This window comes from Erinaceus europaeus, chromosome 4 (assembly GCF_950295315.1).
Source record: "Erinaceus europaeus chromosome 4, mEriEur2.1, whole genome shotgun sequence".
Taxonomy (NCBI): Eukaryota; Metazoa; Chordata; class Mammalia; order Eulipotyphla; family Erinaceidae; genus Erinaceus; species Erinaceus europaeus.
This window is the reverse complement of record NC_080165.1, coordinates 103,003,602-103,070,404: the sequence shown is the minus strand read 5'-3', so window position 1 is coordinate 103,070,404 and position 66,803 is coordinate 103,003,602. Positions and strand designations below refer to the sequence as shown.

At 43.8% G+C, this 66,803-nt stretch overlaps 1 protein-coding gene across 2 annotated transcripts; it reads left to right on the top strand.

Moving 5' to 3' along the window:
• The first annotated feature begins 23,892 nt into the window (after positions 1 to 23,892).
• On the top strand, positions 23,893 to 55,112 carry TIGAR (TP53 induced glycolysis regulatory phosphatase). 2 transcript variants are annotated; one of them, XM_007526275.3, is made up of 6 exons: positions 23,893 to 24,026; positions 39,227 to 39,264; positions 40,022 to 40,143; positions 46,499 to 46,576; positions 48,852 to 48,962; positions 54,461 to 55,112. In XM_007526275.3, the coding sequence occupies exons 1-6, from the start codon at positions 23,995 to 23,997 to the stop codon at positions 54,890 to 54,892; spliced, it is 813 nt and encodes a 270-aa protein (XP_007526337.1). In that variant the 5' UTR covers positions 23,893 to 23,994; the 3' UTR covers positions 54,893 to 55,112. The 2 variants fall into 2 exon arrangements, with proteins under 2 accessions (XP_007526337.1, XP_060046239.1); XM_060190256.1 differs by lacking the exon at positions 40,022 to 40,143 and having other exon boundaries at positions 23,919 to 24,026.
• Positions 55,113 to 66,803: the final 11,691 nt, after the last annotated feature.

The following is a 66,803-nucleotide window of genomic DNA, read 5'->3' as shown; positions in this document are numbered from 1 at the left end:
ATTTTGGCCTGAGTTTTTCCAAGCAGTAATATTCACATTGGCCATTGGGCAAGTCCAGATTAGGTACAATTCCTGTCAATTAGTCAATTTCAAGTAACTCATGTAATAGGAATTTGAATCTTTTTTTTTTTTTTTTAACCAAAGCACTGATCAGCTCTGGTTTACGGTGGTACAGGGGATTGAGCCTGGGACTTCGAAGTCTCAGGCATGAGAGACTGTTTGCATAGCCATTATGCTATCTACCCCTGTCCTTGAATCTTATAAGTGCCCTAGAAATGCTCCCTTTGAAGTCTGTTTCCCTTGACACCCACTATTCCTGGAGACCAACAGGGATAACATTTTCCATTTATTTTTGTTCGTTTGTGTGTTTATTATTGGACAAAGAAAGGCAGAAAATGATACCATTTTCCTATGTTACTTGATCGGACACAGAGAAATTGAGAAAGGAGAGGGGGATAGAGAAGGAGAGAGGGACCAGGTGGTGGCACACCTGGTTGAGCACATGTCATAATGCAGAGGGATTCAGGTTCAAGCCCCTGGTTCCCACCTGTAGGGGGAAAGCTTTGCAAGTGGTGAAGCAGGGTTTCAGGTGTCTCTCTGTCTCTCAATGTATGGCTGTGTCTATCCTATAAATAAATAAAGATAATAAAAAAAATTTAAAGGAGAGAAAAAGAGACATCTGCAGACCTGTTTCACTGCTCATGAAGCTTCCTCCCTACAGGAGGGAAGTGGGGACTCGAACCCAGGTCTTTGAGCATGGTACTATGTGCACTTAACCAGGTGTGCCACTGCCCCACTCTCAAGCTTTTTTTTAAAGATTTTTTTTTTAATTTTATTATTATTTATTTTCCCATTTGTTGTCCTTGTTTTACTCTCAAGCTTTTAAAAAAATATTTACTGTATAGAAACAGAAACAGAGGGAAGGGGAAAATAAGGGAGGAAAACAGACACCTGCAGCCCTGTTTAACCACTTGTGAAGCTTCCCCCTGCTGTTGGGGACTCGGAGCTTGAACCCATATCCTTGCTCATGGTGCATGATACATTCAACCAGGTGTGTCACCAACTGGACCCTGAGATCTGGAACTCTGATTCAGCCTACAAAGTTAACACCAAAATGCCATTTCCTGGTTGCTCTGTCTGTTCTCACCCACTGTTATGAAGTAAGTATTCAAAGTTGCTTGTTGCACCAGCTGATATCTCTCTACCCTGAGAGGCAAGGAGACAGCTGCAAGATTGCTGGTGGTGGTGGGCAGGTGGGCATGAAACCCAGGGTATCCAGAGAAACTGCGTGCCTGGGCAGGGGACCTGACAATGATTATGCAAAGAAACTCTCATTCCTCAGGTTCTGAAGTCCCAGGATCAGTCTCCTGCACCATTACAAGCCAGAGCAAAAGTAGTGTTCTGATGATAAAAAAAAAAAAAAAAAAAAAAGGACGGGGTGGAGGAGGAAGAGCTGAGCATCCACTACTATTATGCAAATGACTTCATGACTGAAGCTCTAAAGTTCGAGGTTCAATCCCTATCACCACCATAAACCAGAGCTGAGTAAGTAGTGTTCTGGGGTTGCTCTGTCTCTCTCTGTCTCTACATATATATTTAAAAAATAAAGCATATATATGTTTTATAAAATTTTGGGGCTGAGGATCTAGCATAATGGTTTTGCAAAAGGTATTTATGTGGGGGCCAGGCAGTGGTGCACCAGGTTAAGCACACATAGTATGAAGTAAGGACCCCCACAAGGATCCTGGTTCAAGCCCCTGACTCCCCACCTGCAGGGAGGCCACTTCACAAATGGTGAATTTCTGTCTCCCTCTCTCATCTTCCCCTCCCCTCTCAATCTCTCTCTGTCCTACCCAAAAAAATAAATAAATAAAAATGGCCCCATGAACAATGGATTCATAGTCCAGGCACTAAGCACCAACAATAATCCTGTAAACAAACAAAAGTTTCCATGCCTGAGGTTCTGAAGTCCAAGGTTCAGTCCCCAGCACCCCCATAAACCAGAGTTTCAGTGCTCTAGTCTTTGTATCTTTCTCTGAGTCTTTCATTAAAAATAAATTTTTTTTTAAAGATTTAGGGGCTAGGTGGTGGCATAGCTGGTTAAGCGCTCATATTAAAATGTGCAAAGACCCATTTTCAAGCCCCTGGTCCCCACCTGCACAGGGGAAAACTTCACAATGGGGAAGCAGAGCTGCAGGTGTTTCTTGATCTCCCTCTCTGCCTTCCCCCCCCCCCACCAATTTCTCTGTCTCTATACAATAATAAATAAATTAAAATACTTTTAAAATATTTTAAAAATTGGGGCTGGGTGGTGGTGCACCTGGTTGAGCGCACATGTTACAGTGCACAAGGACCCAGGTTTGAGCCCCCAGTCCCCACCTGCAGAGGAAAAGCTTTGCAAGTGGTGAGAAAGGGCTGCAGGTCGCTCTCTATCACCTCCTTCCCTCTCGATTTATGGCTGCCTCTATCCAATCAGTAAATAAAGATAATAATAAAAAAATGTTTTAAAGATTTAAAAATTTAAATAGGGCGAAAGGTAGATAGCATAATGGGTATGCAAAGAGACTCTCATACCTGAGACTTCAAAGTCCCAGGTTCAATCCCTCGCACCACCATAAGCCAGAGCTGAACAGTGTTCTGGTAAAAAAAAAAAAAAAAAAAAAAAATGGAGTCAGGTGGTGGCGCAACGGGTTAAGCACATGTGGCACAAAGCACAAGGACCGGTGTAAGGATCCCGGTTCGAGCCCCCGGCTCCCCATCTGCAGGGGAGTTGCTTCACAATTGATGTAGCAGGTCTGCAGGTATAAGGATCCCGGTTTGAGCCTCCGAATCCCCACCTGTAGGGGAGTCACTTCACAGGCGGTGAAGCAGGTCTGCAGATGTCTGTCTTTCTCTCCCCCTCTCTGTCTTCCCCTCCTCTCTCCATTTCTCTCTATCCTATCCAACAGCAACAACATTAATAACCACAACAATGTTAAACAAGGACAACAAAAGGGAAAATAAATAAATATAAATTTTTTTAAAAAAATTAAATAAAACATAGGTATATGAAAAAATAAAATATTTCCTTTGACTTTGACTACTCAATAATATGACCCTTAAAGAATTTCCCTCCAGATTCTTTTTTTTATGTTTATTTATTTATTCCCTTTTGGTGCCCTTGTTGTTTTATTGCTGTAGTTATTGTTGTTGTTGTTGATGTCATCGTTGTTAGATAGGACAGAGAGAAATGGAGAGAGGAGGGGAAGACAGAGAGGAGGAGAGAAAAACACCTGCAGACCTGCTTCACCGCCTGTGAAGTGACTCTCCTACAGGTGGGGAGTCGGGGGCTCGAACCGGGATCCTTACGCCGGTCCTTGTGCTTTGCGCCACCTGTGCTTAACCTGCTGTGCTACCGCTTGACTCCCTAGCCTTCTTCTTTTAAGCCTTTTTTTTTTTTTAACCAGAGCAATTATCAGCTCTGGCTTATGGTGGTGTGGGGCATTGAACCTGGGACTTTGTAAGCCTTTTTTTTTTATTTTAAAAATATTTTATTTATTATTTATGGTTTAGAGACAGAGAAATCAAGAGGGAAGTGCAAGATAGAGAGGAAAAGAGACATATCTACAGCACTGCTTCTTCACTCTCAAAACTTTTACCACCTGCCAGTGGGGCAGTGGAAGCTTAAACCCAGGTCCTTACACATTGTAACTTGTGCATGCAACCTGGTGGTAAGCCACTGCCAGGGCCCCTCCAGCCTTCTTTTTCACTTCTTTTTTTTTAATCTTTATTTATTTGTTGAATAGAGACAGTCAGAAATTGAAAGGGAAGGGGGTGATAGAGAGGGAGAAAAACAGAGAGACACCTGCAGCCCTGCTTCACCACTTGTGAAGCTTTTCCCCTACAGATAGGGACCGGGGGCTCAAACCTGGGTCCTTGCGCATTGTAATATGTGTTCTCAACCAGGTGCGCCACCACCTGGCCCCTTTAATTTTTTTTTAATTTATTTTCCCTTTTGTTGTCTTTGTTTTTTTTTTTTATTGTTGTAGTTATTATTGTTGTTGTTACTGATGTCGTCATTGTTAGATAGGATAGAGAGAAATGGAAAGAGGAGGCGAAGACAGAGAGAGCACCTGCAGACCTGCTTCACTGCCTGTGAAGCGACTCCCCTTGCAGGTGGGGAGCCAGGAGCTTGAACCAGGATCCTTACTTGGTCCTTGTGCTTTGCGTCACTCGAGCTTAACCTTCTAGGCTACTTCCAACTCCCTTCTTTTTTACTTCTAACCCCTTCCACATAAAAGACTTAGAAATCCTTCCAAAACAAATGGGCAACTTTTTAAAAACTATCTTTGTATTATCTTTATTTATTTGATAGAGAGAGCCAGAAATCGAGAAGGGGATGATAAGGAGAGAGGCACCTGCAACACTGCCTTACCACTTGCAAAGTTTCCCCCCTGCAGGTGGGGACTAGGAACTTGAACCCACATCCTTGTGCATTGAAACATGTGAGCTTAACCAGGAGGTGTGCCACTTCCTGGCCCCAAATGGGCAACTTTTGCTCTTCAATTTGCATTTCCTCTCACCTGGAGAGGCAGGAACCTAGAACAAGAGCATTTCATGGGGGGAGGGGCACACCTGGTTGAGCACAAACATTACCAAAGACTAAGGTTCAAGCCCCCCTCCCCATCTGCACAGGACAAAGCTTCATGAACAAATACTGTAGATATCTCTCTTTGTATTCCTCTTCCCCCCTCAATTTCTCTGTCTTATCAAATAAAGGGGGAGGGCAAGGGGGATGGTCTCCAGGAGCAGCAGATTAGTCATGTAGGTCCAGCATTAATTCTGGTGACAATGAAAAAAAAATTTTTTTTTCACAAGCACTTGCTATCAATATGGAATGTTGATGTATTTGATATATAATTGGTGCCATGTCCCACTGCCGTTAAAACATCAGTATATCGTCAATATATTTTTTAAGATTTTATTTATTTATTTATTTATTTATTTATGAGAAATACAGGAGAAGAGAGAGCCAGACATCACTCTGGTACATGTGCTGCCAGAGATTGAACTCAGGACCTTATGTTTGAGAGTCTGCTGCTTTATCCACTGCGCCACCTCCCAGACCACTATCTATTATAATGCAGATGACTCCTCTGTGGCCTACAAAGTATACCCTACCCCCATGGGGAAACCATTCTGAATTAATGAGATTTCTTTTTCGAGTGAGTATGTGTGTTTTCTGTCTACGATGGTGTTTCATTTAAGTGAACACAGCCTATCCAAAAGGGCTTCTACGAGACGGCACAGAAGCCCCTTCCTTGTGTGAGAGGGGATGCTTTCTGAAGAGAAAGGACAGGTTTCTAAGAGCTAGTGAGTTTTAGGAAAGCTCTTTGGAAAATGCAGTGTGGTTTGGAGATAGTAGTAATTCCCCAGGAGAGTCCACTAGGTGGCGCTAAGGCCACAAATGGCGCTCAGATATGGGCTCTCAAGACCAGCTTGGGGGGGGGGGGCAGAGAAGGGGAGAAGGCAGCATCTCCTCCCTCCACAAGCGCCTGACTCTCCTGGCATGGCCCATGCTCCTCGACTGGGAAGGGCAGTTTCTTTCTTTTTTTTTCTTTTTTTTTTTGGAAGGGCAGTTTCTAACTCCAGGAGACACCGAGCAGTCTCCAGACCAACCCAGCCCACAGTGGATTAATGGATTTAAGTGGCCTGACACTACTTGCTGATAAAATATGATGGTTCAAAGAAGTTTTAGAAATCCGTCCTGGTCCTGTAGCGCAGCGGGTTAAGCGCAGGTGGTGCAAAGCACAAGGACCAGCATAAGGATCCCGGTTCGAACCCCGGCTCCCCACCTGCAGGGGAGTCGCTTCACAGGCAGTGAAGCAGGTCTGCAGGTGTCTATCTTTCTCTCCTCCTCTCTGTCTTCCCCTCCTCTCTCCATTTCTCTCTGTCCTATCCAACAACGACAACAACAATAATAACTACAACAATAAAACAACAAGGGCAACAAAAGGGAATAAATAAATAAAATAAATATTAAAAAAAAAAAAAGAAAAGAAATCCGTCCTGGCAAGGACAGACCTGTGAAGCAGTCATGGCTGCCACTAAGGATGAAGATCTGACACCTTTTCTGCACCCTGCCACCCTTAGCACCCACCCAGCCGTCTGCTGAGGCTGAGGGATAGATTTCTAAAACAGCTCACTACCCAAGTGAGCTATTTTACCAACCCAATCTCTCCCCCCCCTTTCTCTTACTTTTAATTAAATATTTAATTTACTTTAGTGAGAGAAATATAGAAAAATACAGGGAGGGATGGTGGAATGGAAGGAGGGAGGGAGAGAAAAAGAGATCAGAGCACTCACTGCTCAGCTCTGGCTAAAGGTGGTGCTAAGGATTGAACCTGGGACCTCAGAGTCTCAGGCATAAGACTCTTTTCCAGGGAGTTGGGCGGTAGTGCAGTGGGTTAAGCCTACGTGGTGCAAAGCGCAAGTACCAGCATAAGGATCCTGTTTCAGCCCCCCAGCTCCCCACCTGCAGGGGTGTCTCTTCACAGGCAGTGAAGCAGGTCTGCAGGTGTCTCTCTTTCTCTCCCCCTCTCTGACTTTCCTTCCTCTCTCCATTTCTCTCTGTCCTAACAATGACAATAATAATGACTACAGCAATAAAACAACAAGGGCAACAAAAGGGAATAAATAAATAAATATTTTTAAAAAAATTTAAAAAGAGTCTTTTCCAGAGTAATTATATTGTCTCCCCACCCCTCTTTTTATTTATTTATTTATTTATTTATTATTAAACAAATATTTTATTTATTTTTCCCCATTTTTGTTGCCCTTATTGTTATTGTTAATGTTGCCATTTATGTTGTTGTTGGATAGGACAAAGAGAAATAGAGAGGAGGGGAGACAGAGAGGGGGAGAGAAAGACAGACACCTGCAGAGCTGCTTCACTGCTTGTGAAGTGACTCCCCTGCAAGTGGAGAGTTGGGGGCTCAAAATGGGATCCTTATGCAGGTCCTTGGGCTTCTCGCCATGTGCACTTAACCTGATGTGCTACTGCCAGGCCCCCTTATTTTATTTTATTTTTAAAGATTCTCATTATTTATTAATGAGAAATATAGGAGGAGAGATAAAGAGCCAGACATCACTCTGGTACATGTGCTGCCAGGGATTGAACTTGGGACCTCCTGTTTGAGAGTCCAGTACTTTATCCACTGCACCACCGCCTGGGCCACTATCTTATTTATTTAAGATATTTTATTTATTTTTATTTTAGTTAATTAATTAATTTATTATTATTATTATTATTTTAACCAGAGCCCTGTTAAGCTCTGGCTTATGGTGGTATGGGGGTTGAACCTGGGACTTTGGAGGCTCAGGCATGAGAGTCTGATTGCATAAACTTTATGCTATCTACCCTCCGACCAAGATATTTTATTTTAAGGAGAAAGATACAGAGAATTGGGGCCCTAATCAGGGAGTCCTGAGATTCCCAAACAGACATTATGGGCCTAAACCTCAAATAAATCCCTCTTTCCATTGTTACCAGTCATTCCTATCACGAACAACAAAATAGACCCTTTGTGGGCCCCCATAGGACCTTGCCCTCAATTTGGATCAACAATGGTAGAGAATGTTCCATCCTCCAAAGGGAGGCTGGACAACATACTCTATGCTCCACCTGAGGAAGATGGGTACTGATAATGGGGCAGCTTGGAATGTTCCTACTCATGACCACAGAATGTGAGCTCAGATCTACAGGGATGCAGAGGTCACATAGGCTCCTAAGTTGAATATGGGCCCCAGATCACATCAAATCGATGGGGTGTATAAATCAACTATATTTATACACTTTTCCCATATTAGGGAGCTACTGTCTTCCCTGATCCAGCTTTCTGGTCCTTTTTCCAGCCATGACATCATCCCCCCAGACAATAATTAGGATCCACCTACATATCAGATTTCAGGCTCAGGCAAAAACAAACAAACAAACACTAGTATAGCCACAGGCCCTTTGGAATGTAACTAAAATATGCCTACTAGCTATCTACAAATTGGAGACCCCCCCCCAACTCTTCATCTGCACTACTCCAGCCTTTTAGGTCCATGATTGCTCAACAATTTGTTTGGCTTTGTATGTTAACACTTTTTTCAGCCACCAGGTTCCAGATGCTAGCATGATGCCAAGCAGACTTCCCTGGACAGACAACCCCACCAATGTGTCTTGGAGCTCTGCTTCCCCAGACCCCTTCCCCACTAGGGAAAGAGAGAGGCAGGCTGGGAGTATGGATCGACCTGTCAACGCCCAAGTTTTGCAGGGAAGCAATAACAGAAGCCAGACCTTCCACCTTCTGCATCCCACAATCACCTTGGGTCCATACTCCCAGAGGCTTAAAGAATAAGAAAGCTATCAGGGGAAGGGATGGGGTACATACAGAGTTCTGGTGTGGGAATTGTGTGGAGTTGTACCTCCCTTTTTTTTACAAAGAAAGTTTTTAAAATTTTTTAATATTTATTTATTCCCTTTTTGTTGTCCTTGTTTTTTATTGTTGTAGTTATTATTGTTGTTATTGATGTTGTCATTGTTGGATAAGACAGAGAGAAATGGAGAGAGGAAGGGAAGACAGAGATGGGGAAAGAAAGACAGACACCTTCAGACCTGCTTCACTGCCTATGAAGTGACTACCCTGCAGGTGGGGAGCAGGTGGCTCCAACCGGGATCCTTCCACCGGTCTTTGCACTTTGCGCCACGTGCGCTTAACCCACTGTGCTACTACCAGACTTCCAGTTGTACTCCTTCTATAAAAAAAAAAGAAAAGAAAAGAAAAAAAAATAGGAAAGCTATCAGGAGAGGGGATGTGAATACGGAGTTCTGGTGGTGGGAATTGTGTGGAGTTGTACCCCTCTTATCCTATGGTTTTTGTCAGTGTTTCCTATTTATAAACAAAAAATTTTTAAAAAAGATACAGAGAATATAACCCCTGCTCAGCTCTGGCTTATGGAGGGGCTGTGGATTGAACCTGGGACCTCAGAGCCTCCAGCATGAAAGTCTTTTGCAGAACAATTATGCTATGTCCCCTGCTTTTACTTTAAAAAAAAAAAAAAAAAAATATATATATATATATATATATATATATATATATATATATATATATATATATATATATATATGCCGGGCGGTAGCACAGTTGGTTAAGCTCACATGACACAAAGTGCAAGGATTGGCATAAGGATCCTAGTTCTAGTCCCTGGCTCCCCACCTGCAGGGGAGTCGCTTCACAGGCAGTGAAACAGGTCTGCAGGTGTCTGTCTTTCTCTCCCCCTCTCTCTCCCCCTCCTCTCTCCATTTCTCTCTGTCCTATCTAACAATGACAAAATTAAGAACAACAACAATAATAACTACAACAATAAAACAACAAGGGCAACAAAAGAGAAAATAAGTAAATAAATATAAATTAAAAAATAAATAATATATATATATATTATTCGTGATTAATAGTGTTACAGGATTGTAAGCTTACAGTGTGTAGTTCCACATCACACCCACCACCAAAGTTCTGTGTCCCCACCCTCCTGCCTCCCGAACCTTCTGCCCTTCCAATCTATATCTTGTTAAAGACTTCTACTTACCAGACAACCAGGGACTAGATCACACTTTTTTTGTTTTGTTGTTTTCAAAAAAATTATATAGAGAGACCAGAGGATACCCTCCTTCCCAACAGCAAGTGCAGAGTGGAGAATCAAATTTGGGTTCTCAGACATGCAAGTCCTGCACTCTATCAGTTGAGATCCTGTCAGGCAGCCCCCCCTGCTCTGCTCCATCACTGATGCTGTGGTCTATTTACATAATCATTGTTTTGCCTGAGACCCGCCCTGCCTGCAGGGTATTGGTTAATCCCACTGGTTAGAACCTTCACAACAGCTGCTATGGAAGCTTTCTAGCGTCCCAGAGTGCCTTGTTTTCTCCACCCCCTTTCCTTGCCAATCCTATTCCTGACTTGCCACTTCCATTTTTACCCTATAAAGTCCATTGCTGTTCCTGGTTTAACTCTCTTTCTCTTCCATGTCCCCACCTGGAGAAGACCTTGAGAAGGGCTGGCGTGCATAGCAGGACTCAGCCATTTTCCTAGCTCCACATGGCCTAAACCCTCTATGCTCATACCCAACTCTGAAGCGTCCACATCAATAAAGAATTGTATTATCACGCCGCCATGAGTTCCTCCTCTCTCTCCTGCGAAGCTAGCCTGGCAAGATCCCAAGTGGGCCAAGCACAACAGGTAGAAGATCAGCATTGTCAGGGACCCAGGAAGTGGTGCACCTGCTAGTGAGATAGGCTGTGAGGCGCCCCGGTGAGGACAGAACACACAACATGAGGGTTATGCTTCACCTAACCCATGGGCTGCAGCTTCTGAAAGAAACAAACCCAGGTTGGGTGGTAGCAGAGTGGGTTAAGAGCATGGAGTGCATTAAGAACACGTGGTGCAAAGCGCAAGGACCAGTCAGGATCTTGGTTCAAGCCCCCAGCTCCACACCTGCAGGGGAGTGGCTTCACAGGTGGTGAAGCAGGTCTGCAGGTGTCTCTCTGTCTCTTTTCCTCTCTATCGCCCCCTTCTCTCTCAATTTCTCTCTGTCTCTATCCAATAACAAATAAATGAATAAAGTTAAAAAAAATTTAAAAAAAAAGAATTGATCTCAGCTGCCAATGCTGTGACTGAAGCCACCTGAGGACTCTCTCAGACACTCCTGGATATAGAGGACTCTGCTACTCCCACACCTCTCTGGGGTGAATGATGCTCACTAATTAATAAAGAAGATACATGTGGGGGCAGGCAGTAGTGCACCTGGTTAAGTGCACCTGTTATCATGCACAAGGACTCAGGCTTGAGCACTCAGTTCCCACCTGTAAGCAGGCGAGTTTCATAAGTGGTGAAGCAGTACTGCAGGTGTATTTCCCTCTCTCTCTCCCTCTCCTTCTCTCTCTCTCTCTTTTCCACCTCAATTTCTCTCTGTCTCTATCCAATAGATGAATAAATATAAATAAAAATACTTTAAAAGGGAGTCAGGCAGAAGCACAGCAGGTTAAGTGCAGGTGGCTCAAAGCGCAAGGACCAGGGGGTTGGGCGGTAGCAGTGGGTTAAGCACATGTGGCAAAGTGCAAGGACCGGCATAAGGATCCCTGTTCAAGACCCCAGCTCCCCACCTGCAGGAGAGTCGCTTCACAGGTGGTGAAGCAGGTCTGCAGGTGTCTATCTTTATCTCCCCCTCTCTGTCTTCTCCCCCTCTCTGTCTTCCCCTCTTTGTCCTATCCAACAATGAATGACATCAACATCAACAATAATAATAATAACCACAACAAGGGCAACAAAAGGGGAAAAAAATGCCCTCCAGGAGCAGTGGATTCATGGTGCAGGCACTGAGCCCCAGCAATAACCCTGGAAGCAAAAAAATAAGTGCAAGGACCAGCATAAGGATCCCGGTTTGAGCCCCCAGCTCCCCACCTGCAGAGCAGCAGCTTCACAGGCATGAAGCAGTTCTGCAGGTGTCTATCTTTCTCTCCCCCCTCTGTCTCCCCCTCCTCTCTCCATTTCTCTCTGTCCTATCCAATGACGACGACAACAACAATAATAACTACAACAATAAAACAACAAGGGCAACAAAAGGAAATATATAAATAAATATTAAAAAATATTTTAAAAAAGACAAAGTCTCACTTAAGCAAAATCTGGGTTTGGATTTTAGAGCTGTGTGAGCTTTCCTCCCCACCCCCTCAATCTCTGTTCTATCAAACAAAAATAAAGTAGAAAGAAAAAAAAAATCTGAATGCTCTTTTATCAAACAGATAACTTCTCCAGATGAAGAGGAGGACTCAGTGAGGTGGTCTACTATGCCAAGTACCCAATGCAATACACATTTCAACAACAATCAGAGTCTAGATATATGTACAAACTTCAAGCTCCATGCTTCTTTCTTTCTTCCTTTCTTTCTTTCTTTCTTTCTTTCTTTCTTTTCTTTCTTTCTTCCTTTCTTTCTTTCCTCCTTTATTTATATTGGATAGAGACAAAAAAAAAATCGAGAGGTGAGAGGGAGAGAGAGACACACCTGCAGCACTGCTTCACAGCTTATGAGCCACCTAGCTCTACCATGCTATTTTAAAAGTTATTATAAGGGGTCAGGCAGTAGCTCAGCGGGTTAAGTGCAATGGGTTAAGCACAACTGGTCGGAAGTGCAAGGATCAGCATAAGGATCCTGGTTCGAGCCCCCGGCTCCCCACCTGCAAGGGGGGTTGCTTCACAGGCAGTGAAGCAGGTCTGCAGGTGTTTATCTTTCTCTGTCTTCCCCTCCTCTCTCCATTTCTCTCTGTCCTATCTAACAATGACATCATTAACAACAACTACAACAACAATAAAAAAAACAAGGGTGTTGTTGTAGCGGTCTGGTGTCGGGCTGCACCGCGGAGAAGAGAGTGGACGTCCAGAGCAAAGGGGTACACAAATCTTTATTATAGGATGGGGGGGGGTTGGTTCAGACCACGTGGAGCCAGCCGGCAATGGCCGTCCCCACTACCTGACCACGGGGAGAGAGAAGGGGGCGAGATCTGAGAAAGGGGGAGCTGAGAGCCCAGAGAGGGGGGGGATAAGGGGGCTTTTTATTGAGCGACAACCAGGGGTGAGACAACCAGGGGTGACGTATGGGGCCAGGATTGGTTGAAGGGGGCACTGCTAGGATTTCCCGGGGCGTAGTAAAACCTGGGGGCAGAGACTGCATCAGAATAATTCCTCAGCAACACAAGGGCAACAAAAAAATGGAAAATTAATAAATAAATAAAAGTTATTATAGGGGTGGGGTAGTGATACACTTATTATGTAGTGATACACATATTAATTACCATCTTCAAGGACCCAAGTTCAAGCCCCTGCTCTCCATCTGCAGGAAAGGGGACCAGAGGTGGAATAGTGACTAACTCTCTCTTTAAAAATATTTTTTAAATCTATTTTGATGAGAGAGATACGGACCAGGCAGTGGGACACCTGGTTAAGTGCTCACATTACAGTGTGCAAGGAGCCAGGTTCAAGCCTCTGGTCCCCATCTATAAGGAGAAAGCTTCACGAGTAGTAAAGCAGGGCTACAGGTGTCTTTCTGTCTCTCTCCCTCTCTATCTCTCCCTCCACTCTCAATTTCTCTCTGTCTCTATCCAACAAAAGAGACAGATACAGAAGGAGGCATCTATGTGGAATGAGAGAGAGAGATACCAGAGCACTGCTCAGCTCTGGCTTATGTTGGTGCTGGGGATTGGAACTGGGATCTCAGAGCCTCAGGCAGGAAAATCTTTTGCAGAACCACTGTGCTGTCTCCCCAGGGCCCCCCTTCTTCATCTCCGTCTAGCTTTCTAGTAAAAGTAAAATGAAAATAATTTGAAAAATAAGTAAATAAAAGGTGTTACCTACACAAATATTAATTTCCTAAAAGGCTGGGGCAGAGGAGGATACTGGTATTTTGTGGATCTTGGTGGAGAAGACTCTTTTAGAAACCATGGCAGGAAATCTCCAAACATCTCCAGCTCCATGTCCCCTCCAAGTCATTGCTATGCTTCCAATCAGTAATGAACCTGGACATGAGGAGTATTCTTTTTCCTTTCCCGGCATAAAAAAGTGACAGGCAGAAAGACCACCAGGCTTGAAAAGGGAATAGTGGACATGTGTATTTACACCAAGGAAAGTTCCTCAGAAGCTTGGGGCAGGAAGGCATCCTTCCACTGTCTATGGCGGGGGAGGGGCAATGGACAGACAAATATGATTTTTTGGAGGGGCTGGCAATCTGGGGGACTCTGCATGACAGATGTCAGATGTTGGTGGAGGGGCTGCCAAAACAAATCTCCCTCCACCTTTAGACATAAGCTGATGGAAAGCTGGGCACACAGGACTCTTTGGTCCTGTTCTTATTTCTCAGCCCCTGGACAAAGCAGATGGTTTGCCGTGTATTTGTGATTTTTTTTTATTGTTGTTGTTGGCTGCGAAATCCTCTGCTTCCATCAGAGTACAGCATGTAATCAATTATGACAGTGTGCAGCCCAAGGCGGGCACTCTTGCTCTCTCTCTCATTCAATTTGCATAAAACCACTACCATTTCCAACGTCAAGGCACAAGAGGAAAAACCAAAGTGGTGTTAGAAAGTACTTGGGGGGGAGGGCGACAGTAGCACAGTGGGTTAAATTCACATGGCACAAAGCACAAACACCCGCATAAGGATCCTGGTTCTGGTTTGAGCCCCCTGCTCCTCACCTGCAGGTGTGTGGGGGGGTTCACCTCACAATCGGTGAAGCTCTCTAAAAAAAAAAAACAAGGGAGTTGGGCTGAAGTGCAGCGGGTTAAGCGCAGGTGGCTCAAAGCTCAAGGACCAGCATAAGGATCCCGGTTCAAGCCTCCGGCTCCCCACCTGTAGGGGAGTCGCTTTACAAGCAGTGAAGCAGGTCTGCAGGTGTCTTTTTTTTTTTTTTTTTAAAGACAGACACCTGCAGACCTGCTTCACTGCCTGTGAAGTGATGCTCCTGCAGGTGGGGAGCCGGGGGCTCGAACCAGGATCCTTATGCCGGTCCTTGTGCTTTGTGCCACATGTGCTTAACTTGGTGGGAGGCTGCAAAGCCACCATCTTTCATGAAACCAGAAGACGGTTCCTACTAATATCAACTTTGGCCCTATGGTCTTGAACTTGAAAACTTCTTTCTTCCCTCTTTTTTTTCTTCTTTTGACAGAGAGGCAGAAAAGAGCGAGAGACTACACCATCAAAGCTTCTGACAAGCATCTAACCCATACCAGAGTCTGGCCCCTACTGCAGGGGAGGAAGAAGCTTCACTGCTGTGATGTCTTTCCCTCTCACCCTCTGTCTCTCTGAAAAAGTCAGCCTAGAAAGCTAAAAGCCCTAGCAACAGACATAAGTAAATAATTTTTTTAAAGATTTTATTTATTTATTTATTAATGAGAAACACAGGAGGAGAGAGAAAGAGCCAGACATCACTCTAGTACATGTGCTGCCGGGGATTGAGCTCAAGACCTCATGCTTGAGAGTCCAATGCTTCATCCACTGCACCACCTTCCGGACCACAATAAGTAAATAACTTAAAATATATCTTTTCTTTTTCCTTATAAGCCAGTCTCATAGTGAATAGTTTTCTTTAAAAAATTTATTTATTTATTTATTCATGAGAAATGACAAGAAAGACATGAAAGAGAGAGAAAGAACCAGACATAACTGGTACATGTGCTGCCTGGAACTTAACTTGGGACCTCATGCTTGAGAGTTCAAAGCCTTATCCACTGCACCACCTCCCGGACCACGTGAATTTTTTTCTTTTTCTTTTTTTAATATTTATTCCCTTTTGTTGCCCTTGTTGTTTTATTGTTATAGTTATTATTATTGTCATCATTGTTGGATAGGACAGAGAGAAACGGAGAGAGGAGGGGAAGACAGAGAGGGGGAGAGAAAGATAGACACCTGCAGACCTGCTTCACCACCTGTGAAGTGACTCCCCTGCAGGTGGGGAGCCGGGGGGGCTTGAACTGGGATCCTTACGCTTGTTGGTACGCTTCTAGTTCTGCTTCTGGGATCCCTTCTGTTACATTGCTTGACGTTGTGGTCTATTTACATGGTCATTCTGTTACATTGGTTTGGTCTCACTCCCCCTGCCTCTGGGAAACTTTTGTTTAGTCCTTGCTAGTTCCGGGCTTCTTCCTTCTCCCTGCCCCCTATCCTACATACTTCCTGGGTTCCTGACAGTGGGCGGGGGAGAGAGATGGAGGAGCCCATTGTGTGGTGATTAGGTTGTTGGACTGCTTGCCCGCAATAAAGAATGCAGTTTAATAAAGATTAAACTGCATTCTCAGCTCAGCCATGAGTTTCTGCTCGTCTGTGTCTCCCGCCTGTGAAGCCAGCCCGGAGAAAACAACATACGCTGGCCTTTGCGCTTTGCGTGACGTGTGCTTAACCCACCCACTGCGCTACCCCCAACTCCTGTGAATAGTTTACTATCCTAGTCTCCTACCCAGTCACATATAGGGGAATAATAACATTATCTTTTGTGCCTCCCCCCACCCTTCTCCTTCTCCTTCTCTCCTTTTTCTTTTCCCCTCTCCTCCTCCTCCTTCCTCTTGCATCACCAGGGCTTTACTGCTCCAAGATGACTTCTTCAGATAGAGATGAGGAGGCAGAGAGAAAGAAAGAAATCTCAGCATGGGAGCTTCCTCCAATGCACTGGGTCCAGGCTTGAACCCCATTAACGCATATAGCAAAGCAGTGCATTGTCCAGGTGAGGTATTTTGATGACCTAACTACTGACACTGAATATTCTTACCCCGTTTCCTACCTGCAGGAGGATGCTTCATGATCAGTGAAGTGGGTCTGCAGGTGTCTTTCTCTCTCTTTCCCCCTCCCCCTCAATTTCTCTCTGTCCTGTCAAATAAAAATAAAATAGAAAAAAAAAGGAAATATGGCTTCCGGGAGCAGTAGATTTATAGTGTTAACATCGAGCCCCAGTGATAACCTTGGTGGCAAAACAAACAAACAAATGATTTACATACTTACTTATGGTAGTAAGATAAAACAAATGACCGGGTCCAAGCCCTACAGGGGTGAAGCTTCACATGTGGTGAAGCAGTGCTGCAGGTGTCTGTTTCTCCCTCCCCCCTTCACTCTCAATTTCTCTTTGTCTTTATGCTAACTAAAACACACACACACACACACATACACACACACACACACACACACACACACACACACACACACAATTACACCAGACCTACTCTGCCTGTCCTATAGATGCCTGTGCTCTGATTATCTCTCCCCCTACCCTTTTCTGTCTCAATAATAAGTGAAATTGAGGGGAGGGGGAAAGAACTACACTAAATTATCCTTTCTTTTTTCCTTTCCAGGAACTCTCCCCCCCTTTTTTGGGGGGGTACTAATTCCTAAAGCTTACTTGTAATTATTTTTACTGTTATCTTTCTTTTGATAGGGCAGAGAGAAATTGAGAGAAGGGAGGGAGACAGAGAGACACCTGTAGACCTGCTTCACCCCCTGTGAAGCTTCCCCCTGCAGGTGGGGACTGGGTGTTTGAATCTGGGTCCTTGCACATGGTAACAAGTGAGCTCAACTGGGTGTGCTGCAGCCCAGCCCCACCCTTATTTCTTTTTCTAACAAACTTCTTTAACACACACAAACTATGCTAAGCCTATTCTACAGAGAAACAATAAAACCATGTTGACTGAATATTGAAGTTCTCCTCCTCTCTCCATTTTCTCTCTGTCCTATCCAACAACAACATCAATAACAATGATAATAATAACTACAACAACAATAAAAGAAAAAAAGAAATACATTTTGGGAGCTGGGGAGACAACAAGTGGTGATGCAAAGAAGACTTTGATACCTGAGGCTCTGAGATTTCAGGTTCAATCACCAGCACCACCATAAGTCAGAGCTGAGCAGTATCTGGTAAAAATAAATACACTAAATAAATAAAAAGATAGAAGCCGAGTAGTGGCACACCTGGTAGAGCACACATGTTACAGTATGCAACATGTTACAGGGAAGTATGTTACAGGGAAGCTTCATGGGTAGTGAAGCAATGCTGCAGGTGTCTGTTGTTCTGTCTCAGTCTCTCTCTCTCTCTTTTAGAATTTTTTTATTACCTTTATTGGATAGAGACAGCCAGAAATCAAGAGAAAAGGGGGTGATAGAGAGGAAGAGAGGCAGAGAGACACCTGCAACACTGCTTCACAGCTTTCCCCCTGCAGGTGAGGACCGGGGGCTCAAACCTGGATCCTTGCTCACTGTAACATGTACGCTCAACTAGGTGCACCTGGCCCCTTTTCTGTCTCAGTCTCAATCCAATAAATACATAAATAAATAAAAATTAGAAAACATAAGAAATAAATCTATGTTGATCTATTTCGTGGGCTGGTAGAGTAGTCCACCTGGATAATGTCCCCATTTTACTATGCACGTGGCTATGTCTTCCCAGGCACTAGATATTCTTCTACAGCTCTGTCTTGGCATTTCTCTTGTAAACACTCAAAGCCTTTTGTAATCAGGCAGCTCTTCCTGTCTCCAGTATCCCCAGCCCTCCATCCTCTTGGCCACCTAAAAAGAAGGAACTGGCCTGAGGTTTGGAGGGTGTGACACCCACCTGAGGAGCCTCGCTGCATTTGTTACATTCTTTTGGATTTTTTTTTTCATCCTTTTGTCTTTAATGACCCAAGACAGAGCCTCACAAATACCTTTGCACAGTTAAGGGCCCCAAAGCTAAGGCTGGACTGAACTAGTCCCTGATGGAAACAATTAGAGGAAGCCCCGGGAAGCTGTCTCCAGTTCTCCCTACAGTGAGAGGATTTAAGTGTCTGGCAGAAGAAAAGGGTTTCATTTTCCTAATCCCTATTCCACCTGCAGGGATAGAAAAAGAGATGCTTTGACAGAGAGGGGGAGATCTCACCTGAGAAGGAAATACTCCTACTGTGATTTACTTCTTTTATTATGTAAATCTGGGGCCAGGGGAAAAACATGATGGTTATGCAAAAAGACTTTGATGCCTAAAATACTCAGATTCAGTTTCCAGTACCACTGTAAACCAGAAGTGAGGCCAGTGGTGGCACACCTGGTTAAGAGCTGAGCACTGTGGGCGTGGAGGTGCCACAATGATTGGGCATTGGACTTTCAAGTGTGAGGTCCTGAGTTCAGTCCCTGGCAGCACATATACCAGAGTGATGTCTGGTTCTTTCTCTCCTATCATTTCTCATGAATAAATAAATAAAATCTTTAAAAAAAAAAAAAAGAAAGGAAGGAAGAAAACAAACAAAAAAAAGCAACAGAAAAAACAACAAACAAAACGACAAAAAGGATCAGAGGCTGAGCAGTGGTGCACCCAGTTGAATACCAAAATAACTAAGCACAAAGGGGGCCCGGGTTGTGGCGCACCTGGGTGGACGCACATGTTACAGTGCACAGGGACCCAGGTTCAAGCCCCCGATCCCTACCTGTAGAGGGAAAGCTTTGCGAGTGGTGAAGCAGGACTGCAGGTGTCTTTCTGTCTCTCTCTCTCCCTCTCTATCACCCCCTTCCCTCTAGATTTCTGGCTGTCTCTACCTAATAAATAAATAAAAACAATTGAAAAACAAAAACTAAGCACCAAGGATCCAGTTCTTGTCTTCCAATCTGTATCATTTTAATTCCTTGCAGGTACGGACAGGGCCTCAAACTAGGGACCTTGCACACTATAGCATGTGCACTCAACTTGGTGCGCCACCACCTGGCCCTTCTCTCTCCCACTCTATCTCTCTTTTCTCTCTCAATTTCTTTCTTTCTCTCTTTTAAGTCTCCATTTATTTATTTGATAAGAAACAGGGAGAAACTGAGAGGGAGGGGGAGATAAAGAGGGAAAGAGACAGCGAGAACACCTGCAGCCCTACTTCTCCACTCATGAAGCTTTCTTCCTGCAGGTGGGATCCAGGGGCTGACCCTGTGTCCTTGCACACTGTAATGCACGTGTTTAACCAGGTGCACCACCGCCTGGCCCTCCTTCACTCTCAATTTCTCTCTGTTCAGTTGCAAAAAGTGAAGAAAAAAAAAATTCAGAATAGGACCTGAATTATCCGCCCCCTCTCCCCCTCCACCCCAGGGCCTTCCAATAAGTTAAGTTCAGTAAACTTACACACACAAAAAGCACTTATTTTTCTCTGCCGAGTTCCCTGTCCTTGTGAGATGTTGATCTTTGTATATCCCTCTACTGTACATGTTCACCTATCTACTCTCATTAATAAACATGATTTTTTTTCTGGGAAACTCATATATATATATATATATATATATATATATATATATGCTATTACATCATGCTAGCTTAACTCAACACAAAACCAGACCCCCATTTCCTCTTTTTGAACTTCCTGTTTAGACACACTTCCCAACTCTTCATGTAGTAGTTCTCATGATCCTTTTTTTTTAAAAAAAAAATATTTATTATTGGATAGAGACAAAGAGAAATTGGGAGGGGAGGAAGAGATAGAGAGGGAGAGAGACAGAGAGACACACCTACAGCTCTACTTCACCACTTGTGAAGCTTTTCCCTTGCAGGGGCTTGAACCTGGGTCCTTGTGCACTGTAGTATGTGAGTTTAACCATGATTCTTTATCCTTCTCAATTACACACTTTCACTTTTCAAGCTCACATTTTCAGGAGACTCTGTTGTACTGTAGAATCATGTAGGTGTTCAGAACATTGTGAAGTCCATATAATACTATAAACAGGCAGTGTAGCCCACTGCACCCCCATTCCCTCCCTGAATGTGGGCTGCACCGTTCCTCCTCCTTCATCCTAAAAATACCTGTTCTCTTCCTGAGAGTCTGTAGAGTTGCTGAATTTGGCTTCCATCCCAGACTTACTTTTAAAAAATGGCTTCCAAGATTTGTGTGCACTTTAAGGTATGCGAAACAGTGGCGAGGGGCTGGTGAAATAGCTCACTGGGACAGTGTGCTCCTATGCCATCTGTGTGACCCCAAAATATTAGCATATATATGAACCTATTTTGAAAATGTGTGCCAATAATTCTGTTCTTCATCTTCTTTTATAGTGACTAGGAATTCAAGGCACAAGGAAGCAACATATCTGCCACAACTGTGTCTTTCCCAACAAGGTTTATATCCTGGGAGGGGTTTTAGGACCTAGATAAGAGTTTGGCTTTGAAGATTTTTTTTTTTTATAAGCCCCTTATATCTCTTTAGTTGATGGAAGGGAACTTAAGTCTGCATACCTTTGTTTTTATTGAGCCTTCCTTGGAATCTTCCCAAAATTTTCCTTCTGATATCCAACCATTGTATTTTTAAATAGAGTGGCAGAGACAGACAGACAGACAGACAGATCACAACACCAAAGCTTCATTCAATGCAGTGTGAGGGGGTGGCTTGAACCTGGGTTTGCACATGGCAAAGCAGTGCACTATCCAAGTGAGCTATTTTGCTAGCCCTTTAACAGCATTTTGAAAGATATATTTATGGTTAAGAGTGTGGGGCAGAGGTAGATAGCATAATGGTTATGCAAAGAGGCTCCATAGTCCCAGGTTTAATTCCCTGCACCACCATAAGCCAGAGCTGAGCAGTGCTATGGTAAAAAAAATAAAAAATAAAAATAATAATAAAAAAGAAAGGAAGGAAGGGGGAAAGAAGGAAAGAAAGAGTGTGGTCAAGGAAAGGAAGAAAGAAAGAAAGAAAAGAAGAAAGAAAGAAGAAAGAAAGAAAGAGTATTGTCAGGGAAGTGGTGCAGTGGGTAAAGTACTGGATTCTCAAGTATGAGGTCCTGAGTTCAAGCTGCACCAGCACAGGTACCAGCATGATGTCTGGTTCTTCCTCATTAATAAATAAAATCTTAAAAGAGAAAGAGATAGCCGGAGCAGGATATTGGTGCACGTGATGTCGTGATGTCAGGGACTGAACACATGACCTCATGTTCTAGTCACTATACCGCAGCAGAGTCATTTATTAATGGTCTGAAGCTTGGAATTTTCTGTGTTTTGCATTTAATACATTTTACTCACTTTTAATTTAATTTTTAAAAATATATTTTATGTTTCATTTTAATAAGAGAGATACAGAAGTAAAGGTACAGTGAGAGAGAGAGAGAGAGATTGACTACAGTACTACTCAGCTCTGGTTTAGGGTGGATCAGGGGATTGAATTTGGGACTTGGAGTATCAGGTATGGAAATCTTTTTTGCATTATGCTATGTCTCCAGCCTCACAAGCATTTTCTTTCCTTTCTCTTTCTCTCTCCGTTTTTTTTTTTTTTTTATTGGAACACTACTCCAATAGATCTGGCTTACAGAGATGCTTAGAACAAAACCTGGGACCTTAGGGCCTCAGGCTTTAAAGTTTTTTGCATTGTTATCTCCCCAGCTCTATTTGAGTTTTGTTACTAAAATTCCTTTTGGGGAGTCTAGCGGTAGCCAGCAGGTTAAGTGTACGTGGCACAAAGTGCAAGGACTGGAGTAAAGATCCTAGTTCAAGCTCCTCCTCCCCCAAGCAGACAATCAGGTCTGCAGGTGTCTTTCTCTTCCCGTCTGTCTTCCCCTCCTCTCTCCATTTCTCTCTGTCCTATCCAACAACAATAATAACTACAACAATAAAACAAGGGCAACAAAATGGGAATAAATAAATATTAAAAAATAAAAAAATTCCTTTTGAATTTTTTTCATAAATTTTCAGGTGCTTGTTTGTTTGTTTCTGAAGAACCCATCGGGCATGTCTGGTTTCCTCTGAACCTAGACAAAGAAAGCAAATGCTAACATTGTTTTAACATTTCTTATTTATTTATTATTGGATAGAGACAGAGAGAAATTAAGAGGGGAGGGAGAGGTATAGAGGGGAAAAAGAGAGACACCTGCAGCCCTGCTTTACCACTTGTGAAGCTTTCTGCAGGTGGGTACCAGGGGCTTGAACCCAGGTCCTTGGGCACTGTAGTGTGTGCACTAAACCAGGTGCACCCCCCCACCCCCAGCAAATGCTGACATTTACCATAAAAATGTGTGAAAGACTGTACTACAAAGACAACCTCATCAAATCTTACCAACCAAAAGCTAGTGTAATGAATGACTTGTGTCATGTTAGTTGCTGTTACCCTATTTTACCTATAATGAAAGTGAGAGTTCGAGATTAGGTTAACGCTCGCTGCTTTGAAATTTACCATAAGCTCTTTTTTTTTTTTTTTCTCTTCCCCCAGAGCACTACTTAGCTCTGGTTTAGGGTGGCGTTGGGGACTGAACCTGGGACCGTGGAACCTCAGGAATGAGAGTCTAGCCCCGCCATCAGAAGCTCTTTCATAAAATGTGAGGGAGAATTTATTCAACTCTGAATACAACCTGAATTAGAAGAATTAATTTTATTTCAATGAAAGAGAAGAGTCAGAGCACTGCTCAGCTCTGGTTTATGGTGGTGCTAGATATAGGTCAGCAGAGATTTGTTTATCTACTTGTTTTTTGGATGATACAGAGAAATCAAGAGAGCGGGACGACACTAACAGAGGCACCTCCACCACTCGGGTGAAGCTTCTCTGCACAGGAGAGAACCCAAGGCCTGAACATTATGTGCACCCTACCAGGTGTGCCACCTCCTGGCCCCTGATCAGTGGATGGAGAAGGGAGGAGATAAAGATAGGTAAAAAATGACTAAAATGAACTTAAGTATCCAGAGTTGAGACAAAGAAACTTACGAGTGTAAAGGTTAGGGTTAAAGAGGAAATCAGGTAGACATGGGAGACAACATAATGGCTTTGCAAAAAAGGGTTTAATGGCTGAGGCTTTGAGGGTCCAAGTTCAATCCCCAGCACCACCATCAGCCAGAGCTGAGCACTGTTGTGGCAAAAACAAAATAAAACAAACAAAAAAAAACAACTTTGGTCCAGTTGGTGAGCCAAGGTTTTGGCCTCAGCTGCCTGATAGTTTGCTACATGCAGCCTGCCCAAGCGCAAGTTGGGGAAGAACCTACGCATTGCTGACTCCGCATGCCTGGGCCTAGGTGCTCAGAGTTAAACCTCACAGGAGATCTGTCTACACCCCAAACCCAGACCTGGCTGCACTCCAGCCTTCAATCACTGCAGCCACACCCGTGCTCTGCTGGCCTTATCTGCCCCAGCCTGCAGGTCCCCGGCTTGCCGGGGCAAGATTCCCGGCACCGTACTGTGGGCGGGTCGCGCGCACCTGCCGCGCGCCAATCACAACTCCGCGCGCCGGGGCGCAAGCGCACGGCTCTGGGAGGGGCCTCCGCACCCACCAATCTCCTCCGCCCTGCTGGCTTCTGCTACCTTGATTGGCTATTCTGGAATGACGCAACGACTCGCTCGGCCTATGATAACGAAGCCGGCCAGCCGGCAGGGGCTGGCGGAAGTGGTGAGGGCGAGGCGTCCGCAGTGCAGAGGCGGCGGCGGCGCAGGCGTGTGTGGTAGCCGCTCACTCCTTTGCTGTCTCCAGCGCCGGCGGAACATGCCGCGCTTCGCCCTGACCGTTATCCGGCAGTGAGTACCTCGCTCCCCGGGTCTCCCCGGTCTGCCCCGGGTGGTCTGGAGTGGGTGACGGGACCCCCACGCCGAGCTGTCATTTCATTTTTTTTCCCCCTCCTGTCCCCACTTGTGCTCCCCTGAGAAGGGTGACCCGCGCCAGGCTGTTTTTAGACGTTTCCGCAAGTGCAGTCCCATCCCCAACCCTGAAGAGGAAGGCAGGGTTTACAGAGCATCAGGCCTGCCACCCGGGAGATGAAACCCTGGGCCCGCCAGCACGGGGGTCGCGAGTTCGATTCCCGGAGTCGCATGTGCCAGCGTGATGCTCTGGTTCCCTCTCTCTCTAAAATAAAATAAAAATAAAATAAAGTAGTCAGGGTTCCAGTTGAGGAAGAAATAATCAAGGCTTCCATGCGCGTGGTGCACAGCTGAAGTCAGGAGAAAGACAACTTGGGCCCCAGACTTTCCAGCGCCGCCACTACCCCCTCCAGCAAGTCAGCTGGTGCTTTAATTTACTTTTATTTGTGATTAATACTGGCTTTAAGATTGTGAGATTACAGGTTATAGTTGCACATCTCTGAAATTCTGTCGTCCGACCCTTCCAGATAACCGCCATAGTTCTTTTAAAGTTTTAGAAACAGTTTCTTTCTTCTGTTTTTTTTTTTTTGCAAATTCATCTGAATCATTTAATCTATTTATTTATTGGATAGAGACAGAGAAATTGAAAGGAGAGGGGGGATGGAGAGAGACAGAGACACCTGCAGCCCAGCTTCACCACTTGTGAAGCTTTCCTCCTGCAGTTGGGGGCCAGGGGCTTGAACCCAGGTCCTTGCTCACTGTAGTGTGTGTGCTTACCCAGTTACCCTACCACCTGCCCCCCCTGAATCAGATCTCTAGATGCAACATAAGAGTAAAACCATCCAGTAATTGTCTTTCATATCTTCACTTATTTCACTAAGCATGATACCACCATTTCCATCCATGTTGTCACAAATACACAGTATCATCTTTTTTGATTACAGAGTAGTATTCCATGGAGTACATAATCTGTTGATGGGCATTTAGGCTGCCTCCATTCTTTGGCTATTGTGAATAATGTGGTGCTTTGATTTTTGAGGCTGGCAGCTGTGTCCCCTGGCTCCCTCTGCTGCCTCTGCCGCCCTCCCCCACGCCCCCAGCAGACATCTGAGATTGATCTTTTGTCCCCTCAAGCGCCCATTCCTGGCTGCCCCAGGCCACCTCCCCCTCCAGAGATCTTTGATCACAACACTGCAAAGAGCTGAAGGCTGCTCTGTCTTCAGGTCTCTCTCACTTTCTCCCTTGTCCATGGGCCTCTGCCCCCTGTGAATAGGAAGCAGATCCAGGTTGGTGAGGAGCTGGGGCAGACCTGGGTTAAGGTCCCTGCTCCTGCCCGGAGCCATGGAATGTGCACTCTCCTTAACTGCCTTCTTTCTTCTGGCCTTTTCTGATCATATAAAACCAGAATAATGAGAGGGCCTCCCACACTGGATTAGCTGGAGGATTAAATGGGAAGAAAGTAAATTGTAACATGGGCAGGATCAATGTGGAGTGGTGGTGAAGGAAATACACTCCAGGGTGAAGTTACTGCTGTACTTGTAAGGACAACTTTCATAGAAACCCAGCCCTCATGCCGTATCAGTCGACTTTCACTGTTCTTTTTAATGGTGTAATGGCCTCACTGTTCTTTGATAAGAAGGTCCTCTTGGGAATCATCTGAAGTGGCCCCTTTTGGATTTGCAGGACTTAAGACTCAGAGCTTGGGCTTCTCTTTGCCTCTTCTCCCCAACACCTCTCTGCATTTTATAGAACGTTTTATGAGCTTTGTAAGGTCATGGAACTAGTCTGTAACGGGATAGAAATCAGACTGGCTTTTGGATGGAACTGAGCTCTTGCCCTTACCCAATTTTTTCACTGTCTCTTTCCTGCCCCCGCCCCTTTTCATTCAGATGGAGATGGAGAGTGAGACACCACAGCACAGGAGCTTCTGCTGGTGTCATAGCATCTATCATGTGCTGGGACTCAAACCTGGGCCACATGCTTGGCAAAACAGGAGCCCTACCTGGGAGCTATTGCTCCAGTCCTTTAACCCCCTCCGCCCCTCCCTCACCCCCAGATTTATCTACAGCAGAGAGGAGCAGAACGTTGCTTCCCTTATACACGGTGTGCCGGGTAGAGTGTCTTGATTCCTTCCTGTATTAGATCACGCTCTTGTACCTAGTACTCAGCTAGTACAGAGTCTGACCCTCAGAAGTTGTAGCAAATCTGGGTTAAACTTTGAAAAAGAAAGTGATCCTTATTTAGAGTCTTGTTAGACACCAGTTAGATGATCATGGGTATAGTCTCTGCTGCTGAAACAGGGCTTCTTACTGATTTATTGTTCTCATTGCTGGGGCTTCACTGCTCATAGCCAACTGATCAACATGGAAAACAGACAGGAAGGGAGTCAGGCGGTAGTGCAGCGTCTTAAGCAGGCTGTAGCACACATGGCGCAAAGCCTTAAGCACACATGATGCGAAGCACAGGGACTGGCTCAAGGATACTGGTTCGAACTCCCAGCTGCAGGTGGGGTTCACTTCACAAGTGGTGAAGCAGGTCTGCAGGTGTTTCTTTCTCTCCCCCTCTCTCTTCCCTTCCTCTCTCTATTTCTCTCTGTCCTATCCAACAGCAATGACAACAATAAAACAACAAGGGCAATGAAATGGAATAAATAAATAAATAAATATTTTTTAAAAAATCTTAAAAAAAAAAAGAAAGAAAGAAGGAAAACAGGGAGAGAGAGAAAGACAGCATAGCACTGAAGCTTCTCCCAGTGTGGTGGGGACCAAGCTGGAACCTAGGCTGCACAGGTAACAGAGCAAGCTGTCTCCCAGGTGATCTTTCTTGCCAGTCATGGGCATTTATTTATTTATTTACGATGAGAAAGAGAACTAGAGCATCACTCTGGCACACACAATCCCAGGGATTGAAAATAGGACCTCGGGAGTCGGGCGGTAACACAGTGGGTTAAAAACACGTGGCACAAAGCTCAAGGACTCGCGTAAGGATACTGATTCGAGCCCCAGGCTCCCCATCTGCAGGGGAGTCTCTTCACAGGCAGTGAAACAGGTCTGCAGGTGTCTATCTTTCTCTCCTCTCTATCTTCCCCTCCTCTCTCCATTTCTCTCTGGCATATCCAACAATGACGACATCAATAACAACAATAATAACTACAACAATAAAACAAGGGCAACAAAAGGGACTAAATAAATAAATCTTAAAAAAATTAATAGGGAAAATAGGACCTCATGCTTCAAAGTCAAAGTCCACTAGACCACCTCCAGGTTGCAGGGTTTGGTTTTTCTTTTATATATATATATATATATATATATATATATATATATATATATATATATATATTTATTTATTTTCCCTTTTGTTGCCCTTTTTTGTTTTTTATTATTGTTGTAGTTATTGTTGTTGTTATTAATGTCATTGTTGTTGGATAGGACAGAGAGAAATGGAGAGAGGAGGCGAAGACAGAGGGAGAGAAAACTAGACACCTGCAGACCTGCTTCACCACCTGTGAAGCGACTCCCCTGCATGTGGGGAGCCGGGGGCTGGAACTGAGATCCTTATGGTGGTTTGCGCCACCTGTGCTTCACTCACTGCGCTACTGCCCGACTCCCAGGGTTTGGTTTTTCAATCTTATTTTATGTGCCTGGGCTCTGTTGTAATTAAGTTGCAACAGTCTGGTGAAATAAGTAAGGTCTCCTCAGCATGCAGTAGAGGAAACTGAGAGGCCTAGGGCAGGGAACTTGCTTTGAAAGTCACTGCTGAATTGGGAGAGTTTGGGGTTTGAGCCAAAGCAAAAGAACTCTATAGCCAATCTGCTTGGTCACCATGCATTTCTACTTCCAGTTCCATTGAGGGAGGAGAGAGAGAGAGAGAGAGAGAGAGAGAGAAAGGAAGGAAGAACAGTCGCTCAGTGGCACACCCAGTTGAGTGCAGCAGGATGCTGGTTTCACCTGCAGGCAGAAGCTTCACAAGTGAGCCAGTGCTTCAGGTCTCTCTCTTTCTCCCTGTCTCCCCCCTTCCCTCTTTGATTTCTCTTTGTCTCTGTTCAATAAGTAAATAACAAAGACCAAAAAATTCCATGGTCTTTATAGATTGCTTGAACATCACCAACCATTTTATCTTATTTTATTATACTTACTTATTTGTTATTTTGTTTTTTTAAATTTTTACTTATAAAAAGGAGACACTGGGGAGTTGGGCGGTAGCACAGCAGGTTAAGCGCAGGTGGCACAAAGCGCAAGGACTAGCATAAGGATCCTGGTTCAAGCCCCCAGCTCCCCACCTGCAGGGGAGTCGCTTCACAAGCGGTGAAGCAGGTCTGCAGGTGTCTGTCTTTCTCTCCCCCTCTCTCTGTCTTCCCCTTCTCTCTCCATTTCTCTCTGTCCTATTCAACAACAACATCTTCAATAATAACTATAACAATAACACAACAGGGCAACAAAAGGGGATAAATAAATATTTAAAAAAAGGAAACACTGACAAAAACCATAGGATAAGAGGGGTACAACTCAATATAGTCCCCACCATCAGAACTCTGTATGCCATCCCCTCTCCTGATAGCTTTCCTATTTTTTTTTTTTTTTTGCCTCCAGGGTTATTGCTGGGGCTCAGTGCCTACACCATGAATCCACTGCTCCTGGAGGCCATTTTTCCCCCTTTGGTTGCCCTTGTTGTAGCCTTGCTGTGGTTATTATTGTTAATATCATTCACTGTTGGATAGGACAGAGAGAAATGGGGAGAGGAGAGAAAGGTAGACACACCTGCAGACCCGCTTCACTGTCTATGAAGCAATTCCCCTGCAGGTGGGGAGCCAGGGGCTCGAACCGGGATCCTTAGGTCGGTCCTTGCGCTTTGCTCCACGTGCGCTTAACCCACTGTGCTACTGCCCAACTCCCTGTAAGAATCTTTTATTCTCTTTTAATCACAGGGCAATGGAGAGAAAGTGGTGAGATAAACCATGCTGTATTAACTGCCTTCTTATCTGAATCATCTCTCTTCAGGGTTTTCAAAGTTAGAAACTCCTGATTTTTTTTTCCCAGGGACATGTTGGTAATCTTTTTAGTGGAATACAATGACTTTTGCTGGGAGCAGCTGGCTTGATTCAGTCTACTATTGAGACCCTTTGATTCTCTGTAGCCTTCTGCATAGTCAAATGCAAACATAGTCACACTGATGGCAAGATTGATGATTTTAAAGGGCTGGGTAGCTGTTGGACAGTGCCAAGAAAACTTTTTATTTTGCTTTTCTGGCTGGGGAGACAGCTTAATGGTTCTACAAAAGACTCATGCCTGAGGATCTGAAGCACTTGGTTCAATCCCCAGCACTGCCATAAGCCAGAGATGAGCAATGCTCTGGTCAGTAGGGAAATAAATAAATTGTGAGGCCAGGTGGTGGTATACCCCATAGAGTACACACATCATCGTGCACAAGGGCCTGGGTTTAAGCCCCTGCTTACTGCCTGCAGGGGAGGGGAGACATGCTTCACAAGTAGTGAAGCAGGGTTGCAGGTTTGTCTCTCTCCTTCTCTCTCTTTTTTAAAAAATATGTTTATTTATTTATTGGATAGAAACAGCCAGAAATAGAGAGAGAGGCAGAGAGATACCTGCAGCACTGTTTCACCATTTGTGAAACTTTCCCCCTGCAGGTGAAGACCAGGGGCTTGAACCCAGGTCCTTGTGCACTTACCAAGTGTGCCACCACTTGGCCACTTAAGAAAAAATTTTTTTAAATCTTTATTTATTTATTGGATAGAGATAACCAGAAATCGAGAGGGAAGGGGGAGAGAGAAAGAGAGACACCTGTAGCACTGCTTCACCACTTGCAAAATTTTCCCCTTACAGGTAGGGACTGGGGGCTCAAACCTGGGTCCTTGCACATCATAACATGTGCACTCAATCAGGTGTGCCACCACCCACCCAGCCCCCTATATTTATTTTTATTGAATAGAGACAAACAGAAACTGATAGGAAAGGGATATTGGGTACAGATAGGAAGGGACATTGATAAGGAGAGAGAAGGAAAGATACCTGCAGCACTGCATAACTGCTCATGAAAATTTCTCCCCACAGGTGGAGACAGGGGACTTGGACCTGGTTCAAGTGCATTGTAACATGTGCACTCTACCAGGTGCATGCACTGTCACCCACTCGGTATTTTTTAGTGCCAGTTGTTGTTCTGGTCATTATTATTATTATTTTAATTGTTTTATTATTATTTTATTTTCCTTTTTGTTGCCCTTGTTTTTTTTCATTCTTGTAGTTATTATTGCTGTTGTTGATGTCATCATTGTTAGATAGGACAGAGGGAAATGGAGAGAGAAGGGGAAGACAGAGAGAGAGAGAGAAAAAGAGACACCTGCAGACCTGCTCTACCGCCTGTGGAGTGACTCCCCTGCAGGTGGGGATCCTGGGGCTCCAACTGGTATCCTCACGCTGGTCCTTGTGCTTCACGCCACATGCCCATAACCACCACACTACCGTCCGGCTCCCCATCTGGTCATTATTAAAGCAAGTAGGATAAAAATTGGGTCATCTGTAAGTTGTTTGTTTGTTTGTTTTTTCCTCCAGGGTTATTACTGGGGCTCAGTGCCTACACTATGAATCCACTGCTCCTGAAGGCCATTTTTTCCCCAATTTGTTGCCTTTGTTGGTTTTTTTTTTAACCGCTGCTATTGTTATTATTATTGTTGTTAGTATTATTGCTGTTATTGTTGTCAGACAGGACAGAGTGAAATGGAGAGAGGAGGGGAAGACAGAGAGGAGGAGAGACAGATCAACACCTACAGACCTGCTTCACTGCCTGTGAAGCGACTCCCCTGCAGGTGGGGAGCCAGGTCCTTGGCACTTGGCGCCATGTGCGCTTAACCCACTGCCCCACATTACTTTAAAATCATATTTTCTCTTCCTTTTTTCCTTTGTGCCATTTTATTTGGGGTTAGTGGTTTACAGTACAGTTGTTGACACATGGGTACAATTTCCCATCTTGTGATAGGTATCTGTAAAATAAAATCACATTTTCATGCATATTAATTTGGGGTTGAGGAATGAGGATAAAAACTTCACAATTAGATATCAGATGGTGCTTTCTATCTCCATGTACACTAAAAAGTATTTATTGTATTTAGAAACTTGACCTGAATATGTACTAATATCTCATGATGTGCTTTTTTTTTTTTCCCCCCCTTGTGGTAAACTGGGTTCTTGTTCAGAAATTAAGCTTCCTAATATGCCTTAAAAAGAAGTGCCACTGCAAGGACTGGCAGAAGGATCCCGGTTCAAGCCCCCGGCTCCCCATTTGCAGGGGAGTTGCTTCACAAGCGGTGAAGCAGGTCTGCAGGTGTCTATCTTTCTCTCCCTTCTTTGTTGTCCCCTCCTCTCTCCATTTCTCTCTGTCCTATCCAACAACGATGACAATAATAACTACAACAATAAAACAACAAGGGCAACAAAAGGGAGTAAATAGCCAAAATAAACAAATAAATAAATAAATAAAAAGAGGAGTTCTCTGCAAAAAAAAAAAAAAGTGCCAGAGAGTATAACCTAGACCTAACGAAATAAACTGTCTTTCTCTCTCTCTCTCTCTCTCTCTCTCTCTCTTTTTCATCTAAATAGGACAGAGAGAAATTGAGAAGGGAAGGAGAGGTAGAGAAGGAGAAAGAGACGCCTGCAGCTCTGCTTCACTGCTTGTGAAGGTTCCTTCCTGCAAGTGGGGAGCCTGAGTTTGAACCCTGGTCCTTTTACATGGAAATGTGGGTGGTCTATGGTGTGTACCACCACCTGATCCCTTATAAGATGTCTTTTTAAGTAAAGAGCACTGTGATAATCTATCTGCAGGATACACGAAGCATATTTGTAGTTCTTATAAATGGCTGGTCACAAGACCTAGCTTCTTGGCATCAACGTGCAAATAACTGCGGAGTCAGTGTTCCGTTTTGGAAGTGGGTCATGCAGCAGAATTTGAAAAGGAGGGGTGTTATTCCTGACTCCTCCAAAACGTATTCCTCTGACCTTTTCAGTTCCTTCCTCCGCTGCATCTACGACAGGCCAAACTGGTGAAGGAGAGGAATATTAATAACTTATTAATAACAGAGCTATTTTAGCCACTTACTCGTTTTTCTCACTCCCCAAAGAAGCTTTAAACAGCTCATGGCATTATACAGGTCTCTTGATAGAACTGATAAAATATGTACAGCTAAACATTTATAAAGGTTTTGAGGAAAATTCTATCTTTAGGTATCTGCCCTATACTATTTATACGTAGTGCCTGCAGGATAATGTACCCAGTAGGGGTCAGTACTTGTTAGGACAAGAATCGCATCTGTGTACTGACTTGGAGCGAGTGGAATTGCTTCTTCATTACATCCGAGCTGTTTCTATGGATTAATTTATGTGATTAGTGATTTAACAGTGGTGTACAGAATTGCAGGATTTCAGGGATCCAGCCTTATACCGGTATTTGTGTGTATCCCTTGCTGCATTCACCTCCAAAGTTCTTGTGCCCAGCTCCTTCCTTAGCAGAACCCTTTGCTTTAATTATGTATATTGCACACATGAACAAAACCACCGGACCTTTCACCTCTCCTTATTTTGTTGGTACGCTTCTAGTTCTGCTTCTGGGATCCCTTCTGTTACATTGCTTGACGTTGTGGTCTATTTACATAGTCATTCTGTTACATTGCTTGACGTTGTGGTCTATTGACATGGTCATTCTGTTACATTGGTTTGGTCTCACTCCCCCTGCCTCCGGGAGATTTTGGTTTAGTCCTTGCCTTTTCCCTTTTCTTCCTTCTCCCCACCCCCATATAGGATGTACTTCCTTGGTTCCTGACTCTTCCGCTGGAGGAGAGAGAGAGGCAAGAGAGAATTGGGTTGTGATTAAATTAGATTAGTTTTTTTAACCGTTCGCTCGTGAATAAAGAAATACTGCTTCTCCGCTCAGCCTTGTGTCCCAGGTCGTCTGTCACCTGCTGCGAAGCTAGCCCGGCATACTGGTGCCCTGAACTCTGACTGACATTATTTCATTTAACTTCTAGGTCCATCCATTTGGTCTAAGTACAGTGTCATTCTTTTTTTTATTTTTATTTTTATTGTAGTTATCATTGCTGTCGTTGTTGGATAGAACAGAGAGAAATGGAGAGAGGAGGGGAAGACAGAGAGGGGGAGAGAAAGATAGACACCTGCAGACCTGCTTCACCGCTTGTGAAGCGACTCCCCTGCAGGTGGGGAGTCGGGGCTCGAACCGGGATCCTTATGCCCGTGCTTGTGCTTTGTGCCACCTGCGCTTAACCCACTGCGCTACAGCCCGACTCCCTTACAGTGTCATTCTTTTAATTGCAGTATTCATTGAATTTTATCCCATAACTTTTATTTTTGTAATTGTATTTATTTTTAGTGAGAGAGACAAAGAGAGGGCACAGCCCTGGTGAGGCTAGGTCTTGAGCCTGGGACCTCAGAGCCTCAGGTGTGAAAGTCTGTTGCAGAACTGTGATGCTATCTCCATGGCCCATGACTTCATTTGTTTATAACTGTCTAGTTTTCCCAACAGTGTTTGTTGAGGAGCCTTCTTGTCGTCCTTGAACAGTATTTGTTCCTTTGTCACCTTCCATTTCTATGCTCTCTGTTCTGTCCCACAGGTCTTGAGTTTCTGGTTTTGTTCAGGTATCATACTTTAAAAATTACTTTTGTTTTAGCTTAAGTCAGGGAATCTGATAGAACCATTTTCTCTCTCTTTTAATTTTAATTTTATTAAGCTCTGTAATTATCTTTTTATTTATTGGATAGAGACTTCAGAAATTAAAGGAAGTGGGAAGATAGAGAGAAAGAAACGCAAGGACCCACGTAAGGATCCCAATTCTTGATCCCGTTTCCTCACCTGCGCGCGTGGCGGGGGGGGGGGTCCGCTTCACAAGTGGTGAAGCAGGTCTGCCAGTGTCTACCTTTCTCCCTCTCTATCTCCCTTCCCCTCTCAATTTCTGTAAAAAAAAAAAAAAAAAAAAATCAAAAAAATGACCACAGGAGCAGTGGATTCATGTTGCAGGCACTGAGCCCCAGCAATAACTCCAGCAGAGAGAGAAAGAGAGAGAGACAGACTTGCAGTGTTACTTCCCCACTTAAAAAGATTCCCCACTGTAACATGTGCACTCAGCCAGGTGTACCACCTGCTGGCCCCACAACCAGTTTTTCTTCTCCCTCAGAATTGTTTTGATTATCCAAGGTCTTTAGTTTTTCCATCTGAGTTTGAGATTGCTTTTTTCTTTCCTTAAATGCCATTAGGATTTTGATAGAGATTATATTGATTATATAAATCGCTTTAGGTAAGATGGCCATTTTTTCTCCTTTTTTGTTGTTAAATACTGATTTATGAAATTATGAGATTATGGATATAGTTCTGCAGTGTTCCCACCACCAGAGTTCTATGTCTCCATTTCCTCCATTGGAAGCTACAGTAGTTCTCCCAAGGCCACAGATATGAATTATTATTTTTGTAACTATTTATATTTTTGCCCATCTTTTTTCTATGATCCTGCCTTCTCTTCCTTTCTAAGCCATACCTTCACCTGTTACCACTTCTGAATGTACTTCCTTTTTTCTCAGTGGGTCCTGATGGAATTGGGGTTCAGAACCCTCTGGTTATCTTCCCCTAATATTTCTCCTCTGGTAGTATGGCTTTCTTTTTGGAGTGCGGAAGCTGGGAGTTCTGGCTTCTGTAATTGCTTCTCTGCTGGACATGGGTTTTGGCAGGTCAGGCCATAACTCTATCCAGCCTATCTTTTTCTAGTAGAGTAGGGCTCTGGAGTTCCAGGAAGTACTAGTGAGGTCGTCTACCCAGGGAAGTCAGGATGGGATCATAGTAACAACTGTGACTTGGTGGCTGAAAGGCTATAAGATATAAAGCAGGGGGAGTCAGGCGGTAGTGCAGCACACTAAGCGCACATGGCGCAAAGCACAAGGACCAGCATAAGGATCCTGGTTCGAGCCCCTGGCTCTCCACATGTAAGGGAGTAGCTTCACAGGTGGTGAAGCAGGTCTGCAGGTGTCTATGTCTTGCTCTCCCCCTCTGTCTTCCCCTCCTCTCTCCATTTCTCTCTGTCCTATCCAATAATGACGACATCAGTAATAACAGCTATAACTACAACAATAAAACAACAAGGGCAACAAAAGAGAATAAATAAATAAAATAAAAATTAAAAAAAGATATAAAGCAGGACAAAATGTTTAATAGACAAGAACCAGAAAGTAGGAATATGAAGGTTGCCCCGGGTCCCCCACCTCTCCAGCCATTGGTTGGCTGAGGTCATAGCAGCCCCCTCGGAGTCCTGGGGTGGCTCTGTGTGCCAGGGGTGACATGCGCAGGGGTGACATGCGCATAGAGGAAAGAATCACGCCAGACTCATCCAGCTCCGGGAGAAGCCTCAGAGTGGAGACTCGTTTATTAGGAGGATTTAAGCAAGCAGATATACCCATAGCCCAGAAAGAAGGTTGAGGTAATCATTAACCCCAACACAATGCAGCACAATGCATAGTTATATCTTGACCTACAAAATACTTGATCACAACTGGAAAGTTGCTGTACAAGGCTTGGTCATGAACTCAACAACGCAATTTTTCTGGGGTTAGATTACAGGCACTTCAGGGCAGGGGGAAAGGGAGCAATTGAGTAAAATCAGGACATTTGTGGCGGTTTTCAAGTTGACCATACACAATACACAGTAATTCATGGCCTTTGTTTTAAGGGGACAGGGTGGCATGTACAGAAAGGTAGCCTCTGTCCGGAGAAGCCATTCATCATTAGTTCACGAGGTCGGGGGGACCTGCCATTGTCTCTGCCCGGGAAGGGGGAAAACTTGGGGTCTACCTACTCAGACTCTCATGGAAACAATAGCCTGGACTTCCCAGACACTGGGCCCACTTCCCACATGTCTTTCTGTTTTCTTTTATAACCTGTAGGGGTAGATATGATAGCTCGGAGTCAAAGTAGGGTTGATGAGGGTCAGTGGGTAGAGGCTTGTATAGGGGTGAGTGAGAGCCTGATTAACAGTTCCTTTGGTCATATCATGAATGTGAAGCTGAATGAACTTAAGCAGGAAGGAGGCAAGGAGAAAGAGCAAACAAATCAAAATCGGGTCCCACAAGGGGAAGAACCCAGGTGGCCAGTGGGCCTTGCAGCCATGAGGAGGAAGACCCAAGGGGGTAGCATCTGTGAAGGTCATCACTCAGTTTAGTCAGAATCTGTATATTTTGTTCAACCAGTCCAGATTCATTCACGTAAAAACAGCACTTCTCCTGCAGGAAGATGCAGGTCCTGCCTTTCTTAGCTGTCAGCAGGTCCAGTGCTAGGTGGTTCTGGAGAGTTACTTTATCAAGAGGTCATCTGCCGCTGGAGGGAAGCCAGGGTGTCCGTAGCAGAGTCCACAATCTGCTGTAGCCTCTCGGTGAAGTCGTCTGCTGTAACAAGACTGTGACCCAAAGCACCACCGGCCAAGCCCACAGAGGCAGTTAAACCCATGCCCACCAGAATGGGGAGAAAGACTGCTCTGCAAGGCCTAGGGGCCAGGAGCAGTCAGGCAAGTTTTGCCTCTCCATAAGAGTGTGAATTGGGGAACCACAGTCACCAGTATGCAGGGACCTGTGGTAGAGCTGTTAATCCATGGAGAGAGGGTGCCATTGTACCAAAACTGTGTCAGTGAAGTAGCAGCCGATGTGCTATTAATAGTATGATTACGAAGGCATTGGAAAGGGGGAGGCTACAAGTTGATTTGGTGACATAGCATGTAAGTCGGGTCCCTTCTAGGGACCCAGTTTCTCATAGTGGAATGTTATGAAGAGGTTGGGAGGAGCAGAAGGAGCAGTTGGTAGAGACAAGAATAGAAGAATTAATGAGCAAATGAGAATAGGGACTTTAGGGTGGATAGAAGCTAGGAAGTATATTTTAGGTATGTTCCTAGGGGCCTATGACTTTAGTAAGTTTTGCCTGAGCCTGATAGCTGGCATGCAGGTAGACTAAAAATATTTCCTGGGAAGATGGTGTCAGAGTTGAGAATAGGGCTAGAAAGCTGGATTAGAGCAGAGAATAGCTACCAAACTCAAAGAAAAGAGTATAAATATGGGGCCGGGTGGTGGTGGACCTGGTTAAGCACACACATTACAGTATGCTCCTTTCTCAAAGGCTGCCCTGGTCTCTCTTATATCTCTGTGAATATTTTTATTTTGTTTATTGATTTGTTAGGGCAGAGAAATTGATAAGGGAAGAAGAGATAAAGATACCTATAGCACTACTTCACCACTCGTGAAGCTTCTCCCCTGCAGGTGGTAACCAGGGGCTTGAACCCGGGTCCTTGTATGTGGTAGTAAGTGCGCTCAACCAGGTGCACCACTGCCCAGCACCATATCTCTGTGATTCTGTGGTATGATATTTTCCACAGAGACCTCAGTAAGCTTTAACTGAAGTCTCCTTGATAGTTTCCTGCATTGAGTGACTGTTATTATCATAAGTCTGTCCTGTCTTTAGTATTCTTTGTATCACCACTTAACAGCCCCCAGTGTCAGTTGACCCTTTATTTGTGACAGAATTTCCAGTCCTTTCTCTTTTTTTTTTTTTTATTATATTTATTTTCCCTTTTGTTGCCCTTGTTTTTATTGTTGCTGTTGTTATTGATGTTGTAGTTGTTGGATAGGACAGAGAGAAATGGAGAAAGGAGGAGAAGACAGAGAGGGGGGAGAGAAAGACAGACACCTGCAGACCTGCTTCACCTGTGAAGCGACTCCCCTGCAGGTGGGGAGTCAGGGGCTCAACCCGGGATCCTTATGCCGGTCCTTGCACTTTGCGCCACCTGTGTTTAACCCACTGTGCTATCGCCCTACTCCCCTTTCTTTTTCTCTTTTTTAAAGATCTTTATTTATTGGATAGAGACAGCCAGAAACTGAGAGGAAAGGGGGAGATAGATGATAGATAGATAGATAGATAGATAGATAGATAGATAGATAGATAGATAGAGAGAGATGTGTGTAGCGCTGCTTCACCACTCATGAAGCTTTCTCCCTGCAGGTGGGGACCAGGGGCTCATACTTGGGTCCTCGTGCATGGTAACGTGCATCCAACCAGGTGCACCACCACCTGGCCCCTCAGTCCTTTCTTCTGATGCTTCAAAAAATTTTTTGTTGGGGGGCATGGGAGGCTGGGGAGACAGCGTAGTGGTTCTAAAAACAGCTTTCATGCCTGAGGCTCTCAGGTCTCAGATTCAATCCCCAGTACTACCATAACCCAAAGCTGTACAGTACTCTGGTCTTTCTGTATCCTTCTCTGTATTTCTCTTGCTTTTTTTTTTTTTTTTAAAAGAAAGAAAAGAAAAGAAAATTTAAATTCTTAAAACCCAATCCCCTCACTGCCCCACCCCCAGTTCTTCAGGGAAGTCTGTCTCCAGGTAGGTTCTTTGGGACAATATTCTTTAAAAAAAACAACAACAACAACAAAAAACCAGAGCAGTGCTCAGTTTATGGTGGTGCTGGTGATTAAACCTGGGATCTGGGTACCTCAGGCATGAAAGTCTTTTGCAGAACCACTGTGCTATCTCTCCTATGTGCAGGTAGATTCTTAACAAAACAGAAGGGAGGCGGTGAGGTCTGGGAGCCAAGAGAAGACGTATGAGCTTTCTCCGAAGGTTTTCTTTCCCACGCTGTCCAGACCCCTCAGCCTTTTAGTTCTGTTGCAAGTGGCGGGACCTCCTCCTGCTGCCTCTAGAAGTGGTTTTAGTCATCATATTCATTCTGCCAAACATTATTTCACAAAAATATTATATTTTTTAATAGAATCTTTTGTGTTATTGTTAAGTGATTATGATTATCACTCGAGGACAATTTGTATTTTCACAAGTTAGATTATGAAGAGTGTTAGCAGTCTCATGTACTTTCTTTCTGAATGTCATTGCCTTTTATTGCTGTTTTTTTTTTAAATTATTTATTCATGAGAAAGGAGGAGAGAGAAAGAACCAGACATCACTCAGGTACATGTGCTGCCAGGGATTGAACTCAGGACCTCATGCTTAAGAGCCCAATGCTTTATCCACTGCACCACCTCCCGGACCACTATTACTGATTTTTTTCCCCTCAGAAATAGCCATTTGGTAATAATTGTTTTCTCTGTTTTAGTGGAGAGACAAGATTTAACAAGGAGAAAATACTGCAAGGTTGGTATTCTCTGTGATTTTCCACTCTTTCATGCTAACATGATAAGATGTGAGTTGATCAGAGCTTCTGGGGCAGGGTGGGGTCACAGACTTAAACCATCATAATCCCAGAAACATGACCAGAGCAGATGGTAACCAAGAAGTGTTAAGTCTCTTTAAGTGAACTGGACAGAAGGAATAGTTCCCAGGTTGTTTGTAAGTCATTTCAAAGCAGCCCAGTCAGCTAGTCAGCTGCTTAGAGAGTTATATTAGGCCTAGTTGTCTTAAAATATACCTGCCAGGATTTAACATGCTTTCAGAGTTGGAAACATAAAGCTTGCTTTTCCAGTACTGAATCTATATGAAGAGGGTTTAAGAAGAGAACTACTACTTTCTCAAATGGGATTGTCACTTTGTTCTGAGTGAATTCCGCCCCCCCCCCCCCCCCGCTTGCTCTATTAATTTGAGCTCCCATCCTTCTACCTCTTTATGATCTAGTTAATCTGGTTTTGGAAAGACTTCTGGGGCCAGTTTTTCAGCCAGACGGGCTTATTTTGATGTCATTGTGATAAAAGCACTCCATTGTAGATTTTTTGACTGGAGACATCAGAGACTGGTTTTCACACCTACTTCCCTCTTCTGGGAACTAGTCTGATGATTCAGTGTGAACCCACGTTTCCCAAGGACAAGTGCCCCGCCATGATGGTCCTTTGGACTTCCTTCCTTTACCACCTTCACCTTTGTGATGTTCCTCTGCGTTCTTCTGCTGCTGCTATAGGACAAGGAGTAGACGAACCTCTTTCAGAAACGGGCTTCAAGCAAGCAGCAGCTGCAGGCGCGTTTCTTAAAAATGTGAACTTCACTCATGTTTTCTCCAGTGACCTCACGAGGACAAAGCAGGTGGGTGCAGAGTCAAAGTTTAGGCTTGTTGTTGGGGGACTCCCTCAGAACCCCCAGGTCCTTTTGGCCCTTGCCCCAGATTGGCAAAAGTTCCGTAGCACAGGGGTATCAGGGTGGTGAGTAGAGCAAGGGGTGTTCCTGAAAATGAAAGTATACTGTGGGAGAGAGTGAGAGAAAACCCAGATACTTTAAGTTTAAACTGGACAGGACAGGGGCCTGATGGTGGTGCACCTGCTTGAGTAACACATTATGATGCACAAGGGCCCAGCTTCCAGCCCCTGGTCCCCACCTGCAAGGGGGAAGCTTCACGGGTGGTGAAACAGTGCTGCAGGTATCTCTATCTCCCCCTCCCCTCTCATTTTCTGTCTCTATCCAGGAAATAAAAAATAAAATAGACAGGGCAGACCTTCATACTTACTTCCCTTTCTCCTCTCCATCACCAGTTTCCAAAACACAAACACTTTAAGAGTAAGAGAGGAGGGTGGGGGAGATAGCATAGTGGTTATGCAGGCTCATTCCTGAGGCTCCAAAGTCCAAGGTTCAGTCCCCTGCATGTGCCACCATAAAGCCAGAGTTGAGCAGTGCTCTGGTGGTAATATAATAATAATTTGTTATCCGTAATAATAATAAATAGGAGAGGGAAGAAATAATAGAAGGAGGGGGTGGGCAGTGGCACATCTGATTAAGTGCACATGTTACTATGTGTAAGGACCCAGGTTCAAGCCTCCAGTTTCCACCTGCAGAGAAGCTTCATAAGTGGTGAAGCAGTGATGTAAATGTCTGTTTCTTTCTCTCTCACTCTCTTACCTTTCTCCCTTGACTTTTTTTTTTTAAATTTTATTTATTTATTTATTAATGAGGAAGATAGGAGAGAGAAAGAACCAGACATCACTCTGGTACATGTGCTTCTAGGGCTCGAACTCAGGACCTCGTGCTTGAGAGGCCAAAGCTTTATCACTGCGCCACTTCCTGGACCACTCCCCCTTGATTTTTATCCGTATACAATAAAAGAAAAAACGAGCAACAGAAAGGAGGGTCCTCATACTCCACCTCTCCCAGGGGGTGGGTTGAGCTCCTTGAGCAGCTGGAACCAGGACAGAGGGCTAGCCTTCCCTCTGGGGGGCTGGTCATATAACCTTTCAGCCCACCGCATAGACACCTCAGTCCTTATGATTCACTCAGATGGAGGTAGACACCATTGTGTCAGGTCAGTGGGTGGTGCTTAGGTGTTAGTAGGAGGTGCAGCGGGCAGGTGTCCACCATGTGTCTCCTGACTGGGGTGCAATCTCCACCATTGGTCTGTCACGTGCTCTCTATCTTGGCTTCCTTGGTGTAAAATGGAATAAAACTCCCCTACCACACAGCCAACTGAGTTCTGACCAATACTGCCTAACTGGATGGTGAGTCAAAAGTCTCCGCAGCACTGTGACCTGGGAAGATGAGCTCTCACAGCCTACTAGGCATCAAATCGCACATATGTCCACTCCTTAGTCCCTTTTCTCTTTCTCCCCAGCAGAACTATGCTCATGCCATTTGACTTATGCATTTTCTTTTACTTTGGTGACTTAGGGAGGGGGAGGTCTTCTAATAGAATATCCTATTTTATTTTATTTAGAATATCTTCTATTTTAATTTTTTATATTTATTTTCCCCTTTGTTGCCCTTGTTTTTTTGTTGTTGTTGTAGTTATTATTGTTGTTATTGATGTTGTCGTTGTTAGATAGGACAGAGAGAAGAGAGAAATGGAGAGAGGAGGGGAAGACAGAGGGAGAGAGAAAGACAGACACTTTCAAGCCTGTTTCACTGCCTGTGAAGTGACTCCCCTGCAGGTGGGGAGCCGGGGGCTTGAACCAGAATCCTTACACACTTTGCACCACGTGCGCTTAACCTGCTGCGCTACTGCCTGACTCCCTAGAATATCTGTTTTTTAAAAAGTGTTTCATGCATGTGGCCGGGTGATAGTGCAGCCAGTTGAGCTCGCTGCCAGGTTGGGGGATAGGGAAGCTTCCTAAGTGGTGAAGCAGTACTGCAGGACTTTTTTTTTCCCTTTAAACATTTTAAATTTATTTGAATATGACAAACAGCAACAGAGGTGGATTGGGAGAGAGACAGCAGAGCACCGCTGGACCTTAGGGCTTCAAGGCATGAAAGTCTCTCTGCAGAACCATTATGCTGTCTTCCTAGCTCTTGCAGGAGTCTTTTTTTCCTCTCCTTCTCTCTCTCCCCTTCTGTTTTTCTTTGTCTTGTCAAATTAAAAAATAATGAACTTTTAAAAAAGTAAACAGATTAAAAAGTGTCGTGAGAGAAAGCCAGCAGGATACCAGGCAGAAGTTAACTGTCAAAAACATTCAATGTTGGAATATCATGAGGGAAGTAATTGCTATAAAAGTGTCCCATGTTTTGTTTTGTTTTTTGAATATTCATTTATATTTTGGATAGAGACAGAAACTGAGGCGGGGAGGATAGAGAAGGAAAGAGAAGACACCTGTAGCACTACTTCATTGCTTGTGAAGCTTACCCCCTGAAGGTGGGGACCGGGGCTTGAACCTGGGACCTTGTACACTGTAGCATGTGCTCAACCAGATGTACCACCGTCCAGCTTTTAAACAGTCCCTTGTTTAAAATAAGAAACATCAGTTTCTAAGAGCTCAGTGGAAGGAGACTTTTGTGAAAATTGTCAGGTAATGTTAGCCCCCACCCCACCCCACCCCCAACCACAACGAGACAGATTTTGTGGGAAAGCTGTTTCAGAGATTGGACTTCAGTTAGTGGTGTACTAGACTCTCAGATAACGTGGAACTTCATTCAGAAGTTCATTAAGAGAGCTTTGGATCGCCTTGGCTTTCAAACTAAAGGCATTTCTACATTCAGGTAGGAGAAACAAATAATAACTTGTGGCATCAGTGGACTAAGATTGAAGTTGGGGATTACAGAAGTTAAAATGACCATGATTTGTGAGTTGGAGTATTAGGGGAGAGTTGCATAAAGAATTTGAGAGAGGTAGATTACATAATGATTCTGCTATGAGACTTCCGCCTGAGCCTTCGAAGTCCCAGGTTCAGTCTCCTGTACCACTATAAGGAAGAGCTGAGTCGTGCTCTGGTAGAGAGAGAGAGAGAGAATATTCTAGATACCTGTATAGGAATGCCCTTCATGAATGATCAGGATCATGAAATTGTGTGAGACTGGAAAAATACAACTTCAAGGGAGAGAGCAATTCCTGGAGCTCACACAGGCTTGGGTTGGGAACCCTCTGATACAGCACTGGACTGTGAAGCACGGGCCTGTATTTGAGTCTCAGCATCACATGTGCTAGAGTGATGCTCTGGTTCTTTCTATCACTAATACGTAACTTTTAAAAAAAAAAAACACTATTAATAGACTATCCATGCATTTATCAGCATCAGTAATCATTTTGATGTACTGAGAGACAATAAGGATTTGAATTTTTTTTTAAAGATTTTATTTATTTATTAGAGAAACATAGGAGGAGAGAGAAAGAACCAGGTATCACCCTGGTACATGTGTTGCTGGGGATTGAACTCAGGACCTCATGCTTGAGAGTCCGATGCTTTCTCCACTGTGCCACCTCCCAGACCACACTTAAAAAATTTTTTTTTAATATTTATTTTCCCTTTTGTTGCCCTTTTTTTTTTTTTTTTTTTACTGTTGTAGTTATTGTCATTGATTTCGTCGTCATTGTTGGACAGGACAGAGAGAAATAGAAGGAGGAGGGGAAGACAGAGGAAGAGGGAAAGACAGACACCTGCAGACCTGCTTCACCACCTGTGAAGCGACTCCCCTGCAGGTGGGGAGCCTGGGGCTTGAACAGGATTTGAATTTTTTACCCAGCAAAATATTTTCTTTCTTTTTTTTTTTTATTATTTAACATTTTGTTATTTTTAAATTGTTTCCCATATGTTGCCCTTGTTGTTTATCGTTGTTGTTATTGCTGTAGTTTTTGTTGGATTGGACAGAGATAAATGGAGAGGGAAGGGGATGACAGAGGGGGAGAGAAAGAGGAGGGGAAGACAGAGAGAAAGAGAGAAAGACAGACACCTGCAGATCCGCTTCATTACCTGTGAAGCAAACCCCCTGCAGGTGGGGAGCTAGGAACTTGAACCGGGATCCTGTTGCTGGTCTGTGTGCTTTCTGCCATGTGTGCTGAACCCACTGTGCCACCGCCCAGCTCCCTTTTGTTTATTTTTTACTGGAGCACTGCTCAGCTCTGGCTTCTGGTGGTGTGGTGGGATTGAGACTGGGATGTTGGAGCCTCAGGGATGAGAGTCACTTTTGCTTAACCATTATGCTATCTACTCCCATGTAAAACATTTTTTAAAGTAAAAAATAAAATGAAGACATTGCAGACAATCAGATTGTAAAGAAACTTCCTGACTGTCAAGTTAACGCTGACTGGTCTGCCATGCATGTGACCCAGGGTTGAACCCAACCCTCACCGCACTGAGGGATGCTTCAGTGCTGCCTGTGTGTGTGTATTTTTGTCTCTTTGTCTGTCTGAATAAGTTTACCTGGAGTGGTGAAACCCAGAAAATCACTCGTGTATGACAGTCTAGTTTTTAGTAAAGAATGGTAAACAAAGCAGTTAGTGATGTGGTCCGGGAGGTGGCACAGTAGATAAAGCATTAGACTCTCAAGCAGAAGGTCCTGAGTTTGATCTCTGGCAGCACATGTACCAGAGTGATGTCTGGTTCTTTATCTCTCTCCTCCTATCTTTCTCATTAATAAATAAAATATTTAAAAAAAACGAAGTTAGTGATGATTAAGTAAATATGTCATATGTTACTAATATGAAGTAATAATGACGATGATGTAAAGTTCACGGGGATGGCCAATTGTGGACTTGAGACATTTCTGCAGTTTTGCAAGTATAGTCCTTTGTCAGTCAGAAATAACCAGACACACCCTGCGACATGCAAATGTGAACTAAAATGAGTAAGTCTGAAAAGTAACAGAGCATAGCAGTGGGAGTTACCTGATGGCCGCAGTTATTAGACACAGACTAACCACTCAATGTGTAGATAAACAATGACACTGAGAACGCAGTGAAGAACCTAATGCAAATTCTGTAACTGAAAATATGACTCAAATGGAAGACAAAGTGGGTGGTTTACCAGCGGCTTTAACATACCTGAATGGCGAGTTAATGAACTCTAGCAAAGGGTCCTTATTGCTAACGACCAGAAGAGGAATCAGTGAGCTAGAACCTTACCTCAAAGAGCCAGAGAGTACATATTTTTTAAAAAATATTTATTCCCTTTTGTTGCCCTTGTTGTTACCGTTGTAGTTATTATTGTTATTGGCCAGTCCTTGTGCTTTGCGCCACATGCGCTTAACCCACTACGCTATGGCCCAGCTCCCAAGAGTACATATTTTTAAGTTTTGTGGGTTATGTGGTCTCTGTCACAAGTGTTCTACCCCACTGCTTTGTGAAAGAAACTGTATCCTGTGCATCAGGGGCTAAAATTTCTAAAGGACTGGGGAGATAGGATAATGGCTCTGCAAAAGACTCAGGCCTGGGTTCTGAAGTCCCAGGTTCAATCACCAGCATCACCATAAATCAGTCTAAGCAGTGTGCTAGTCTCTCTCTCTCACTCTCTCTTCCTTAAAATAAAAGGACTGTGTTCTTTTTTTTTTTTTTTTTAAGTTTTTTAAATATTTATTTCCTTTTTGTTGCCCTTGGTTTTTTATTGTTGTTGTAGCTATTGTTGTTGATGTTGTCATTGTTGGATAGAACAGAGAGAGATGGAGAGAGGAGGGGAAGACAGAGAGGGGGAGAGAAAGATAGACACCTGCAGACCTGCTTTACCGCCTGTGAAGGAACACTCCTGCAAGCGGTGAGCCAGGGGCTCGACCGGGATCCTCAAGCCGGTCCTTGCGCTTTGCGCCACGTGTGCTTAACCTGCTGCGCTACCGCCCGACTCCCAAAAGGACTGTGTTCTAACACTTGACTAACAAAAATAAGTAGTGGTCTGAATCTGGCCTGTCATTTGCTGACCTTGGAGCTAGGAGATGGGGTAAAAGGCTTTGTCAAAATCCAGACAGAATGAGCAAAAAAGAGGCATCTTTTGCCAAAAGAAATGACTCCTAGTTTTCCCTCTTCTCCACTAAGATAACATGCACTGTCATCACTTTTGGACCAGGATGATGATCATGATTATTTTTATTTTTACCAGAGCACTACTCAGCTCTGGCTTATGGTGGTGCGGGGGATTGAACCTGATCCTTTGGAGGCTCAGGCATGAGAGTCTCTTTGCATAACCATTATGCTATCTACCCTCCAGGATGATTATTTTTATGAGACTCAGGACAGTTATATTTTGTTTTAATTTTTCAGACAATGCAAGGGATTTTAGAGAAGAACAAATTTTGTAAGGATATGACAGTGAAGTATGATTCAAGACTTCGAGAAAGAGTAAGTACACTCCCATGGAGCTCTTTATCACAACTTGTCAATAAACCCACCGATTCTCTCCTCAGCCTCCCAATCCAACCTCCTGATTCTAAACACTAGCAAATGTTCTTATGCCCATTTTCTGTGGCAGAAATGAACCTCCTGGAAGCTGTGGCAGCTAAAGCCACACAGAAATTTTAAACCTTAAGCTTTGACCCCCACATCTCCTCTAAAAGCAGGATTTTTAATAATTGATTAATTTTAAAAATTTCTTTATTGGGGAATTAATGGTTTACAGTCAACAGTAAAGTAAAATACAATAGTTGGTGCATGTGTGACATCTCTAAGTTTTCCACATAACAATCAAACCTCCCCATTGGGTCCTCCTCTGTCTTCCCGGTCCTGAATCCTCCCCTCGACCCCAGAGTCTTTTATTTTGATGCAAAATGCCAATTCCAGTCTAAGATTGAGCAGGATTTAAAAAAAATGAATTATGGAATATTTCCCTTTATTATAACTGCCCAAGAAATGACATGAAGCCCAGTTTTTAAGAATGGTATAGAGTTGGGCATTAGCGCAGCAGTTTAAATGCAGGTGGCACAAAACGCAAGGACCAGCGTAAGGATCCTGGTTCCAATCCCCCGCTCCCCACCTGCAGGGGAGTCGCTTCACAGACAGATAAGCAGGTCTGCAGGTGTCTGTCTTTCCCTCCCCCTCTCTTTCTTCCCCTCTTCTCTCCACTTTTCTCTGTCCTATCCAAGAATGATAAAGTCAATAACAATAATAAATACAACAGTGACACAACAAGGGTAACAAAAGGAAATAAATAAATACTAAAAAATTTAAAAAAGGGAGTCAGGCGGTAGCACAGCGGGTTAAGTGCAGGTGGCACAAAGTGCAAGGACCGGTGTAAGGATCCTGGTTCAAGCCCCCGGCTCCCCACCTGCAGGGGAGTCACATCACAGGCGGTGAAGCAGGCCTGTAGGTGTCTTTTTTTCCTCCTCTCTCCGTTTCTCTGTCCTATCCAACAATAACAACATCAATAATAACTACAACAATAAAAAAACAGGGGCAACGAAAGGGAATAAATTAAAAAAATATAAAATTAAAAAAAACTTAAAAAAGAATGGTGGGAGTCGGGCAGTAGCGCAGTGGGTTAAGCGCAGGTGGCGCAAAGCACAAGGATCAGAGTAAGGATCCCAGTTCGAGCTCCCGGCTCCTCACCTGCAGGGGGGAGTCGCTTCACAAGCGGTGAAGCAGGTCTTCAGATATCTAGATATCTATCTTTCTTTCCCCCTCTCTGTCTTCCCCTCCTCTCTCCATTTCTCTCTGTCCTATCCAACAACAACAATGACATCAATAATAATAATGACTACAACAATAAGACAACAAGGGCAACAAAAGGGAATAAATAAATATTAAAAAAAAGAAAAGAATGGTATAGAGTATAGAGGCAACACTTTCATTCTCAGAAAAATAGGTAATTTTTTTTTAGAGCTGGTTTTCAACTTTTTGTGGTTGAAAAAATAGAATTGGGGGCCAGGTGGTGGCACACCTGGTTAAACACACACATTACAGTGCACAAGGACTTAGGTTCAAGCCCTTGTTCTCCACCTGCAGGGGGAAAGCTTCACAAGTAGTGAAGCAGGGCTGCAGATGTCTTTCTGTCTCTCTTCCTTTCTGTCTCCTCCTCCCTTCTCAATTTCCATCTCTGTCCAATAATGAAAGAAAAAAGAAAGAAAAAATAGAATTAGTGCTTAAATTTGGAGTTTTCAAATATATATTGTTTTCTGATTTTATTTCAGTGTAACTCTGCTACCACTTTATCACATTATGGTTTCTAAAAGGTTATTTCTGCCACACTTTTTTTTTCTTTTCTTTTATTGGGATTAGTGGTTTATAGTAAATACAATTATTGTTGCATGTGTAAAACTTCTCATATTTCTGCAAATCACAGTCACCCACAGGCCATGTCCTCTTCTCCCATCATGCACCAGGACCTGAAAGCCCTCTGACACCCCCCCCCCCCAGAGTCCTTTACTTTGATGCACCACACCAAACCAAGTTCTGTTTTGTGTTTACTCTGTTAAGAGCAGGAGTTTTATTACACACTAGATAAAAACTTTGCTAATGTCCTCACCAGCCCAGTGGTCTCTTCTGTATCTGGTATGAATCGCCTGGGAGGTGGTACAGTGGGTAGAGCACAAGGACTAGCCAGTTGGAGGTTCTGGGTTCAGTCCTCTGTACTTGCTTGCTACACTGCAAATTCACTGGAGTTGTCTTTGTTCTGTTGCAGAAATACGGGGTTGCAGAAGGCCGAGCCCTGAGTGAGCTCAGGGCGATGGCCAAAGCTGCCGGGGAGGAGTGCCCTGTGTTCACACCACCCGGAGGAGAGACGCTAGACCAGGTATATGGAGATGCCGTGTCGGGCTCGGTTGTGTCAGCACCAGTTGCTCTAGTCTTTTTCCTTTATGTAGACTAGATGTCTACACTTGAGCATCGCAGTTGGAATGTTTTTGATTCATAAAACAACTGCGAGTGATAGATTATTTTCCTTTTCTCTCCTCTATTTTCTGTTTTTGTTTATTTATTTAAATTTTATTTATTCTCTTTTGTTGCCCTTGTTATTGTATTATTGTAGTTATTATTATTATTGTTATTGATGCCATCATTGTTGGATAGGACAGAGAGAAATAGAAAGAGGAGGGGAAGACGGGGAGAGAAAGAAAGACACCTGCAGACCTGCTTCACCGCCTGTGAAGCGACTCCCCTACAGGTGGGGAACGGGCTCAAACTGGGATCCTTATGCAGGTCTTTGTGCTTTGCCCCACCTGTGCTTAACCTGCTGCCTGACTCCCTTCTATTTTCTTTTTCTTTTTTCTTTTTTCCCTCCAGGGTTATCATGGGGCTCGGTGTCAGCACTACGAATCTACTGATCCTGGAGGTTATTTTTCCCATTTTGTTACCCTTGTTGTGGTTCTTACTGTTATTGTTGTTATAGCTGTCGTTGCTGTTGGATAGGACAGAGAGAAATGGAGAGAGGAGGAGGAGGAGAGAAAGATAGACATCTGCAGACCTGCTTTACTGCTTGTGAAGCGACACCCCCCCCCCCCCGCAGGTGGGGAGCCGGGGGCTCAAACCTGGATCCTTACCCAGTCCTTACACTTTGGGGTATGTGCGCTTAACCCGCTGCACTATTGCCCAGCCCCTTATTTTTTTTAATTTTATTTATTTTTTATTGATTTCATAGTGATCGACAAGGCTATAGGATAAGAGGGGTACAATTCCACATAATTCCCTCCACCAGAGTTCTGCATCCTATCCCCTCCCTTGGAAGTTTCCCTGTTCTTTATCCCTGTGGGAGTATGGACCCAGGATCATTACGGGGTACAGAAGGTTGGAGGTCTGGCTTCTGTAATTGCTCCCCCACTGGGCTTGGGTGTTGGCAGGTCGATCCATACTCCCAGCCTGTTTCTATCTTTCCCTAGTTGGGCAAGGCTCTGGGGAGGTGTGTTTTCTATTTCTAGATAGAGGCAGAGAGAGAGTTAGCACTGAAGCTTTCTTTGGTGTGGTGGGGGCCAGTCTCAAAAACTTGGCAAAAGCAACAGTTTTTCTTTCTTTTTAAAAAATATTTGTTCTATTATTAAAAATAAATAATAAAGTATTATCTCTTAAAAAGTAAAATAAGGGGATTGGGCGGTAGCGTAGCAGGTTAAGCACACATGGTGCAAGCTCAAGGATCGGCTTAAGGATCCCAGTGCAAGCCCCTGGCTCCCCACCTGCAGGGGAGTCGCTTCACAGGCGGTGAAGCAGGTCTGCAGGTGTCTTTCTCTCCCCCCTCTGTCTTCTCCTCCTCTCTCCATTTCTCTCTGTCCTATCCAACAACAGTGACAACAATAATATTAACAACACCGATAAACAACAAGGGCAATAAAGGAAAAAATGGCCTCAGTGGATTCGTAGTGCAGACACAATGGATAAAGCATTGGATTCTCAAGCATGATGTTCCAAGTTCAAGCCCCAGCAGCACATGTACCAGAGTGATATCTGGTTCTTTCTCTGTCTCTCTCCTCCTGTCTTTCTCATTAATAAATAAAATCTTTAAAAAAAAAAATTATTGGGGCCAGGCGGTAGCGCAGTGGGCTAAGCACATATGGTACGAAGCAGAGGGACCAGTGTAAGGGTCCTGGTTTGAGCCGCCAGCTCCCCACCTGCAGTGAAGCAGGTCTACAGGTGTTTTTCTTTCTCTCCCCCTGTGCTTTCCGCAACAGTGATGACAGCAACAATAATAACAACAACAATGATAAAATAACAAGGGCAACAAAAGGGAAAAATAGCCTCCAAGAGCAGTGGATTTATAGTATAGGCACTGAGCCCTAGCAATAACCCTGGAAGCAAAATAATAATAATTAAAGAGAGTAAATGCATACCTCAAAAATTTTTAAAATACTCATTATTTTTTAATTTTTAACATTTAACTTGATAGGACAGAGAGAAGTTGAGAGGGGAAGGAAAGCTTGAGAGGGAGAGAGAAAGACACCTGCAACACTGCCTCTCCATTAGCTAGTGTAGTTTCCACTACCCCATCTCCCCCATCCCACACAGATAGGGGCTGGACTTGAACTTGGGTCCTTAATCTTTGTAATGTATGCAAAGATTAAGTCAGGTATGCCACCACTCAGCCTCCTCTTTTTCTAAGTGAACATTTGTTCTCATGGCCTGCAACATTGGCGGTGATTGTAGATAACAGGTCTAGAACAAACGTGTTAGCAGATGATGGTCTTGTGAAGACTCTGAGGTGTGGCATTAGGCCTAGCAATGGGAGTGGCCAACAGTTAGGCGGGCGAGATGCTATGTGAGGTGGATGAGGAAAAAAACCAAGAGAGCAACAAGGGCAACAAAAGGAAAAAAATGGCCTCCAGGAACAGTGGATTTGTAGTGCAGGAACTGAGCCCCAGCAATAACCCTGGAGGCAAAAAAAGGGGGAGTAACTCAAGAGATGAACTCTTCAAGCCTCTGCTGCTTTGTGTGTCTGTGGGTGACATGGTTAGTGTTTGCATTTCTTTCTTTATTTTCTCTTTTTGTTGTCCTTGTTGTTTTTCATTGTTGTTGTAGTTGTTATTAATGTCGTCGTTGTTAGATAGGACAGAGAGAAATGGAGAGAGGAGAAGAAGACAGAGGGGGAGAGAGAGACACCTGCAGACCTGCTTCACCACCTATGAAGCGACTCCCCTGCAGGTGGGGAGCCGGGGGCTCAAACTGGGATCCTTAGACCAGTCCTTGCGCTTTGTGCCATGTGCGCTTAACCCGCTGTGATACCGCCCGACTCCCAAGTGTTTGCATTTCATTGACATGTCCTGCTTTGGGATTACAGCATTGGTGACTCTTCCCCATGGTTTCTTTTCATGATTTTCTTATATTTTATTTACTTATTATTGGATTAAGACCGGGTATTGGGGGGTCGGGCGGTGGCGCAGTGTGGGTTAAGCACATGTGGCGCAAAGCGCAGGGACCGGTGTAAGGATCCCGGTTCGAGCCCCTAGCTCCCCACCTGCAGGGGAGTCGCTTCATAGGTGGTGAAGCAGGTCTGCAGGTGTCTATCTTTCGCTCCCTTTCTCTGTCTTCCCCTCCTCTCTCCATTTCTCTGTCCTATCCAACAACGAACAACATCAACAATGGCAATAATAATAACCACAACAAGGCTACAACAACAAGGGCAACAAAAAGGGGGGGAAAATGGCCTCCAGGAGCGGTGGATTCATGGTGCAGGCACCGAGCCCAGCAATAACCCTGGAGGGGGAAAAAAAAAAAAAAAAAGACCGGGTATTTAAGAGGAGAGGGAGGGGTGGGGGAGACAGACAGAGAGAGAGAGAGGGAGAGAAAGAAACAGAGACAAACAGCTAGCTGCAGCCCTGCTTCACTGCTCATGAAGCTTTACTCCCTGCAGGTAAGGACCAGGGCCTTGAACTTTGATCTTTGTACTCAGTAACATGTACCCTCAACCAGGTGCGCCACCACCTACCCCTCATGATTTTCTCATAACGACTTTCTACTGACTGACTAAAGGAAAGATCTGCTGTTTTTCAGACTGAGTTGAAGTGCCATATGCTATTTCTTGGTTAACACTTTTTTTTTTAATTGCCACCAGGGTTATCACTGGGGCTTTGTGCCAGCAGTACGAATCACTTGCGGCAGTCATTTCCTCCACCTCCTTTTTTTTCTCTTTTTTCTTTTTTCTTTTTTTTATAATTCTTTTTAGGACAGAGAAATTAAGAGGATGGGGAGATTGAGAGAGGGAGAGAAAGATAGATACCTGCTGACCTCTTCACTGGTTGTCAAGTGGATCCCCTGTGGGTGGGGAGCAGGGACTCAAACCCGGGTCCTTGAGCTTGATAGTACGTGAGCTTAACTGAGTGCGTGTGCAGCTTCCTTGCTCCAACACTTTTTTTTTTTTTTAAATGACATTTTCTGTTGATTTAGAGATTACCATACCCAGAATTAGGAAATTACAGGAATCAGGAATTAAGCATTTTTTGGTTATTTTTTTGTCATAAGATTGTAAGATTAAAATGTGCAGTACCATATCACACCCACCACTGACGTTCTGTGTCCCCCCCTCCCACCTCCCACAGAGAACCACCATAGTTCTCACAAGTCTTACTGTTTACTTGCTTCTGCTTTTTGTTTCTTTTTGTTTTTTGCAAGTTAATGTGCATCAGATCTCTAGATTCCACGCATGAATGAAATAATCTGGTAGTTGTCTTTTTTTTAATTAAAAAAAAATATTTATTCCCTTTTGTTGTCCTTGTTATTTTATTGTTGTAGTTGTTATTGTTGTTGTCATTGATGTTGTTATTGATGTCATTGTTGTTGGATAGGACAGAGAGAGATGGAGAAAGGAGGGGAAGACAGAGAGGAGGAGAGAAAGAGAGACACCTGCAGACCTGCTTCACCGCTTGTGAATCGGCTCCCCACCTACAGGGGAGTCCAGGGCTTGAACCGGGATCCTTAGGCCGGGGGATCCTTAGGCTGGTCCTTACCCACTATGTTACCAGCTCATGGATTTTTATTGTTGTTTTTGTTTTACCAGAGCTCTGCTCAGCTCTGTCTTATGGTGATGTGGGGGTATTGAACCTGAGACTTTGGAGCTTCGGGCATGAGAGTCCCATGCATAACCATTACACTATCTACCGCCACCTGTCGCTTGGCGCGGCAGATGCGATGGAGAGAGAATCCAAGTGCAGAGGGAACACAGATCTTTATTGTTGGGTCAGACGGGTGGTTCAGGCCACATGGAGCCAGCCAAAAAATGGCTGTCCCCTGCTACCTCACCACTGGGCAAGAGATGGCGAGCCAGGGGAGGGAGAGTAGACGGACTTTTAAGGTCAACACTCCTGAGTGACATGTAGCGACAGGATTGGTTGGGGAAAGTCCTGAAAGTACCATAATACTCTGTGTAGAGTGGCAGAGCCTTGGGAAGACATCTGCACAGCAGCCACCCACTCATGTTCTTCTATTTAAAAAAAAAAAATTATTCCCTTTTGCTGCCCTTGTTGTTTTATTGTTGTAATTATTGTTGATGTCACCATTGTTGGATAGGACAGAAAGAAATGGAGAGAGGAGGGGAAGACAGGGGGAGAGAAAGACACCTGCAGACCTGCTTCACCACCTGTGAAGCGACTCCTTTGCAGGTGGGGAACCAGGGACTCGAACTGGTACCTTTACGCCAGTCCTTGCACTTTGCGTGGCACCACCTGTGCTTAACCCACTGTGCTACCGCCCGACTCCCGTCACTCATGTTCTTTAGTTGACATGTAGAAAGAATGCAGCCAGCAGTGGTTAGTTTCGCTTTAGAGAGAAATCATTAACATCACTCTACTCCACCTTTTATTTCTTCCCTTGTAGGTAAAAATGCGTGGGAAAGATTTTTTCGACTTTCTCTGCCATCAGATCCTGGAAGAAGCAAATCATAAAGAGCAGCTTTCCCAGACCATGGCAGGCAACAGCTTGGAGACTTCTCTGGCAGAAATATTCCCTTTTGGAAGTAGTGGTGCCTCCGGGTTTAATCCAGATGGCAGCACCTCAGGACTGGTGGCCAGTGTCCTGGTTGTGAGTCATGGCGCTTACATGAGAAGTCTGATCGGTTACTTCCTGACTGACCTGGAGTGTGCCTTACCAGAGACACTAAGCAAATCGGAACTCTTGTCAGTCAGCCCCAACACAGGGATGAGTGTCTTTATCATAAATTTTGAGAAAGGAACAGAAGTTAAACCGGCAATTCAGTGTGTGTGTATGAACCTACAGGATCATCTGAATGGAGTGACTGAAACTCACTAAAGTGAAACCCTCATCAAGTCTTAAGATTCTAAGCCCCCGGGGGAGGGAGTGCCTTTGGTTTTATTTCCATCCTCAGCTAGGGCTGATTGCAAACAGTTTCAAAACTGTCTTTTACGGCAGGTTATAAAATTCAAACAGAGCCATAGCCACATAGAACACTAATGGGAAAAGCGTTTCGGTGTGATTTGTTTTGTCTGAATACAGTTGCTGTTTTCCAGTGTTTAATTTTACGCCTCTGTTCAGTCACATCTCTGGATTGTAAATGAACTCAGTGTAGCCAATTGGGGGTTGTACAATCTTGTTTTGTTTCTGTCATGTCTAAGAAACCTAGCCATTTTATTGACTTTTGGTAAGATACTATGTCCTCTCTCTCACCTAAAGCTGGTTCTTAGAACTAATTCTAATTCCCTGTACTTAACCTACAGTGATAATATGTTGTATTTCTAAGGTCCTTTAAATGAAAAACACCTATCATCATGAATTTTTACAAAGCAAGCAATGCTTAAATTAAAATGTTCACTATACAAAGAAGCTGTCAAACTCAAGGGTTTGAAATGTGGAATGAATAGTGAGAGAAAGGTCAGAGTGTCATTTAGTTGAAAAGCAAAGGCAGGGGAGGTTTGCAATTAGGTTTGCATCCTTGAACGGCCAAATTGTGTCTTTGTCCCCTTCCTTGCATGCAAATGGGGTAATAAGACTATCAACTTTGGGAGTCGGGCTGTAGCGCAGCGGGTTAAGCGCAGGTGGCGCAAAGCACAAAGACCGACATAAGGATCCCGGTTCGAACCCCGGCTCCCCACCTGCAGGGGAGTCGCTTCACAGGCAGTGAAGCAGGTCTGCAGGTGTGTATCTTTCTCTCCTCCTCTCTGTCTTCCCCTCCTCTCTCCATTTCTCTCTGTCCTATCCAACAACGACAACAACAATAATAACTACAACAATAAAACAACAAGGGCAACAAAAGGGAATAAATAAATAAATTAAAAAAAAAGAAAAGCAAAGGCAGCAGCTGAGCAAGAGAAGATAAAAAGGCATGTCTTTGTTGTTTCACCTGGAGGCTGGGGAATTTAATTTAAGGAAGGCTAACCAGAAAGTAAAGAGTTAATACCATGCCACAGCCTCAGAATGGAGAGGTTTGGAGTTAAGTAACCCTAACAGGTGAAGTTGCTTTTCCCCCCACTAGATGGCACTGCAGGGAAGGGAATTTTGGTTAACAATTTTGTACTTAAAGCCTGACACCTCTCCCCACCCCCAGCCCGCTCTAAACAAAGACAGTATTTACATGTGATTTAAGTTCAGTGTTGGGCTGAGCCCCAGGGGTTCCTTTTCCTGTCACACCCAGAGGGTGGCAGAGCCCCAGAGGAAGTGCTGCTAGTGAAAAATAGCCCCAAGGGAAAAAGTATCAAATTTACATTTCCACCCTCTACAAGTAGTAGCTCTTGCTTTTAATTTATTAGCTAAAAAATAATAACAACACACTGAGATGTAAGTAGAGCTCCTTTTAGCTTTCTCACTGTATGACCCCTCTTGGACTGCTCAGGGGCCACCATAACAGATCTGTGTGTCTTCAGTTGGTATCTTAAGGAAATGGTATTGTCTCCAATTTTTATTTAAATTGAGGGGGTTAATATGTTATACTGCAGTCACTGTCACGTGAGTGTAATTTCATTTTGCACCAGGACCTGAATTCCTCAGGTTTTTTTTTTTTTTTTGATGTACATGAATATCACCAGGCTGTCTGTATTCTTTACTCCCATTCATTATATCTTGAAGCTCTATGTTGATAGATATGTTACTTATATCACAGTGTTCTAATGAGTAAACAAGATGCATTATATTTGTTTATTCTCTTATTCGTAAACTTGTAGGCTTGTCTTCTGTATGCCCCTGGTGAAACACTGATTCAGGAGGCAGCTTTTTTGCATCTCATTGTGCTGGGTTGTAAAAAAAAAATAATGCAGGGTGGGGGTAGATAGCATATTGGTTATGCAAAGAGACTCACATGCCTGAAGCTCCAAAGCCTGGGGTTCAGTCCCCCATACCACCATAAGCCAGAGCTGAGCAGAGCTCTGGTAAAAAAAAAATAATAATAAATAATCATGATGATGATGCTTTTCTAGAGTAACAAGAACTAAATGGTTCTGAAAGATGGCTGCACTGTTGTTAGCTCTCACTAGCTGTCTAGAAGTTCATTTTCATGCATTTTCATGAACTTTTCTGTAATTGTTAAGAGTCTGGCTGCTTTTTTCTTCCCATGTGCACTGGCTGTTGGGATTTCCTCACTGGTAACTTACAGTATATATTTGTTTTCTTTTTGGTATGGGGCTGTGGGTTTTGTTTTCTTTATTTGGAGAGGGAGGACCAGAGCATCATTCTGGTACTTGAGAGTCCAGCGCTTTAGCCACTGGCCCCGCTCCAGAGCTGTATCTGGACTTTGTCTTTCTGAGTTCCAGGATTCGCCAGTATCTTGTAGTCTATCTGTGTCTGATTTACATTTATACATTTATCATATATTTTCCTTTTTAAAAAAATATTATATTCCTTTTGTTGTCTCTGTTTTATTGTTGTAGTTATTATTGATGTCTTCATTGTTAGCTAGAACAGAGAGAAATGGAGAGAGATGGGGAAGACAGGGGGAGAGAAAGATAGACACCTGCAGACCTGCTTCACCGATTGTGAAGCGACTCCCCTGCAGGTGGGGAGCTGGGGCTTGAACTGGGATCCTTACCCGGTCCTTGCCCTTTGGGCCACGTGCGCTTAACCCGCTGCACTACAGCCCAACTCCCATGAAATAATCCTTTTTTATACCATTTTGTGGGGAAAAAAGATTTTTTTCCCTTTTTTACCAGAGCACTGCTCAGCTCTGGTTTACTGTGGTACAGAGGATTGAACCTGTACTTTTGAACCTCAGGCATGAGAGTCTGTTTGCATAACCATTATGCTATCTAACACCCTCCCCCAATTTTGTGGAAAATTTTAATACTTTTTAAGTTCTCTGCAATTTATTTTTGTATAGTATAAGATTAAAATTCAATTTTATAGCCGCCAGGCGGTGGTGCACCAGCACATTACCATGCGTAGGGACCCAGGTTTAAGCCCCTGCCTCCCATCTGCAATGGGGAAGCTTCACGAGCATGAAACAGGGTTGTAGGCGTTTCTCGCTGCCTCCCTATTTCTTTCCCCTCACAAATTCTGTCAATTAAAAAAAAATTTTTTTTTGAAGTTCACTTTGGATGGTGGATTCATCTGTGCAGATACTGAGCCCCAATGATAACACTGGTGGCAACTGAAGTAAAAAATAAAAAGAAAATGCATATTGGTTAGGAAAGGTCTGGTTTAGGGGAGTCAGGCGGTAGCGCAGCGGGTTAAGCGCACATGGAGCAAGGCGTTAATGGACCAGCTTAAGGATCCCAGGTCAAGCCCCCGGCTCCCCACCTGGAGGGGAGTCGCTTCACAGGCAGTGAAGCAGGTCTACAGGTGTCTTTCTCTCCCCCTCTCTGTCTTCCCCTCCTCTCCATTTCTCTCTGTCCTATCCAACAATGATGACATCAATAACAACTACAACAATAAAACAACAAGGGCAACAAAAGGGAATAAATACATAAAATAAATATTAAAAAAAGAAAAGGAAAAGTCTGGTTTGTTAGTCACATGGATAAAAGTAAAACATGGGGGCCGGGCGGTGGCGCAGTGGGTTAAGCATAGGTGGCACAAAGCACAAGGAACAGCATAAGAATCCTGGTTCGAGACCCTGGCTCCCCACCTGTAGGGGTTTCGCTACACAGGCAGTGAAGCAGGTCTGCAGGTGTCTCTCCCCCTCTCTGTCTTCCCCTGCTCTCTCCATATCTCTCTGTCCTATCCAACAACAACAGCAATGACAAAAATAATAATGACAAGGGCAACAAAATGGGAAAAATGGCCTCCATTAGCAGTGGATTCATAGTGCAAGCACTGAGCCCCAGCAATAACCCTAGAGGCAAAAAAAAAAAAAAAAAAAAGTATTATTAGTCACAATATAGTTAACTCCCATCTTATGCGGTGATTTTGCTATATCTGTTACTATTATATACAGTATAAACTCCACAGAACTATGTTGGAATTTTTGCTTTAAGGAGTATTTTATGGAAGCTGGGGGAGAAAATTACAGATAATATAGCTACACTTACATAATTAAAATTCTAGCTATATATTTACAAAGTTATATATAGTTAGATAATACACTTAATACGATGCATTACATAATGCAAAATATATATGGAATTGTATATGTGTGTAAGTAGGTAATAACTTCAAATTGGCTATCATAATTTACTCCTTCCTTCCTTCCTTCCTTCCTTCCTTCCTTCCTTCCTTCCTTCCTCCCTTCCTTCCTCCTATACTTGATAGGACAGAGAGAAATTGAGAGAGGGGAGATAGATAGACACCTGAAGACCAGCCCCCTCCACAGGTGGGGAACAGGGGCTCTTACCTGACTCCCTGCACATGGTAATTGGTGCACTTAACCCAGTGTGCCATTGCCTAGCCCCCTGTGAATAATTTTCCTACAGCAATTTTTAAGATCTTATCTTTACTGTCCCTACAAGTTAGTAACTAGTGATAGTGCAGCGGGTTAAGCACAGGTGGCGCAAAGTGCAAGGACCAGCATAAGGATCCTGATTGGAGCCCCCCATCTCCCCACCTGCAGGGGAGTTGCTTCACAAGCTCACAAGCGGTGAAGGATGTCTGCAGATGTCTATCTTTCTCTCCGCCTCTGTCTTCCCCTCCTCTCTCCATGTCTCTCTGTCCTATCCAACAACAATGACATGAATAACAATAACTACAACAACAATTAAAAACAAACAATGGCTTGAACCAGGATCCTTAAGCCGGTCCTTGCACTTTGTGCCACGTGTGCTTAACTCGCTGCACTACCGCCCGGACCCTCGTCTCTTTAGTTTTTATAATTGCCTGTCCATTCCAACATCCTGATAACCTAAAGGTTGGTTTGAACTGATGCCCTTTTCTCTTGACTGGTTCATTTTCCCTTACTCTTGTCAAAGTGTGGATGGCACCATCTACAAGAGTGAATTACTAAATGATGGGGCTGTATTGTTTCCTTCCCCACAATTGGAAGAGCTCCCATAGCCCTCTCATTTTATTTACTTTATGTTAATGAGGGCTACCAAGAGAAAGATGAAAGCCCTGCTCAGCTTTGGCTTATGGTGCTACTGGGGGTTGAACCCAGGACCTTAGAACCTCACACAGAAAATCATTATGCTATCTCCTCTGCCCAAAGAGCTCCAATCTATGGTTATAATGAGTGAATGAGGTGCGGCTGGTAATAGTCCAGCAGTTTACCAGTTGAGGCATCACCTCCAGTCTGTTTTACTAACAAAAAGTCTGCTGCTGCTGAAGGGAGGAGAGGACTCCCTTAAGACTCACCAAATGCATCTGTGACTCTCCGTTGTTACTATCCTCAGAGGCTGGAGCAGCAGCAGGAGGCCCTGTGCTGACATCTGGGAACAGAGAACTGACCAGGAAACTCAAGAGCTAAAGCTCAGTAGCCTAGCAGTGGGGTTATATAGTGGGAGCCTTTCCACATTGTTCTCCTGATGAGAACATGGTGAATAATTGCCTCAGAACCTACAGACTACAAACAGGACTTGTTTAGAAACTCAAAGGGCCCAGCATTGCTACCCGGCTTGGCAGAAAAGCTGAATTGAGCCTGGAGCTTTGGATCCTTGGGGTGTGAGAGTCTCTTTGCATAACCACCTATCTATTTCTCCCCCACCCTGCTTTATCTCTTGGTCAGGAGTGAGTCATCATTGCAAGACTGGCCAGCTCCTCATGGGGCGCGAGCGCTTCCACACTACAATCATCATCTCTGGCATTATGCTATTCCACTGCAGAATACTGTGCCCCAGTATGGTTCCATAGCCCCCATGTCCACTTGGTCGATTCCAAATTATATTCCTCCATGAGGATAATTTCTGGAACCATCCGTTCCACCCCGGTTCCATGGCTGCCAGTTCTTAGCAACATCGCCCTGCCAGATATTCGTCGGGATGCAGCATCATCTAAGTTCATTTCCCACGTCTACGCTCGACCGGACCTGCCAATATACGCGGATATCTTCGCCCACCCTGTCCAACGCTTGACGTCTCGTCACCCAATCTGGTCCCCTACGCCTACACTGAACTTCTCTGTTCCAGACTCTTGGAAACAGAGTTGGCAGTCAGCTGAGGTAAAGAACAAACACCTCATCACAGACCCCTGCAAGCGTCAACCCGGCTTTGACCTAGCACGTTATGATTGGGCCCTCCTCAATTGGTATTGAACAGGTCATGGCCGGTGCGCCGCTATGTTCCATCGCTGGGGAGCCAGAGACGACCCGAACTGCTCCTGCGGCTACAGACAGACTATGACCCACATAGTCAACGACTGCCACCTCTCCAGATTCAAAGGAGGTCTCGAAACTTTACATCAGGCTCAACCTGATGCTGTTGACTGGCTACGGAAGAAGGGCAAACGCTAGAAGAAGGAGTGAGTGATTAAACTAGAAGTCTACTTACAGTTTAAAAGCCCTTAGGCTCCCATAGCCTACAGGGAAGAAAAAGAACAAAAGAGGCTTTTAAGCCACTGTGCTCCAACAGGGATTGAAATAATAGTGAAACAACTGTTATTTTCCACAACTGTGAACTCTTTAAGTACCTTACTTAGACACAAGTCAATCCAGGCAAGAGTGATCAGTAATTTGAAAAGTACTGAGAGAGAGACCTCATAACATACTATATAGAATGGTTAAACCAACATGAATATTGGAGAAATGAACCAGGACAAGAGTCCAGCTAAAAGCCCCCCAAAGGGTGAAGCACAAAATAATGAGGTCAACATCCAAACACTAGTTAAGGAAATAATCACAGGAGTGTCTAAATAGAATTTGAAAGAATTGTCATCAGAAATGCAGAAACAACAAATGAGACTTTGGAAGAAAACACTAAGTATCTCAAGGTTACTAGAGAGCTGAAAGCTGAAATAGCTGAGCTAAGAACACAACTAGCTGAGCAAGCTAAAACAGTATCAGAACAGGGTAACAAAACAGATAAACTCCAGAAAACAGTTCAGGAGAGAGAATAGAATAAAAGAGGCTGAAGACAGAATCAGCAAGATCGAGGACGAATTGGAGACAACTAAGAAAGAAGTACGAGATCTCAAAAAGAGATTAAGAGATACTGAAAACAACAACAGAGGCCTATGGGATGACTCCAAAATAAATAATATACACATTATTGGCTTACCAGGGGAAGAAAGAGAGGGAGGAGAAGAAAGCAATCTTCAGGACATAATAGCTGAGAACCTCTCTAGTTTAGGCAACATCAAAGACATAAAGGTTCAAGAAGCCCAGAGGGTGCCAAACAGAATTAACCCAGACTTAAAGACACCAAGACACATCATATTTAGAATGGAAAGGAATAAAGATAAAGGATCCTGAAGGCTGCAAGAGAAAAAGAGTCACCTACAGAGGAAAAGCCATAAGACAGCAGCAGACTTCTCCACACAATCACTACAGGCCAGAAGAGAATGGCAAGATATCTATCAAGTGCTCAATGAGAAAGGCTTTCAACCAAGACTACTGTATCCTGCTAGACTGTCATTCAGACTAGATGGAGGCATAAAAACCTTCTCAGACAAGCAACAGTTGAAGGTATCAACTGTCACCAAGCCTGCCCTGAAAGAAGTTCTGAAAGGTCTCCTATAAATAGTCAGACCACCATAAATATGCCATATATCAGAACACTCTAAAAATCTACAAGAATGGCATTAAAACATCTTCAATCTATGATATCACTAAATGTCAATGGCCTGAATTCACCTATTAAAAGGCGCAGAATAGGAAGATGGAGCAGAAAACACAACCCAACAATAATGCTGTCTACAGGAAACCCACCTAACTCAACAAGTCAAACACAGACTCAAAGTGAAAGGCTGGAAAACTATCATACAAGCCAATGGACCAAAAAAAAAAAAAAAAAAAAAAAAGGCAGGAACAGCTATTCTCATATCTGACACGTTAGACTTTTTAAATAAAATTTAAAAAGATAGAGATTTATTAACATCTGTGCACACAATGAGAAGCCATAAATAAATCTAACATCTACTGAGCTACAGCAATATATTAATAGCAACACAGTAACAGTAGGGGACTTCAACACCCCTCTCTTTCAACTTGACAGATCATCTAGGGAGAAAATCAATAAAGAAATGAGGGAGCTAAATGAGGAGATAGATAAACTAGAACTATTAGACATTTTCAGAGTGATTCATCCCAAGAAACTGGCATACACATTCTACTCAAGTCCACATGGGTCATTCTCAAGGATAGACCATATGTTAGGCCACAAAGACAGGATCAGCAAATTCAAGAACATTGAAATCATCCCAAGTATCTTCTCAGACCACAGTGGAATTAAACTAACACATAACAATCAACAAAGATTAGTAAGAGTCCCAAAATGTGGAAGCCCAACAGTACACTCCTTAACAACTACTGGGTCAAAGAGGAAATAAAGGAAGAAATCAAAATGAGAGTTCACTGAAAATGAAGACACAAGGTATCAAAATATTTGGGACACAGCTAAGGCAGTACTGAGAGGGAAGTTCATAGCCATACAAGCACACATTAGGAAACAAGAAAAAGCACAAATAAACAATCTGATTACACACCTTAAAGACTTAGAAGAAGAAGAAGAACAAAGGAACCCTATAGCAACCAGAAGGACAGAAATAACTAAAGTTAGGGCAGAAATAAATAACATTGAAAATAAGAAAACCATACAAAAGATCAACGAAAGTAAATGTTGGTTCTTTGAAAGAGTGAAAAAAAATCAACAAACCTTTAGCAAAAAACCAAGAAGACCCAAATAAATTGGAATTGTAAATGAAAGGGGAGATATCACAACAGACACCATAGAAATTCAGCATATCATGCGAGGCTTCTATGAACAACTATATGCCACCAAGCCAGAGAACCTGGAAGAAGTGGAAGATTTCCTAGATACCTACGAACTTCCAAAATTAAATAAAGAGGAACTAGATAATATGAACTGGCCCATCATGGCTAATGAAATTGAAACAGTTATCAAAAACCTCCCCAAGACTAAAAGTCCTGGACCAGATTGTTTCACAGATGAATTTTACAAAACCTTCAAGGAAGAGTTAATACCTCTACTTTTAAAAGTCTTCCAGAAGATTGAAGAAACAGCAATACTCCTTTCTAGCTTTTATGAAGCCAACATCACTCTGATACCAAGTCCTTTCTTGTCAGAGAAATGCAAATAAAGACAATGAGATACCACTTCACTCCTGTGAGAATGTTATACATCAGAAAAGGTAATAGCAGCAAATGCTGGAGAGGTTGTGGGGTCAAAGAGACCCTCCTGCACTGCTGGTGGGAATGTCAATTGGTCCAACCTCTGTGGGAGAGCAGTCTGGAGAACTCTCACAAGGCTAGCAATGGACCTACCTTATGATATTGCAATTCTTCTCCTAGGGATATATCCTAAGAAACCCAACACACCCATTCAAAAAGATTTGTGTACACGTATGTTCTTGGCAGCACAATTTGTAATAGCCAAAACCTGGAAGCAACCCAGGTGTCCAGCAACAGATGAATGGCTGGGCAAGTTGTGGTCTATATACACAATGGAATACTACTCAGCTATCAAAAATAGTAATTTCACCATTTTCAGCCCCTCTTGAATGGATCTTGAAGAAATCATGTTAAGTGAAATAAGTAAGAAACAGGAGGATGAATATGGGATGATCTCACTCTCAGGCAGAAGCTGAAAAACAAGATCAGAAGAGAAAACACAAGTAGAACCTGAACTGAAATTGGCGTATTGCTCCAAAGTGAAAGACTCTGGGGTTGGTGGGGGGAGAGTACAGGTCCAAAAAGGATGGCAAAGCATCTAGTGGGGGTTGTATTGTTATATGGAAAACTGAGAAATGTTCTGCATGTACAAACTATTGTCTTTACTGTGGGATATAAAACATTAATTCCCCCAATAAAGAAATTATAAATAAGTAAATAAATAAATAAAATATACATAACAAGTTTCATGCCAGATTGTATATTTTGACTGGCAACATTTAAGTCACATAACTTCCACCTCAGCTAGGACAGAGTATGAGATTTCTTATCTTGCCAAAAAGAATAATAAAACAAAACAGAATAGATGAGGCAGCTGTGGGGGTGGGGGTGAGTAGACTGGTATCAAAATGCCTGACTTGACTAGTGATTAAAATACTGCTATTTATGGGGGTCAGGCGGTAGCACAGTGGGTTAAGTGCACATGGCGCAAAGTGCAAGGACTGGCATAAGGATCCTAGTTCGAGCCACGGCTCCCCACCTGCAGAAGGGTTGCCTCACAAGTGGTGAAGCAGGTGTCTATCTTTCTTTCTTTTTTTAAAAATTTTTATTATCTTTATTTATTTATCAGATAGAGACAGCCAGAAATTGAGAGGGTAAGGGGAGATAGAGATACAGAGAGACACCTGCAACACTGCTTCACCGCTGTGAAGCTTTCCCCTTGCAGGTGGGGACTGGGGGCTCGAACCTGGGTCCTTGCACACTGTAACATGTGTGCCCAACCAGGTGTGCTACCACCCAGCCCCCAGGTGTCTATCTTTCTCTTCCCTTCTCTGTCTCCCCTCTTTCAATTTCTCTCTGTCCTATCCAACAACATCAATGACAACAACAAGGGCAACAAAAGGGAAATAATGGTGGTCTGAGAGGTGGTCCAGTGAATAAAGCACTGGATTCTCAAGCCTGAGGTCCTGAGTTCGATCCCTGGCAGCACCTATACCAGAGTGATATCTGGTTCTTTCTGTCTCCTATCTTTCTCATAAATAAATAAATAAATAAAGTCTTTAAAAAACAAACAAACAACAAAAAGAAAATAATGGCCTCCAGGAGCAGTGGATTCATAGTGTAGGCAAGGAGCCCCAGCAGTAACCCTAGAGGCAGAAAAAAAAAAAGACTTTATAAAATAAATAAATAAATAAATAAAATCCTGCAATTTTTTATACTGTTTTGTGTGTCTTGCTTTTCCTTTCCTTTCCTTTTTTTTTTTTTTTGTAGTTATTCTTGTTGTTATTGCTGTCGCTGTTGTTGGACAAGATAGAGCGAAATGGAGAGAGGAAGGAAGACAGAAAGGAGGAGAGAAAGATAGACACCTGCAGACCTGCTTCACCGCTTGTGAAGTGACGCCCCTGCAGGTGGGGGGGGTCGAAATGCGTTTAACTCACTGCGGTACCTCCTGACTCCCAAAATCCTACAATTTGAACCATCATAGATCCATGCTTTTCTTCCCTTCTCCCATTCTCACCCTATCCATGGTGTCCCCAGAGAATGGAGCTCTTTATGTGTGGGGAAGAAAATGTAAGGAAGTGATTTTAACCCTGCAGTGTTTAATTCTGCTACCATGGGACTTCTTTACCCCATATGATGATTATTTTGGTACTGCTTCATTTTTTAGATCTGGCAGATTTTGAAGTCCTTTAGGCTAGAAAAGAAACCCAGGGAGTTGGGTGGTAGCGCAGCGAGTTAAGCGCACGTGGCACAAAGCACAAGGACCTGCCTAAGGATCCCAGTTCAAGCTCCCGCCTCCCCACCTGTAGGTGAGTCGCTTCACAAGTGGTGAAACAGGTCTGCAGGTGTCTTTTTTAAAAAATATTTTATTTATTTATTAACGAGAATGATAGGAGGAGAGAAAGAACCAGACATCACACCGGTACATGTGCTGCCAGGGGTTGAACTCGAGACCTCATGCTTGAGAGTTCAGTGCTTTATCCATTTCACCACCTTCCCGATCACAGGTGTCTATCTTTCTCTCCCCTTCTCTGTCTTCCCCTCCTCTCTCCATTTCTCTCTGTC

Coding starts and splice junctions, on each gene's coding strand:
- TIGAR (XM_007526275.3), top strand. CDS start 23,995: ATGCCGCGCTTCGCCCTGACCGTTATCCGGCA. Junction 46,577..48,851: donor ATTCAAGACTTCGAGAAAGA/GTAAGTACACTC, acceptor GTTCTGTTGCAG/AAATACGGGGTTGCAGAAGG. Junction 48,963..54,460: donor GAGGAGAGACGCTAGACCAG/GTATATGGAGAT, acceptor CTTCCCTTGTAG/GTAAAAATGCGTGGGAAAGA.